The 72089-nt window shown below is 44.3% G+C and overlaps 1 protein-coding gene across 2 annotated transcripts; it reads left to right on the top strand.

Moving 5' to 3' along the window:
- Window positions 1-23249: 23249 nt before the first annotated feature.
- On the top strand, window positions 23250-69696 carry ESCO1 (establishment of sister chromatid cohesion N-acetyltransferase 1). Of its 2 annotated transcripts, XM_068237241.1 has the most exons (11): window positions 23250-23568; window positions 33677-33779; window positions 35292-37408; window positions 44581-44680; window positions 47032-47083; window positions 59977-60100; window positions 62075-62206; window positions 62285-62374; window positions 66868-67011; window positions 68695-68882; window positions 69388-69696. In XM_068237241.1, exons 2-11 carry the CDS (start codon window positions 33776-33778, stop codon window positions 69536-69538), a joined length of 3102 nt encoding a protein of 1033 aa, XP_068093342.1. In that variant the 5' UTR covers window positions 23250-23568; window positions 33677-33775; the 3' UTR covers window positions 69539-69696. The 2 variants fall into 2 exon arrangements, with proteins under 2 accessions (XP_068093342.1, XP_068093343.1); XM_068237242.1 differs by lacking the exon at window positions 33677-33779.
- The last annotated feature ends 2393 nt before the right edge of the window (window positions 69697-72089 follow it).

Below are 72089 nucleotides of genomic sequence, written 5' to 3'. Positions count from 1 at the left end.
ATGCATTTTTCTATACAAACATGCAGGATGTCTGAAAAGTTACATACAGGCCTTAAAAAGACACTGTAACCAGAAAAACGTCCCCTGGGGGATACTCACCTCGGGAGGGGGAAGCCTCAGGATCCTAATGAGGCTTCCCTCATTCTCCTCTGTCCCACGGGGGTCTTGCTGCAGCCCTTCAAAGCCGGCATGACAAATCCGACAGCCGGTTCAATATTTACCTTTCCAGGCTCCAGCGCAGCGGGGGCGCTGTTTTGGCTCTTCTGACGGAGATAGGCGGAAATAGTCGATCTCCGTCGGGTCCGCTCTACTGCGCCTGCGCAGTATAGCAGCCTGACAGAGATCGGCTATTTCCGCCTATCTACGTGGGAAGAGCAAATACTGCGCCTGCGCTGGAGCCACGGAGGTAAATATTTACATCGCCGCCGCTCCAGGAGGATTTTCGCCGCCACCGTGGGACCGAGGAGGATGGGGGAAGCCTCAATAGGATCCATTACAGATTTTCTTTAATGTTAAAGTAAAAAAACTTCTGTGTTCCCCTCAGGGCCAGATTTCTGGGAAGGTCACAAAGGCCATGGCCTAGGGCGATAAAATCAGATAAGATAAGTAGGGTGGCAAGACTTGGAGAGAGAAGATGTCATATGTTAAAGTAAATCATCTCTTCTGGTCTGCAGCGCAGCGCCCTGCTCTGCATTGATGTCTAAATTCCAGAGTTCCCCAATCCTTGCACGTCTGATGATGATCCAGTCCTCTGTATGATAGACATACATGCTGCTGTGTGAGAAGTGCCAGTTTACAGTAAAGCAGACAGAACTGCATCAGTTTTAATACACACATTCACAGAGAAATTCCAAGAAGTTTTGAATCAGGTTATACACCATACTCTACTGCTACAGAGGAATTTTAGCTTTGCTAGTTACTTCTCCCTCTCTCCTAAAGCTGTCAGAATGACTCTCATGAATGACTTTCTCTTATCTTCTGCTACATACACACATGCGACAACGATCGTTCGTTGTCAACGACGAACGAACTTTTAATTGATGAAAGAACGACCTAAGTAAAGTTAGTTTTAAAAGGTGTGTAACGATCTGATCGTTAGAACGAACGTTACATCACGTAAAAGCAACTATTGCGCCTGCGCATAAAAATGAAAAGTTCCATGGAGAAATAGTGAAATGCGCATGTCAAGCCTAGTACGAACTACCGTTTCCAACGATGTACTACTTTTGCAAACGATCGTCGTTGGAAAAAATCCGCCAAGCTAGATCGTTCGTTTTTAACGATCTAGCTCGTCCATCGTTAGACTTAATGGTCGTTGGCTGCTTTTTTTTAAACGATCGTCGTTTGAAACGATCGGGGAACGATCGTTTTAAACGACTATAGTCGCATGTGTGTACGCACCTAAAGCCTAAATTTATGACTTTTTCTTGGTAGCCAGGGATGTTTATGGCAGCAGTGATCACCGCTTTAGTTAACTCTTTCCTGACTCATTCTAAGATCTGTCTTTCTGTTCTAAGCACTAAATTGTCACCATTTAAAGGACGCCTACATCTATGTCATTGTATGTAGTTTAGGATCCTTCTAATTACCTGTAGCAGTAGAGTATTGTACCTTGTTAGCCATCAGTGAAGGCAGAAAGTTTTTAATCAGGATTATATCATTTATTGGGTAAATTTAAAGAAAAAGCTTTCTGCTACTAAGCCGCGTTCTTCCTGTATACTGACAAGATGTTATTTGTTACTTACCTGTTCTCTGTTTTGAATGGGCTTATCTCCATTGCCTTGCCCTGTCGCCTGTTTGTGGCTCTGACTGCAGCTAGTCGCACAGAGGATAAAGAAGCAGCTCATACTCTGTCCACTCACGCTCCTTATATTTTGGCGCTCCTGTACCGATATGCACACCAGGCGAGTGTTATGGGTATGTGTACTTGACAAGTACTGCTCGTACACGAGTGTCATTTCTGAAGTATGCATGCCCAGAACAGTATTGGCTGCTGTGCACATCCTGACAGAAGGGCGGAACTACAGGGAGCACAAGTGGACAGGGCATGCGCTGCTTCTTTGTGGAATAGAGGGCAGAGCAGCACAATGGAAAGGACCCCATTCATATCAGTGATTAATAGTAAGGTTTTGGACAGAATAGTGCTGGGGAAGGGGGGCGGCCGGTTGGTGACACTGGGCCTTTGGTGCTGGAAAGTACAAATTGGCCCTGGTTCCCCTCCTACTACAGCCTGAAAGACCAGCAGCAGCTGAAGAGTATTTCTCTGTATGCTGCTTCAGCTACTACAGTTCCTGCCTGACTGCTTGATGCAGGGCAAGGCTATGGGTCATCAGTCTCCCATAACTCCTCTCCTGACCCCATCCTGCAGAGATTTTCCAACATGTCCAATCAGGCTTTCAATTAATAGACAGCACAAATCTGACTGGCCAATTTGATCAAAGAGCTCAAAATCTGTGTGTATAACAAGCCTCAGATATGTTCTGCCTAACTCAGGGGATGAAATTAAAGCTAATTAGTTCAGCAATAATGGGAACCAATTGTTAACATCAAAAACAGAACGAAGGCCTAACTAATATGTGCTCATATTACCAAACGCAGATTGGCGTGCAATCGGAACGCAACGCGTACGAACGCACACCATCTGTGTTTCCGTTGCGTGGCTGATACCCATTCACTGCAGTGAATGGGTCAGCCGCGTTTTGTGGGAAAAAATGCGTGCAGCTTGCGTTCGCGGACCACACTGGTCCGGAACGCATGCAGTGTGAATATCAGTCAGTGCAGTCTATGCACTTCTGATGTTGTGCGTGTCTGCCTCCTGCCTCTTAGGCCCCGTTCACACTACACGTGTTGCTGTCCGGATTTCGGCAACGCATGTAGTGTGAACGGTGTCTAAAAGGCTTTTTAACAGAGCAGATTGTCCAAATGATCGAGCCATTATGGAAGAAAAGTTATCTACAGATTTATCTGGCTGGCCCTCTTCATTCCTTACTTGCTAGCAAGCTACTCCTGGGTGGACAGATCACAGACACATCATTCCAGCCCCCAGCCTGTGTCTGATGGCTCTACCAGCTGTGCTAGGAGAGTGAGAAGCACTGTGTGTGTAATTCCTTATCTGTGTAGCTAAGCATTGCTTGTTATTATACACAGTACATATGTCACCTGAGGTGAGCCCCAGCTGTCCCCAGCGTAGCGCTGCCACTGCCCGTCACCTCCAGCTTGCACCCATTATCATCTCCATGAACACCTATGCTCTCCTACAATCTACAGTTCTGGGGAATTTTAATAAATCTGGCCCATTTTCTTTACTTTCGACTGTCATTTTAGATTTCCAAGATCAATTCTAAACTTCCAATAAACAATACATTTCTTAAAGCAGACCGCAACTCAGAAATTTCTCTCTGCTCTAAAATATAAGCAACAGCATTTACATTGTAAGCTAGCAAGGGCAGGGCTCTCTCTCCCTTTTGTGTCTTAGAATTTGTTATTCATTACATAGCTCGCACTCACTGTTATACATTTTATTCATCATGTTACATCTGTCATTGTAATCACCAGTTCTGTATTTTGTACCAGTGTCCATATTTGTATGGCTGCCGAATTCCTGTGCTGATACAGCTGAGAGATCAAATTACACTTGTGATTTCTAGCAGATGAGGGGGAATTACACAGGCTAAACTTTCTAAATACAGGGTTGCTTTCTCTGAGTTTTTCTCCTGTCCTATGCTAGTGTTCAGGTCTAATTTAATATGTAATTCTGATGTTAAATTGTGTGGATATTTTCTATGATTGTTCTATCCCTCCTTCCCTCCAGGCAAGGAGTGGGAATTGGAGAACTATATTATATGTTAACTAATAGACCTAAGCCTCAGCGCACGCACGCGCACCTGCCGTGCGTGCACCTTCCGTCCACATATGCCAAATTGACTGAAACAGTGTGAAATCCATAATTGTCAGAGAACAATGCTATGCTTTCTGCTATGCTATGCTTTACATTTTTCCATAACAGGAAACAGCTGAGCTAGCTTCTTGTTTGCACCTGCAGTTGCACATGATAAGACTTCTGACTTTTTTCTATGTGAACTTGTGTGCTGTGTTCTTACAAGGATAAGTCAGCAAATTTTCATTCTATGCACTTTAATTTCATCAAGTAAAATCCATCACAGATGAAACACCATATCAAACATTCTCACTATATGAAATACAAGGTATGACAAAAAAATAACAAGGAACTTATTACAAAGGGAATGAGAAGAGGCACTCAAAGGCGTGATAAAACAGAATTAAAAAGACAAAAAAATGAAAAGAGATGAGGTGTCTTACCTAAATGAAGACAAAATTCATATAATAAATGAACTTTATTTTGCACCGGCAAAGTTCATTTATTATATAAACCAGGCCTAAGGCCTGTTTAAAAATGGCCATTAGGCTATGGCCGCAACCCCCGCACTGGCTCTCCTCGAAAATGTCATGCGCACACGCCTGCACCCCCCAATTTACCATAACTGCTACCTGTGGTATGATATGCCACATCTTCATCACTCTTACGGTAAAGATCCCTTTTCTAAGGTTGTAAAATCTACTTTTCATAAAGATTGACAAGCTTTTATATTACCCTTGTATAAAGTTGTACATGTAAATAGGTCAACTCCAAGATACTGTATCTTTATTCTAAACCAAATAAGCCCATTTTTGTCAATATGGATGTTTTCATCCTTTTGCATTATCTAGTTGTGCATTTTTGTACCTATTCTAAAACCTTGGTCTGGTACCAATAACTGTATCCCATACTCCAGATGTGACCATACAAGTGATTTATATAGAGCAAAAAAAGAGTAGCAACAACTGCTCGTATATGAGGGACAGTGCTTGATCACTGACCAGCGTCCATATTAATGGGCAAAAAAGAGAGAGAGAGAGAGAGAGATCCGCACTAATCCAACAAGCTAAATATTTAGTCTAGTCCTATCTAGATACTAGACGTATACAAAAAACCCGCAACAACCGCACCTACCACCTGGTAACATGTTTCGGACCGCTTGGGTCATAGCCCAAGTCAAACATGTCAGCAGTCAGTAGTTGTGGTTGTTGCTTTCTTGAGTAAGACAAATGAATACAGATTTGGCTCTTTGGATTAGTGTGGATCTCTCCTCCTTATACCATCATCCTGTGCTTTTATTTCCCATTTTATGCAAAACATTTTTTTAGCTGCTGCTGCTGTTGCTTGCCATTGAAATACAGTTGCTCAACTTACTGTATTATCAACCAGCATTCCTAAGTCTTTTGTCAAATCCCCAGTTTTATCCCATTTAGTTAATATGATTTCAAGCAATTGGCACGTGAAAGATGCATGACCTTACATTTTATCAATATGAATTTTAATCAGCTATATGCCTGCTGTCAACATCCTTCTGTAGAATGTCACTATCTTGTTGAGTGTTGATAGCTGTATATCATTTTGTATCTCCTGCAAAAGAGTGGCTGAAGACGGCATGGACTGAGTAGTACCAGGACGTGTGAGTAATTAAAGGGAACCTGAGGTGAGATGAGATACTTGGAGGCTGCCATATGTATTTCCCTTTCAAACAATAACAGTTGCCTGGCTATCCTTCTGATTCTGTATCTCTAATACATTTATCCGTGGGCCCTGAACAAGCATGCAGATCAGGTACTCTGACTCAGCTGACTCAGGTTTTAGTGGAGTAGCCATATGCTTGTTCCAGGCTTTTGGCTCAGACACTACATATGCCAGGACTGCCCGTCAACTGGCATAGTTTACAAGGAAATAAATATGGCAGACTCTATATCCTTCTCACCTGGTTTTCCCTTTAATGTGAAGCTATATGTGCAGGGGCCCTGGGGAGCAGTGCGAGGAGACAACTTGGTGCAAGTTGGCTGGGTCTGGCAGTGCAAGGCCCCTATGGTGGTCAGGGGCCCTAGGGCCATTACTGCCTGAATGGCAGCACCTAACCTGCTAACAATGTCTTATTTTGAGTGCATGTACACACATTCTCAGTAGTCCCTCAGCTTCTGTGCTGTGTCAGAAATAGAGTTGAAAGCTTTTGGAAAAGTACCGCATCTATTGCTTTCCCTAAATCTAGGTCTACATTCACCACTTCATAAAAGCTGAGCATGTTGGTCAGACAAGATATGTCTTTGGTTAACTCGTGATGATATGAAGTAAGATTTTTCTGTGCTGTAGAATGTCCTTTTTTATGTGTGTAACTGTGAGAAGGGAACACATGGTCGCAGTTCAAGACATCTAACCATATCTGCTCATTACAGCATTGTCACGGTCTCTAATTATAACCTTATTTCCCTTTGCGAATCCCCACAGCCATTCACACATACCTTATTACTGCTCGCTATTCACACTTCAGCATCACTATAGGCACAAAGTGGCGGAGATGTTTCCAAATCACCAGAAGGCAGAAAGGATGCAGCACTTGCAGAACAAGTTGGCAACTATGCTTTACAATGCATTTAAGGGTGATGTCACAGCACAACGCAATAAAGGTACCACTGCTAGTAATCCTTCTCCCATATCCACGCAGGCAAGGACAGAACGCTCCAGCAATCTCATGGTGATGTCGGACATGCGGACATTCTTTAGTCCAATGCCTCGCCTTAGCCCTTCCGGATCCACCCTCCACCAACGTCTGGACTGGCAGGTAGCCGACTACCTGGCATTAAGTGTGGATGTAGACACTGTGAGCAGTGATAAACCCTTGGACTACTGGGTGCGCAGGCTTGACCTGTGGCCAGAGCTGTCTCAATTTGCCATCCAACTTCTGTCTTGTCCTGTCAGAAAGGACCTTCAGCGCAGCTAGAGGCATTGTCACTGAGAAGAGAAGTTGCCTAAGTCACAAAAGTGTTCAGTACCTCACCTTTATCAAAATTAATGAGGCATGGATCCCGGAGGGCTACTGCCCGCCCCAAGACTAAGTCAGTCCCCACGCACAGCATCTCTGCCTGCACGCCGTGTGACTGCCTGCCCCAAGACTAAGTCGCTCCCCACACAGAACCTCTGCCCGCAGGCTGCTTGACTGCCTTCTCCGCCACCACCAATAGGGTCCAGGACTCCAGGTGGATTCCTGAATTTTCAAGACTGCTGCTAGCAGCGGCCACTATACTAATTTTTCTGGTGTGTGTACATGCCTGCCTAATTTTTCTGGCTGCACTGCAGCTGCAACAACAAAGCAAAAGGCATGTACATGTGCCAATTCCCCTTCGTGATCATTACCTTGCCGCAGTGAAGGGGCTTGCGTATCACAATGAAGCAATGACCTACGGCTATATGAGTGTCTCAAGGAAGGGGGGGGGCACACCCAAGATAATAAGGTCGTTGCTTCATTGTGGACAGACCAAATTTGATCGCCATGGTGCGCACTAGTCCAGCACGGCCGTCACTACACAAACAGCTGTTTGCAGTGCGTTAAACAGTGAGTTTGGTCTGTCAGTGTAAAGCAGTACTCTAATTACACTCCTTGATTGATGTATACACATGGAAGATGTTTTAAAGCACTTTAGGCCTGCAATTTAGCTTTCAATGTGATTTCTGCCCTTAAAAAGCTGCTTTGAGTCAAATCCAGATTTTTCCCCAGGACTTCTGGCGTCTATCCCACTCATCCATGCAAAAACTCAGATGTTAGACCCCTTAAAACATCTTTTCCATCACTTTTGTGGCCAGCATAAGTGTTTCTAGTTTTCAATGTCCGCTTCCCCATTGAAGTTCGCACGAACCGAACTTTTGCGGAAGTTCGCGGTTTGCGAACCGAAAATCGGAGGTTCGGGCCATCTCTAATGACGGCTCTCCTTGCTGCCACTAAAATCCCCAGCGTTGTAAAATACTATTGCCCCTCCGAGGTGTAGCAACTCTGAGGGAGTTGTAATTCAGGGTCTGGCGCTTGCCAGAACCCCAAATTACCCTTATGCGCCGGGGATGCACACTACAACATTAGTGCTATGGCAGCGCCCACTTTCAGTGCTCCCTGCTGAGCGCCGTGCACCAAAATCATCTGCTTCGATTTATCAGACACTGTGGTAGGAGGACTGGGGCCCATATGCAATTAACTTTTTCTCCTGCGTTTTCTCCTAGATGATATTTTTAAGCTTGTCAATAAAATGCCATTTAAGCCACCAAAAACTGGCAAAAAGCAAGAACATACTCAAAATAATTTTTATAGTAAGTTTTCACCAACTTTTCAGTACATTTTCAGTTTAAAAGTGCTGGAAATTTTAAATAGAAGATGAAAAATTCTCTCCTAGGAGAAAAACCAAGAAAAAAGGGAATTGCATATGGGCCCAGGGGCCATATGCAATTCACTTTTTCACTTGAGTTTTCTCCTACGAGAAAACATTTCAACTTTGATTTAAAATAAAATGTTAGCACTTTGCAGTGGAAAAAAGTATCAAAAAGTAGGTAAAGGGTGCTATCAAAATTATTTTGAGCATTTTTTTGTTTGCTGATGGTTAAAAATTCATTTTATTGACAAGTTTCAAAATATCACCTAGGAGAAAACTCAGGTGAAAAATGTAATTGCATATGGCCCCAGGTGTCTTGAGCCTGTTTTTAAGAGGAAATAAATGAGACCATGGGATATGCAATTAACTTTTTCTCCTGAGTTTTCACCTAAGAGATATTTTTTTTATCTTCTAGTTAAAATAACTTTTCAGCACTTTGCAATTAAAAATTTGCCAAAAAGTAGTTAAAGAGTTACTATTGACATTGTTTTGAGGGTTTTCTTGCTTGTTGGTGGTTTAAAATGCATTGTATTGACAATTTTGAAAATATCTCCTAGGAGATAACTCAGGAGAAAATGTTAATTGCATATGGGCCCATGGGCCATATGCAATTCTCTTTTTCACCTGAGTTTTCTCCTAGGAGATAATTTTTCATCTTCAATTTCAAATCACTTTCCAGCACTTTTCAACTAAAAAAGTATCAAAAAGTAGGTGAATAAGTACTATCAAATTTATTTTGAGCATTTTCTTGCTTTCTGGTGGCTTAAAAGGCATTTTATTGACAAGTTTAAAAATATCACCTAGGAGAAAACTATGGAGAAAAAGTGAATTGCATATTCCCCCATGGCCCATATGCAATTCACTTTTTCTCCTGAGTTTTCTCCTAGGAGATATTTTTTCATCTTCTCTTTAAAGTAATTTGTTACCACTTTGCAATTGAAAAAGCACCAAAAAGTAGATGAAAAGGTCCTATAGAAATTATTTTTAGTGTTTACTTGCTTGCTGGGGGCTTAAAAGGCATTTAACTAACCAATTATGAAAATATCACCCAGGAGAAAACTCAGGTGAAAAAATGAGTTGCATATGGCCATGAATGAGAATATAAGGGGGAATTTAGACACACTTGCCAAGAATCCATGAAGGTATCTGTATTGTCTCGGAGGTTGCTGGTCAAATATTCATTAAGACATATACAGTATAATTTATATCTGAATTTGTTGAATTCCAGTCTAAATTGTCATATATACATTTTGCTGTGATGGAGATTCTGGTGGCTGCTAAGAGTTTCCGAAATAGTTTATTCTCTGAGTGGTGTAATCACTTCACCTCCAAGGGGTTTCCCCTTAAAAAAAAGAGCAATTTTCACCTGTCAGCGCTCCTTCCATTTCATTCACCTATAACTTTATTACTACTTATCACAATTAAACAATCTATATCTTGGGTTTTTTTTTTGCCATCAATTAGGCTTTCTTTGGGGGGTACTTATTGCTAATAATTATTTTATTCTAACTGTGTTTTAACAAGAAAAATAAAAAAAAATGTAAAAAATTCATTAGTTTTCAGTTTTCGGCCATTATAGTTAAAAAATAATACATGCTACAGTAGTTAAAACCCACAAATTTTATTTGCCCATTTGTCCCGGTTACTGCAACGTTTACAATTTTTCCCTAGTACAACGTATGGTGCCAATATTTTATTTGGAAATAAGTTTCAGATTTGCGTCCATCACTAATTACAAGCCCAACAGTGATATACCCTGTTGACATACATATTAAAAAAGTTCAGTCCCCACGGTAACGATTTATATATTTTCTTAATTGAATATATTCTTTCTTTAACACAATTTTTTTTTGGGGGGGAGGGAGGGGGGCACTATTGGGGAGTGTGGAAGGTGAGGGGTTAATCTTAAATGAAAAAAAATGTCTGTTAATGAAAAAAAGTTTGTAGATGTAATTTGGGCATTCCCAGCACATACTGTATGTCAAAAAGTGTAAAGTGCTTGAAATTCTCTATAACAATTTGGATAACCGCTAGATATAAATTTGGATCTTATTGTCGCTCCATACTGCGAATGCGAGAGTGTGCTCCGGCGCACTTGGGCTCTCGAAGCCTCCTGTGGTGGCAGATTTGATCGGGGGTAATAACTGATAATGCTGGAATGAGGGAATTGTGGGAGTAATGGGAAGTTTCTATTAGATCCAGAGCCTTCCTTCTCCTTAGGTAAGTATCTGACTTTTTATTGTAATCTCACTTCACATTTGCTTTAACAGAGCTCTGTGTAATATCTTGCAGAGTAAAAACTCTAATTTATTTTCTTCATACTTCTAAAAATGTAATTATTGTGATATAAACATCAGTTAGCAGCTTGCTGGCATCAATCTGTGACGTCAGCAGTGGATGGCTTGTAGTTTTTAATAACCCATCCCTCATTAATTCTTTAAAAAAAAGTGACAGCTCCCAGCCTGCCCGCCATTGAGGTACCACAGCTCCCAGCATGCCCCCATTGAGGCTCCACAGCTCTGACTCTGCCTGGGTGACATCCGGGGCACCCCAGAATAGATCCGTGGCACGTGCCACTGATCTTTGGGGTTAGCAACGCCCCTGTGTGACATGATGGGATAGACATGTGTATTTACAGTGCCAAGCACACAAATAACTATGTTGTGTTCCTTTTTTTCTTTTTCTGCCTGAAAGATTTAAACATCAGGTATGTAAGTGACAGTTTCTGTCTGGATCGGGACCGGGTAGGACTATAGCGTAACCCTCACTGATAAGGAATTACGACCATAAAACTCTTTCCTAGCAGAAAATGGCTTCTGGGAGCTGGAAAGACATAAAAAGGCTTAATATTTTTTGTAGTTTTTAATAACCCATCTCTCATTAATTCTTAGAAAAAAGTGAGGCAATTGATATCATCTTCTAATAGTCATGACTAGTTGTCCATGACTTTACCACCAGCAGTACTAAAGATTCTTTTGGACAAAACACTCAGTACCAGGCAACTTCAATGGCATGTTTTGCCAATTGTGGGCAGATGTCAAACATCCTCACTCAAAAGTTCTAGGAGATAATTTTTCATCTTTTGTTTAAAATAATGTTTCTGAACTCTGCAAATGAAAAAGTGGGTTAAAAAACACTGTCATATTCATTGTCAAATTATCCTCCATTGTCTTGCATGTTGCATGTTAAAAGGCACCTAGGAGAAAATGAGTTTACACTGAAGTTTATATTTGTAACGAGCCAGTGGCGGACACAGCCAGCAAAATTGTAATTGTGGGCCCCCTACGGGCGCGGCAAAATATGGGCGTGGCTACAACCTGCGGCGCGCGAAGAAATAGTGGATAGATAATGGGCGTGGCAATGACCGGATGAGGGCGGAGCTAACTGTAACTTAAAGCGAACCCGGGGTGAGGGTTTATTTCCTTTTAAACAATACTAGTTGCCTGGCGGCCCTGCTGATCTATTTGGCTGCAGTAATAAACTGAATTACACCAGCAACAAGCATGCAGCTAATCTTCTCAGTTCTGACAATATTGTCAGAACCCCCTGACCTGCTGCATGCTTGTTCAGGGTCTATGGTTGAAAGAATAAGAGGCAGAGGACCAGCATGGCAGCCAGGCAACTGGTATTGCTTAAAAGGAGAGAAATATGGCAGCCTCAAGATTATTCTCACCTCAGGTTACCTTGAAAAGTGCAACGCAAAGATAGTGGGCCCAAGTTTTGGTGACCCTTTCCCCAGAAAATTCACATAATTGTGCAGGTTTTCTCAAGAAAATACACATCATTTCGGCAGATATGCCCAGAAAATACGTGCAATCATGTCGGCAGATATGCCCAGAAAATACGTGCAATCATTTCGGCAGATATGCCCAGAAAATAAGTGCAATCATGTCGGCAGATATGCCCAGAAAATACGTGCAATCATGTCGGCAGATATGCCCAGAAAATACGTGCAATCAAGTCGGCCGATATGCCCAGAAAATACGTGCAATCATGTGGGCAGATATGCCCAGAAAATACGTGCAATCATGTCGGCAGATATGCCCAGAAAATACGTGCAATCATGTCGGCAGATATGCCCAGAAAATACGTGCAATCAAGTCGGCAGATATGCCCAGAAAATACGTGCAATCATGTCGGCAGATATGCCCAGAAAATACATGCAATCATGTCGGCAGACCTGCCCAGAACATACACCTGCTAATATAAATAAAAAAACAAAAACATTTACTCACCTGCAGCAGCAGACCTCCTGTCCCAGCCTCCATCCGGCGCGCAGCTCCCATGGGTGGTTGGGTGGATAGGTAGCCTGGAGGGTGGGTGAGTGGGTGGGTGGGTGGGTTGGTAGCCTGGTGGGTGGGTGGGTAGGTAGCCTGGTGGGTAGGTAGCCTGGTGGGTGGGTTGGTAACTAGCCCCGTAGGTAGCCGGGTGGGTGGTTAGGTAGGTAGCCAGGTGGGTAGGTAGGTAGGTAGCCTGGTGGGTGGGTAGCCGGGTGGGTGGGTAGGTAGCCTGGTGGGTGGGTTGGTAACTAGCCCGGTAGGTAGCCGGGTGGGTGATTAGGTAGGTAGCCGGGTGGGTAGGTAGTCGAGTGGGTGGTTAGGTAGGTAGCCGGGTGGGTAGGTAGGTAGGAAGCCTGGTGGGTGGGTAGTCGGGTGGGTGGGTAGGTAGCCTGGTGGGTGGGTGGGTAGGTAGGTAGCCTGGTGGGTGGGTGGGTAGCCGGGTGGGTGGGTAGGTAGCCTGGTGGGTGGGTTGGTAACTAGCCCGGTAGGTAGCCGGGTGGGTGGTTAGGTAGGTAGGTAGGAAGGAAGCCTGGTGGGTGGGTGGGTAGGTAGCCGGGTGGGTAGGTAGGAAGCCTGGTGGGTGGGTAGGTAGCCGGGTGGGTAGGTGGTTAGGTAGCCGGGTGGGTAGGTAGCCTGGTGGGTAGGTTGTTAGGTAGCCGGGTGGGTAGGTAGGTAGGTAGCCGGGTGGGTAGGTGGTTAGGTAGCCGGGTTAGTAGGTAGGTAGGTAGCCGGGTGGGTAGGTAGCTTGGTGGGTGGGTAGGTAGCCGGGTGGGTAGGTAGCCGGGTGGGTGGTTAGGTAGTCGGGTTGGTGGGTGGGTAGGCAGCCGGGTGGGTAGGTAGGTAGGAAGCCTGGTGGGTGGTTAGGTAGTCGGGTGGGTAGGTAGGTAGGAAGCCTGGTGGGTGGGTAGGTAGCCGGGTGGGTAGGCAGGTAGCCCTTAGCTATCCGGGTGGGGGGCCCGACTCCTATCCTCCCTCCCTCCCTTCCTCACCTCGGGGGGCCCCCCTCCCGATATGCGCGGCGGGAGAGCGAGCGGCAAATACAGGAAGTCTTCAGGGCTCTCCAGGCATCCGCTAGAGGCCCAGCCGCTTGGTCTCCAATATGTCTCCAACTTGGAGACATATCGGAGACCAAGCGGCTGAGCCCTCTAGCGGATGCCTGGAGACCTGGATTTGCCGCTCTCCCGCCGCGCATACCGGGAGGGGGGCCCCCGAGGTAAGGGAGGGAGGGAAGATAGGAGTCGGGGCCCCCCGTGGGAAAAAATCAATTAAAAAAATATATATATAAAAAAAAAAATACTTAATGGGCCCCTGAAGAAAATGGAACTTCAGGGGCCCTCGTGCGGCGGCACGGCCTGCACGGCCGTATGTCCGCCACTGTAACGAGCACATCCTTATTGTCCTTTTTGGTCTGCTTTGATGTCTTTTCTGTGCCCCCTATATTTTATGGGCTAGTACAATGTATGTTTATTTAGGAAAGGGTTCTTTATAATAAGAGTGATTAAAATGTGGAATGTATTACCACAGGAAGTAGGTATGGCAAATTCTATATCTGCATATTATGAGGACTTAGATGCTTTCTTTGCTTTGAAGGGTTGCTATAATTACTAGGTAATTCCTGGTGGTAATGACCAGGGATTTTATCTGACTGCCATCTTGAGTTGGGATTTTTTTCCCCTTTTTTGGGGATAATTGGACCATGCCTTGTAAGGGGTTTTCGCCTTCCTCTGGATCAACAGAGGTATGTGAGTTTACAGGCTAGTGTTGTACCTTATTTTCTGGTTTAACTCACATATACACACAGAAGGAACAAAAGTACTTAGAGATTCTACACCCAAAAATCCCTGGCTACAACTGGAACCATTTGGTAATCGAGGAGGTCAATGGATGATTAAGATACAAGATGGATTGCACTCACCATCAAAGTCCTGCTTATCTGACCGGTGCTTGGAGTTCTGCATGAGAACCCTGGGAAGCTGATATTCCATACAACTAAAACAACATTCCTCCACATTATGGTCTCCACATTGAGCAATGTAGAGCAGTGTACATCTTATTCAAATGTATGACTGTTGGCTGGTATCATGAAGAGAAGGATGGAGTAAAGCTGGAGCAGCATAGAGAGGTTGCTAACTGGATCATAGTTAGAAGAATAGAAAGGGGGATAACATTAAAGAAGCATAGTCCAGAGTTATAAAAAAGAGGGGCATGGCGTAATCCAGATTTATTGCAGTTATTTGCTCCGTTTGTTATTGCCTGATGAAGCAGGGTCATACCTGTGAAATGCATTGCACTGTCTTTGGAGTAAATCAATACATTTCTGTAATTTTAAATTACACAGTGTCAAGAAACGCAGAAGAGCCGCCGCCATAAGTCAGCGGCAGGCGGCTCTTTCCGCGAACGGCGGGGCAGAGCACGGGGAAGCAGCCGCCTCCACTCAGTCTGAGGCGGCTGTCCCCGTGCAGGGCATGGCGGAGCGCGGAGAAACCGCCGCGTTGGACGCGGCGGTTAGCGCGCATGGCCCCATGGTGGAGGCACCGCAGAGCGGTGCTGGTGTGGCTGGGACACATAGTCCCTTTAGATTTAGAGTGACGCTTGCGCGCGCACTCAGGCAGGGAATATATGATAGCCAGAAGTAGTCAGCTGACCAGGCTGGTCAGCTGACACTGGCTTCCCCTTTTCATTGGTCCAGCACTATGGGAGGTGCTGGGCAGCCCCATGTGTATATATACTGCAGGATGCTCAGTTGCTGGTTGTCTGGCGTTGCGAACACATACGTGGGAGCACTCAGACCTGTAGTCAGATCCTTAAGTGTGTCGGGACCAGCTGGAGCTGTAATCCTACACTTAGCTAGATTCTGTTGATAGCTAAAGTACTAGTTTGATTGTGATTATCTGTTATGACTTCTTGCCTGCCTGACTATCCTCCTGTATTCTGATCTTGTACCTTGCCATTCTGATACTCTGTTGCCGAACCCCGGCTCGTCCTTAGTCTCTGCTTCTGCCTCCTGATCTTGTACCTCGATATTTCTGATACCCTGTTGCCGAACCCTGCATGGACCTAGACTCCGCCTCTGCCTTCTGTATCTGTACTTTATCTGTCCGTGTGTTTACGACCTGGCTTGTCCGACCTCGAGAACCGACCTTACTGTTGGAGGCGGTTCCCCGTCCTGTTAGTGACACCTCCTCCTGAGTGTCACTTTCAGACAATCCTTCCTACTCTCGACCTGACTCCTCCCGCCTTGGAGAGTTCAGGTCTTCGTAAGGAATCCGTGCAGTACTCCTTACCGCACTGAGGTCTAGTCCCCTAAGTGTTACTGTTGCACCTAACACTACACTCTACTCAGGTGAACAGAGGTTAGCTGGTATATCGGATTATCGGTGATACTGCAGATCACTTATAATCTGGTATATATCTGTATTCCCAGTGATACTGCAGATCACCGGTAATCAGATCCTCTCTGTGCTTCACCAATCGTTACACACAGTTTTTTGTGTCTTTTAAAGGAGGTAAGTTCACCACTGCCTTCTCAGAAATATTTTTAAACAATTTTAGCTACTTTAACTCTCTTGGCGCCTGTTTACTTTATACAGTACAATAGTCCAGAGTTAGCACGTTCTAAGAATTACTCATCTTTATGTGATATTAGAAATAGTGATTCTGGGGCAGTGGGGCTGTAGCAGAATATGTCCTCTAGCAACCAGGGACTGGCTGCAGCAATAAGAATAGGAATAGGGAGCAGCTAAGGCCAAGCAGATGCTGGTGATTAGAGATGTCCCGAAAGGGTCGCATGCAAACTTGGTCACGCAAACAACGCGGGTTTGCATTCGCATCGAATCGCAAACTTTATGTGAGTCGACCCGCCCCCTATACTTCATCATTGGGCTAAACTTTGATCCTCTACATCACAGTCAGCAAACACATGGCAGCCAATCAGGCTGCACTCCCCCCTGGAGCCCCCTCCCCTCCCTTATATAAGGCAGCAGCATCGGCTCTGTGTGCTGCAGTATTAGTGAGAGAAAAGAGAGACATTGGAGAGATAAGGAAAGCGATAGTTAGGAGGTCTGTTAGCTTGCTCCTTGCTGATATTTGTTGATGAAAAGCACCCCAAAACAGCTCTTTTGAGAGCTAATATTCTTGTGATGTGTTTTTTTTTTTATGTGGCCCACTGACACTGCATGTACAGCCCTGTCTGTCGCAGCTGGCCCTTTCCAATTGCTATACTCTGCCAGGCCCAGCACATTCAGTGCCTAGTGTGACTGCTGCACATTGTAATATAATACCAGTCACTGCACCTGTGTGACCGCACGCTGTTTTATATACCAGTCACTGCATACCTTTCACTGCATCTGTGTGACCCCACGCTGTTTTATATACCAGCAGTCAGTGCATCCATTTTCACTGCACCTGTGTGACTGTACATTGTTATACCAGCAGTCACTGCAACCTATTCACTGCACCTGTGTGACTGCACATTGCATTATACCAGCAGTCACTGCATCCATTTTCACTGCACCTGTGTGACTGCACATCGTTATACCAGCAGTCACTGCAACCTTTCACTGCACCTGTGTGACTGCACATTGTTATACCAGCAGTTACTGCATACCTTTCACTGCACCTGTGTGACTGCACATTGTTATACCAACAGTCACGGCATACCTTTCACTGCACCTGTGTGACTGCACATTGTATTATACCAGCAGTCAGCCAGGCCACAATTATTTTTCTAAAAAGCCGATACCCAAACTGTACCGTGATGTTGAAAAGCAAGTGGTGTCATCTCTGGCACACAGCGTTGGTTCAAGGGTCCATCTGACCACAGATGCCTGGTCTGCAAAGCACGGTCAGGGCAGGTACATTACTTATACAGCACATTGGGTCCTTCCTTGGATATTAGGTGGTAGCCATTTCTCAGGCTCCCACTCCGGACCAGAATCGAACCCTGATTCTTCGGCCATTACCTGTGGTCACCATGGTACTGAGAAAGTAATATGGAAAGTTTATCACACAGTTGAATGAATGGCAGACTTGCCCTCCATAACAGATTCTCGTTGAAGGAACTGAACAGACAGCAAAAAAGTAATTTAAAAAAATAGATGTAAGCTTTAACAATGGCAGAGAAAGAACCATCGAAAGTTGATAAGGCAGTCAGACATTACCTGACATTACTGAGGAAGAGCAATCTCGCCATCATGCGCACCAGTCCAGCACGGCCATCACTACACAAAAAGCTGTTTGCGGGGCGTTACACAGTGAGTTTGGTCTGTCAGTGTGAAGCAGTACACTAATTACACTACCTGATTGATGTATACACACGCAAGATGTTTTAAAGCACTTTATACCTTTAGCAATGCAATGTGATTTCTGCCCTTAAAACCCTGTTGTGTGTCAAATCTGTAATTTTCCCTGAGACTTTTGGTGTGTATCCCACTCCGCCATGCCCCCCTCCAGGTGTTAGACTCCTTGAAACATCTTTTCCATCACTTTTGTGGCCAGAATTAGTGTTTGTAGTTTTGAAAGTTCGCCTGCCCATTGAAGTCTATTGCGGTTTGCGAAGTTCGCAGGTTCGCAAACTTTTGTGGAAGTTCACGTTCGAGGTTCGTGAACCTAAAATCGGAGGTTCAAGCCATCTCTACTGGTGATAGGGGACTTTCTTATCAGGTGGGCAAGCAAAGTAATATGTTAACCGGACCATGCATGCCATACATTATGTTGCCTCTTGGGTTTGGAAAATAGCAGATCACATGGACAGATTGATAGGTGGGGCTGGAGAGGACCCTGCTGTCATGGTACATATAGATACCAATGACAAAGTCAGTGGAAGGCCCTAAAAAATATTTCAGGGAATTAGGAGATAAACTCAAGGCAAGGGCCTCCAAGGCAATGTTTTCAGAAATACTGCCAGTGCTATGTGCTTCACCTGAATGGCCGCAGGAATTTAGGGAATTAAACAAGAAACTGAGACTTTGGTATGAGAAGGAAGGGTTTAGGCTCTTGCAGAACTGGACTTTTCAGTCAGCTTTAGGCTCTACAGTAAGGATGGCCTGCCACTTAACCTCCTGGGCGATAATCCCGAGCTGAGCTCGGGGTATGTCGCGCAGGAGGAGTTCTCAGGCCCTAGTGGGCCGATTTGCATAATTTTTTTGTTGTTACACGCAGCTAGCACTTTGCTAGCTGCGTGTAACTTCCGATCGCCACCGCTCGCCGCCGATCCGCCGCTACCCGCCGTGCCGCGCAGCCCCACCCCCTCCCCGACCCCTTGCGCAGCCTGGCCAATCAGTGCCAGGCAGCGCTGAGGGGTGTATCGGGACTCCCTCTGACGTCACGACGTCCATGACGTCGGTGAAGTCATCCCGCCCCGTCGCCATGGCGACCAGGGAAGCCCAGCAGGAAATCCCGTTCTGCGCCCCCTCCTGGGCGATATAATTGTATCGCCCAGAGGGTTAAACCTATCTGGATGAGTATTCTCGTCCAGATAGGTGCCGCTAAACTCTAACTGGATGAGTATTCTCCAGTCTAGTTCAGTGTTTAAAGTGGACCCAAATTAAAAATACAAGATTTCAGAAAAAGAATCTATTTCCTAAATTATAATAATAAATAACAGCCTTTTTTTCAGCTACATGATCACAAATATAAAATATTTTACATTTATTGGAGGAAACCCTCCCTTCCTTTCATATTGCCGGGTAGAATCTGGCAAAGTGGTGGAGTAGAAGGGGTCCGGCAAAGGAGGAATTGCTAATGGCTGCCACCTGTATAACTCTAGTTATGAAAAGAGTAGGGTGAAAAGCATGCACTGAAATGCTCATAGGCTTGAAGGAGTGTTTATTTATCTTTGTATGTGTCAGAGTGGTGCAACTAAATATTTTTTATAAAAAAAAAGTTTGGTTTGGGTCCGCTTTAAGTGGCGGTACCTGCGAAGCCGCAGCCCTGCACACCCCAGCAGATTTCCGTTTTGGCGACTGGCTTCCCGGAACCAGATGCAGCGCCTGTAATGAATGGACATGACCCCATAATAAAGTACATAAATAAACTACAAAAAAAAAAAGAAACACTTCCTAGTAAACCAGGGAGTTTTAAATCCATGACAGAGATTTGTTTTCATTAAAAGAAATATGATTATCCCCTTCTAAAGACCCCCCCCCCCTTAACCCCCACCCCAGTTACCATGCAAATAAATAAAAGGGGTGGGGGGGGACTGTTAAAAAAACCCATAAATAGTTGCCTTAGGGTTTTTTTTATTCATATGTCATGAGGGTATATTACTGTTATTTTAGGACATAAGGGTTAACAATTGATGGGACACAAAAAAAGTAAAACAGAAAAAATACTTTATTTCCACATAATTTATTGACTCCATACATTGTACTAGGAACATAATTTAAATGTGATAGACGGGACTAATGGGCAAATAAAATGGGTGGGTTTTATTTATAGTAACATTGCTTATTTTAAAACTATAGGGGATGGAATCGGAGAAATAGTGTATTTTTCCTTTCTTTTTTGTGTATTTGCCTATAAAATGCATAGAAAATAAAGTAATTACTGAAAACAAGTATAGCCTAGAAAAAGCTTAATTTGTGGTAAAAACAAGATATAGATCATTTATGTGTGATGAGTAGTGATAAAGTTATTGGGGAATGAATGGGAGAATCGCTGACAGTGGAAAATTGTTTCCTTCCTGAAGGTGAAAACACCTGTAGGCTGAAGTGGATAAATTACGACCTGTGCAGGTAGGGAGGTATACAGAGAACTTGAAAACAAGAGAGAGTAGACAGACAATGGAAGTCTAGGACTGTGACTGTAGGAGTTGGTAAGGTGGGTGGTGATGGCACGAAGAGTAGGGAGGTGATTAAATGTAAGAAGGTACAGGGGTGGCCCTGCCATGAAGCAACCTGAATCACGTGATTCAGGGCAGCAAGCAATAGGAGGCAGCACCAGAAACATATATAGTGTCTTACTGCCCAGGAGAGTGAGGACGTCGGAGAGGGAGAGGAAGAGGAGAAGTTAAGCTATGAGTGGAGAGCAGGATCAATGTGGTGGTGGAAGAAGAGGAGGCTTAGTAATACTTGCCTTCCAGCTGGAGGAGCACAGAAAGCAGCTGGAGGTGTTTAGGAGGAGGAGTCTGGATGACATGGCCAACAGATGAGGTATCCGCCCACCAGCACTGACAGGAAGTAACACAGGCACTTACAGAAAGACTCATGAGAGAGAGTACTTAGTTGTGTCTGTCCTCTATTGGCCCAGGTGGAGCCACTCTCTAAGGTCTGACTGAGCATGTGTGCTACATGTGTGCAAGACCGTTCTGCACACCCCCACAGCTTGGAGCATTGGAGGGTCATGAAGCCTGAGGGTGGGTTGATTGCGGTATTTCATATGCAGGGTGATTGCTGAACTTCATACGTGGGGTATTAGCTGCATTTCAAATTTGGGGTGAATCCTGCATTTTCTTTGTGGGGTAATTGCCACACTTTATATAAGAGGTGATTGCTAAAGTTCATATATGGGGTGACTGCAGCACTTCAAATGTTGAATGATAGACATACTTTATATCTGGGGTGATTGCTGCACTTCATGTATCGAGTGAATGCCGTGCAGTGCAGTTACAGGATTTTTATTATTGAGCCTTCCCCTGTCCTCCTGTACAGCAATGATCCAGCGCTGGCTTCCTTGAACAGAACAGCTGCATATGGCAATATTTACCTGAGATCCAGCGCAGATGCACTACCAGCTTCCCCCTCCAGCGGAAAAAGTGAAGCTCGATCGGGTCTGCTTTACTGCAAAGGGAGATTTTTTGGGGTGCCAAGCGCTGGATTGGGGCTGCACAGGAGGATGAGCAAAGCCTCATTATTAGGATACAGAGGCTTCTCCCTCCCGAGGTAAGTACCCCCAGGGGCACTTTTTTTCTTACGGGTTAACTTTAAGTTGTTGATTCCCCCTGATCAAAATAGCTAAGGGCTCTAGTGCCAGCACAAACAGTAACACTGCTGCGCTTGTGCTGCGCTTTTCAAAGTCTTTTGAAAAATAATGAAAATCGTGAAGACCAGTGGCGTAGCTAAGGAGCTATGGGCCCTGGTGCAAGTTTTAAATGGGCCCCCAAGCACTCTCTACATAATTGATACGGCGCACCAAAACCTGCCAAGGATTTCCACAGTGTCAGAGGTGCAAGAAGGGGATGGGGAACAGTTTGTTAATGATCACTACCATTTAAAGAGACTCTGAAGCAAGAATAAAACTCGCTTCAGAGCTTATATTCAGCAGGGGCATGTGTGCCCCTGCTAAAACGCCGCTATCACGTGGCTAAACGGGGGTCCCTTACCTCTCAAATCCCCTCGTGGAATCCCGGGGATTTCTTCCTGATTGAGGCAGGGCTAACCGCTGCAGCCCTGCTTCACGCGCGTCTATCAGCACGTATCTCCGCCTCTCCCCCTGCCCCTCTCAGTCTTCCTTCACTGAGAGGGGCGGGGAGAGTCGGCGATGCGCCGCTGATAGACGGCGCTGAGAGGCAGTGCTGCAGCCGTTAGCCCTGCCTCAACAGCAGCAAAATCTACGACCGAGTTGGTAGTGGATTTTGCAGGGGGGGTTTTGGGAGGTAAGGGACCCCTGTTCAGCCGCGGGATAGCGGAGTTTTAGCAGGGGCACACATGCCCCTGTTGAATATAAGCTCTGAAGCAAGATTTATTCTCGCTTCAGTGTCTCTTTAAAGCATCTATAGAAGTGATTATTAACAGCATCGGGCCAATAGAGAGCTAATATTGTACTTGAGGGATGGCCCTTTGGGGCCCCTCTGACCCATGGGCCCCGATGCGGTCGCTACTTCTGCAACCCCTATTGCTACGCCACTGGTGAAGACCTGTACACACTGGGGCGATGCGCTTTTTCTATTCTCATAAGGGCCTGTACACACTGCTGCGCTTTCAAAATCGCATGTGATTTTAAAAGCGTAGCAGTGTGTACAGGCCCTAAGGGAGACAGAGGGCATCCTTGCCTTTTAACCCTGGCTGTAGGGTGGTGGTATAGAGCTTGCATCCACCAGAAGAATGTAGGATCAAAACGCTGGGAACCTCTCATAGGTACTGCCGCTCTACCATGTGGAAAGCTTTCTCCGTTTCTATGGAGACCACCACCACCCTAGAAGAACCACTGCTGACATGCTGTGCATGGCGGCATATGTTGGAATTAGCGCCCTTGCCAGGTATAGGCACTTTCTGTTTAATTCAAATTCAAATTCCAGTATTTATGAACACGCTAGCGCTTTACACTTGGAAGTATTTATATTTAAATATTTATTCATTATTTAATTTATAAAATAAAATATTATTTATACATCTCATCAATGTGTTTGCAAGCGTAGTTATAGTTTTGGATGAACTCATTCGATAACAATTAAAATTCTATACAGCCCTCTATCACTTTTCCCTTTTCAGGTCATCACCCACAGTATTACCTGAAATTTCTAACTTTGCCACTAGAGGGCGACCTATGTTCACTTATTAGTAGTACAAACATTCTTTAGGAAAATTATCAATTATTAACATAATGCGCGTGTTACAATTATTAGGTAGGTATACTACAGTTGAATTTAGTATAGTTTAATGCGCACTTCGTGCATTAAGCTAGCTGTTCCAGTTAGTACAGAATTTCTCATTTGTGCATTTTCTGCCCATTTCTGAAATGGCCATCGCAGTACTTCCGGGTTGCGAGGTGACGTTACACGTCGCCGGCGGATCAGGACTGCGTCCTGAACACTTCCCAAGTGCAACGAGGATTTATGTGCTGGTGCTCTGCTGATCTGTGCTGCTTTGACGAGATGAGCCTCCTCTTTGCTGTCATCTGTTGCACCCCGTAGTGGATGCTTAACCTCAGCCTGCCATCAACCCCCATTTCAGTTCCTAACCTTGATTCCTCCCCTGCCTAGTGCCTGATCTGAACCCCAAGCTAACCTACCCAGAGTACAACCCCTAACACTAACCCCAAGGTATGTGCCGAATCTTCCACGCCACAGCACAATCATAGAGACGCTGAGACCAGTGCAAGCCGCGTTGGGGTAAGTAAGACAATAATTTACTTACTTGAGATGGGTACTGTGGGTCCACCCATGAACTGTGATCTAGAAGTGGATGTATTGGAAGAAGGCTGAGGGGTATCAAGTCAAAATTTCAATTTGCTTAACCCTCCTGAGTTATTTATGGACTTGCACTGGTTTATTGCTAGTGATAGGAAGTTTGACAAGGAACATTTTTGTTTTTGATGTGTGAGACAAGATCCCCTGGACTGACCAACAAGTTCTTTGCAAGAGACTGATTAGATAATCAAACTTGGAGAGGTAATAATTGATTCTAGTCTGAGTAATCAGGTGTCAGATAATTATTGTTGTTTTCTGACATCTTTAGGCGAGTTTGGCGTTTCAGTTTTGCTCACAGTTTTGCCTTATGCTGGGCATACACGGCCCAAATTCTTATCAATCGAGCCGTTGATGGCTCGATTGATAATTTCCGACATGTCCGGTCACGCTGGGGATCGATTCCTGGCTCGATCCCCGCAGGTGGACTATAGGCAAAAACGAAGCACTGATGAGCGCTGAAAAGGAAGTGCCTGCGGGGACGAGCGGGGAACGAGCCACGCGGACGAGCGGTGACGCACTGGCTCGATACCAGCGCAAAAACGAGCTGTGTATGCCCAGCATAAAGTCAAATTTTCGCTTGTGTTTAATGTATGTGTGTGTTTACCGGTACTCCCTTCCACAGTCTGTTCATCAAATACCCAAATTTACCATATCTAGACGCAACCTGACAACACATCTCTTCAGGCAAGCATATAAACTTACCTTAGACACTTTGGGCCGGTTCACACTTCAGCAGTTGAAAAAATGGGTACGGTATATCAGTTTTGCATCCACTTGCATAATCTTGCTGTCCGCTATTCGTTCACCCGTCTGCCATTGCTTCTTGTGTTGGGAAGGTTGACAGGGCAGAGTGTCAACTTCTTGCCCAAGAGCTTTGTTTTGTTCCCAAAAGCAGATGCCATCTTAACATAGCTTTAAAATGCCTAAGCTTTGGCAGTAATGAAATGCATTTTATGTTACACACTTTCAATAAACGCGATTGTTATATGTAAATTAGAGGCGTTAGAGTTGAGTGGTAAGTGGCAGTGGAATCACACTTTTCGGAGTCGGACTTTTTTTTGTACCAACTCCACAGCCCAGTGGCAGACCTGCTGATCTCTTTGGCGGCAGCAGTACCTTAATCACACCTGTAGCAAATCCAGTCACACTTCAGTCCAAAACATCTGATCTGCATGCTTGTTCAGGGTCTATGGTTAAGAGAATTAGATGCAGAGGATCAGCAGGACAGCCAGGCAATATGCATTGTTTTAAAAGGAAATAAATGTCAGCCTCCATATCCTTCTCACTACAGATGTTTTTTAACCTATGTGGACCTAGTGTTTCTGGTCCCTTTTAAGGATTAGAGGCTTTTTCTCATTCTTTATTGGCTCATTGTGATCAGGAGGTCTGGAGCCAGTGAAAATGGCTCCTGAACTTTAGGAGGAAGCTTGGCTGTCACATGACAGCTAAGTTTACTTTCTCCTGGAGCAACAATCACCTTGGAACCGTGGTAAGCTGTGGTGTAGAATTTTGAATTTAGTAAAGAGCCCTAGATGTGGCGTAGATTCTACTTACAGCGATTCCAAACCTAGGCTTCAGTGACTGAATAGTACAGGTGAGGACAACAGAGTATGAGGTATAATAACTGCGCATCAGGTTTCTGTGAATTTCCGTGTCAGATTCTGCAGAAAGTAGGAAGGAAATGCCGTAGCTTAGATTGTATGCTTGCCTGAGTCATTTCAGTTAATTTTCAGTGCTTAAAGAGGAGCTGTTAGGTATAAGGTCTCAGAGAAAATAAACACATATATCAGTAGCTAAATATTGGCTGTACTTACATTACATATGCATTTCACTGTCCACGTTTGGATTTCACAGAATCTTTATATAGTATTTGCAGAGAATGATGCTCCTGACAGCTCATGGCAGGTTCCATGTTTGTCTGTCTCCTATGAAGCCAAATGTGTCCTCATGTCCTGCCTGCTTCCTGATGATTCCACTCACAGAAAAGCTCATACTGAATAACAGTACTGTGCAGTGACTATTAATTAGCCATGTGGCTAGGAACAATAGCGGACTCCTGCAGTGTACTCTGCCCAGAGATTTATCAGTGCTGTGTGCTGGACTGAGTTACATGCTATTGTAACTTGACCCTGTAACTTCTCATTAGCAGCCGAGGGGAGGGCCCCAGAATGCTTTGCAGTATGGTATGTGGCTTGCGGCTTCTTAAGAGCTTGGGTCTAACAGCTTTGCTGATAAGCACACATCAAATGAAAGAGAGATTTTTATCTTCAGTGTTGCCTTTTTGGCTTCCTTCTAAACTGTTTAACACAGGAGAATAGAGGTTTAAATTAGCTTTTGCAGACTGACAGTAAAGGTCCGTACACACGCCGGACTTTAGGCAACGACGGGTCCGTCGTTGCCTCCCGCTGGGTGGGCGTGCCAGCGACAGTCCGGCGTGTGTACGCTCTGTCGTCAGACTGATACGGCTGTTTCTGAGCGATCCGCCGGGCGGATCGCTCAGAAACAGCCTTATCAGTCTGACGACAGAGCGTACACACGCCGGACTGTCGCTGGCACGCCCACCCAGCGGGAGGCAACGACAGACTCGTCGTTGCCTAAAGTCCGGCGTGTGTATGCTGCTTTACTCTTTTTAACCAGCTGAGCGGTCTGGACGAGCTCAGCTCGTCCAACACCGCCAGTGGCTGCCGCTCAGGCCCTGCTGGGCCGATTTTGATGAAATAAAAAGCAGCACACGCAGCCGGCACTTTGCCAGCCGCGTGTGCTGCCTGATCGCCGCCGCTCTGCGGCGATTCGCCGCGAGCAGCGGCGAAAGAGGGCCCCCCTAGCCGCCTGAGCCCTGCGCAGCCGGAACAAAAAGTTCCGGCCAGCGCTAAGGGCTGGATCGGAGGCGGCTGACGTCACGACGTCGGCTGACGTCGATGACGTCACTCCGCTCGTCGCTATGGCGACGATATAAGCAAAACAAGGAAGGCTGCTCATTGCGGCCTTCCTTGTTTATTCTGGGCGCCGGAGGCGATCGGAAGATCGCCTCCGGAGCGCCCTCTAGTGGGCTTTCATGCAGCCAACTTTCAGTTGGCTGCATGAAATAGTTTTTTTTTTATTTAAAAAAAACCCTCCCGCAGCCACCCTGGCGATTTAATCAGAACGCCAGGGTGGTTAAAGGAATACTTAACCTCCCTGGCGGTTAATTTTTTTTGCCAAATAGGCAAAAATCTTTTTTTTTTTTTTTTGTGTTTCATGTAAAGCTACCAGAGTGGTAGCTACATGAAACACCACTAGAGGGCGCATGTGTCCCTCTAGTGCGATCGTCGCCGGCATCAATAGCAAACGGGAACGCGTATATAACGCGCTCCCCTGTTTGGCTTCTCTTGTCGCCATGGCGACGATCGGAATGACGTCAGCTGACGTCAGACGCCTCCGATCCAGCCCATAGCCCTGCCTGGAACTCATTGGTCCGGGCAGCGCAGGGCTCTGGCGGGGGGGGGGGGCCCTCTTCTGCCGCTGCGTGCGGGCGATCGCCGCAGAGCGGCGGCGATCAAGCTGTGCGTGCGACTAGCAAAGTGCTAGCTGCGCGTACAGCACTTTAAATGGCACAAATCGCCCCACCAGGGGCTGAGATATCTTCCTGCGCGACATAGCCCGAGCTCAGCTCGGGCTTACCGCCAGGAAGGTTAAGTCATCTGAAAAAAATGACTTTTACTCACCCGGGGCTCTCCTCAGCCCCCTGCAGCTGAACCGTGCCCTCGCCGTGTCCCTCCGATGCGCCTGAACTCGCCGGTGGGCACTTCCGGTTTGGCCGTCACTGGCCGACAGGCTGGGAACGCGGCTGATCAGCCGCGTTCCCGGCCGCAATAGCGCCCTCTATAATGCTATTGCGGCCGGGGACGCGGATAATCAGCCGCATTCCCAGCCTGTCGGCCGGTGACGGCCAAACCGGAAGTGCCCGTCGGCGAGTCCAGTCGCATCGGAGGGACACGGCGAGGGCACCGTTCAGCTGCAGGGGGGTGAGGAGAGCCCCGGGTGAGTAGAAATCATTTTTTCTTGCTGACTTAAGTATTCCTTTAAAGGACAGATGTGAGGACATCTTCTTTCCTGGGGCTTCCTCCAGCCCCTGGCAGCGTTCTGTGCCCTTGCGCAGCACTGCTTCCCAGGGTCCCCTCCGTTACAGATGCCAACCGGCACCTACTGCACCTGCGAGAGTGCTACTAGCAATCACGCGGTATGGAGTGTTCTGCGCTGGTGCAGAACTACTGCGCTTGCGCAGAACACTCCAAACTACGTCAGTGCGATTGCGAGCGGCTCGCGCAGGCACAGTAGATGCTGACCTGGTGAGGTCAGCATCTGCAAGGGAGGGGGCCACTGGCTGTGACCGGAGCTGCAGCGAGGACATACGGACGGCTGCCAGGGGCTGGAGGAAGCCCCAGGTAAGTAAATCTTTTTTTTTTTTTTTTTTTTTTTTTTTTTCCCTCTGACCTTCCCTTTAAACCTAGCCATGCACTTAAAGGGAACCTAAACTGAAAAGGATATGGATTTTTCCTATTAAAATAATACCAGTTTCCTGACTCTCCTGCTAATTCTGTGTTTCTAATACTTTTAGTCCCAGCCCCTCCACAAGCATGTAGATCAGGTGCTCTGACTGAAGTCAGACTAGATTAGCTGCATGCCTGATTCAGGTGTGAGATCCAGATACTACTGCAGCAAATTGATCAGCAGGAGAGTCAGGCAACTGGTATAAACATCCATATCCCTCTCAGTTTAGGTTCCCTTTAAAGGTAACCAGAGCTGATAAAAAAAAAAATATATATACCTGGGGCTTCCTCCAGCCCCATCAGCACGGATGGCTCCCACGCCGCCGTCCTCCGCCTTCTCCAGCTCCGTTACCAGGTCCCCTAACTTCAGCCAGTCATGGCCAGTCTGCGCAAGAGAAGTGCGCTTTCTGCCTAGCTCTCTGGCAGCCGCTACCAGACCAGTTGCCTGGCAGCCCTGCTTATCTATTTGGCTGCAGTAATGTCTGAATCACACCAGAAACAAGCATGCAGCTAATCTTCTTAGATTTTATGTCAAACGCCTGATCTGCTGCATGCTTGTTCCGGGTCTATGGCTAAAAGTATTAGAGGCAGAGGATCTGCTGGTCAGTTGGGCAATTTGTAAGGTTTTAAGGGAAATAGGTTTGGCAGCCTCCATAGCTCTCTCACTTCAGAAGGTGACTTAAAAGATGCTGTCTCTGAGATCAGATGGGTGTTCTGACTCCAGAGTTAAAACACGTTGAAGTACGAGAGTGATGACTACAGGTAGCCACACACCATACAATTTTTTAAATATCTGTTCAATTTAAGAATTGCAATCAATTTGTCTGACTGATTGTAACATTTCAAAAATATGACCAATGTACCGAACACCTATGTTCAATTTTTCCCCAATTATGATAAAAATGATTGGAAACTCTGACAAAATTGCTAGGGTGTGTATATTAATAAATTGACAATCCAACACACACCATACAATCTTTATAAAGATTGAAGAAAAGTGGCATTGTGGAAAACTGGCATTCCGGATCGATTAAAATCAAAGAAAACTGGAAATCCGATTTTTCAGTCGAATGAAAAAAAAGCTTTCGATTTTTTTTCGAGAGCTCCGATTTTTTTTTTTTTCGAATTGCTGTAAAATCAGATCATTTTATTGTATCGTGTGTGGCCACCTTTAGGATGCATACACACATCCAACTTTGAGTGGCCAATGATTGGCCAATTTTACCACTTCTGTGTAGCAAGAGACTCAACAGAATACATTGAACAGCCCCGTTCACATCACAAACGCGGATGGCCATGCGTGCGGAACGCAACGCATGCGAACGCACGCCATCCGCGTTTGTGTGCGTTGCGTGGCTGATCCCATCACTGAAAAGTGAATGGGACAGCCACGCGTTTTTACAAAAAATGCGTGCAGCATGCGTTCCCGGAACGCATGCAGTGTGAACATCAGACAGTGCACTCTATGCACTGTCTGATGTCGTGCGTGTCTGCCTCCTGCTCGCGTTTCCAAAACGCGGCTGGAAACGCGTGCAGTGTGAATGGGGCCTAAACCAGGGGTACTCAAACTGAACTGACTTAGTAATGTAAGGCAACTTTTGTGAATGGATGTCCTGGGAGTTAGTTAGTAGATTTTATATACAACACTGGAAAAAGTATGGACTTGCCTTAATGAGTATTAAAGAGCCCTCCCTCTGAACCACATGGCTCCCCTACGATCCACCATTATTGCAGCAGCCAGACTCCTCTGCTCATCCTACTGCTCCGTCTCAATGACTCCACTATGCAAATCCCTCCACTGGCTTCTGATCCATTTAAGAATCGACACAAGTCCTACCTGACCTATAACTTTGACTGTGTCAGCAGATGCATACCTTGGCTGCCCACTCTACTCCTCCAACAACCACCTTTCTAAAACCCCCATGCATCTCGCACGACTACAGGACATCCCTAGAGCCTGCTCCTGTGGAACTTTCTACCACTGCTTATCAAGCTTGCCCCCTCCTTCAGCTCCTTCAAACAGGCCCTCAAAACCAACCTCTTCAAGAAGGCCTACCACACCTCGCCAATGCCCTAACTTTCCCGACTGAGAACCTCTCGATGCAACCCCCTTCTATTGTCACCACCCCCTCCTTTCAGATTGTAAGCCTTTGCCAGGCCCTCCTTGTGTATCCTATGACAACCCAAGTGTATGATCTGGCATTGTTTGTGTTACTGCTGATCACCTGTATTTTGTTGTCTGTCACCCATATTATTATTGTAACCTTAGTTATTGTCCAGCGCTGTGTAATATGTTGGCGTTTTCTAAATCTAATTATAATATAGTAATATTTGTATATTGAAGAGCTGGCCAGCACCTAGTCCTTCCAGTTGGGACATACCTAATTCTCTAGACAATCTCCATTGGGTAGGCACTCGTTCGCCTTGGGAGGGGGAAGCCTCTGGATCCTCCAGCCTGTTCCAGCGCTAAAACCCTGAATACCGCTTGGCGGCGTGCGCAGTAGCATGGATGCTATCAGGCTCTGCTTTTTTTTTCTAGTGACTTGACTTATTTTGTAGCCTGTGGATTATCTATTTGAGTGAGCTGCGGAGATGGTGGCTATCATGCAGAGTGGCATGAAAGTTTGTTGGTACTCAAAGTTGTGGTAGGGAGTGTTGCAGTCTGCCACTCAACTTTCCACTTTTTCTTTGTTTTTCTCTGGTCACATGCAGTCTGGCATTAGTCATGGAGAGGATCCAAAGACATAACAAAAGTTGTTTCTGTGATACCTTTAAAGGGTACTTGAACTGAGTAAAATTATTTAACCTCCCTGGCGGTTAATTTATTTTGCCAAATGGGCAAAAATCCTTTTTTTTCTTATTTTTTTTTTTTGTTTCATGTAAAGCTACCAGAGTGGTAGCTACATGAAACGCCACTAGAGGGCGCATGTGGCCCTCTAGTGCGATCGTCGCTGGCATCAATAGCAAACAGGGGAGCGCGTATATAACACGTTCCCCTGTCTGGCTTCTCCTGTCGCCATGGCGACAATCGGCATGACGTCATGGACGTCAGCCGATGTCCTGACGTCAGGCGCACTCGATCCAGCCCATAGCGCTGCCCGGAACTCATTGGTCCGGGCAGCGCAGGGCTCTGGTGGGGGGGGGCCCTCTTCCGCCGCTGCGTGCGGGCGATCGCCGCAGAGCGCCGGCGATCGAGCTGTGCGCGCGGCTAGCAAAGTGCTGGCTGCGTGCACAGCACTTTAAATGGGGCGAATCGCCCCAACAGAGCCTGAGAAATCCTCCTGCGCGGCATATCCCGAGCTCAGCTCGGGCCTACCGCCAGGGAGGTTAAGATAAACACATGAGGTAACTTCAAATGACCATTACATAGTTACCTTGCCATCAGTTCCTCTCAGAAGCTCACCATTTTCTTCTGACAACAATCCCTTCCAGTTCTGACATTTTGTCAGAACTGAAATATATCAGTTGCTGTCAGTTATAGCTGAGAGGACAACTGATGTGCCAGGTAATGTCCATGTATCCCAATGGCTCAAGTGGGCGATGTTACAGTTTAACAGTGTGCTGACCAGAAAGCTGTTTTGGGGTAATGGCCATTTTCAAAATGGAGGATGGAGAATTCCATTGATCACAGTGGACAAATGGGACACAGGAGAGGAGAAAGAGATTGAGTAGACTACACCAGAGGTAAGTATGACCTGTGTATGTTTATTTTGACTTTAAATTTTCAGTACAGGTTTTCTTAATGAAAGAGGCTTCGTTCACATCATCATACGGAGATGGGCATGCAATCAGAACGCAACACATACGATCGCACACCATCTGCATTTACATGTGTTGCGTGGCTGATCCCATTCACTGTAGTGAATGGGTCAGCCGAGCATATTGCCAAAAAATGCGTGCAGCATGCGTTCACTCACCGCACTGGTCCGCAACGCATGCAGTGTGAACATCAGCCAGTGCAGTCTATGCACTTCTGATGTTCGTGCGTGTCGTCCTCCTGCATGCGTTGCTGAAATAGGGACGGCAACGCGTGTAATGTGAACGAGGCCTTACTGTGCAAGATTTCTTTGCAAGCTTTCAAAACTTTTTAACTTTCTTCCTCAGGCATGTTATAGAACTGGATCAGAACCATACAAAGTAATGTCACATGTTTTTCTCTGTACTCTGCCCTAGGTGTAAGCTCCATGTTCACTATTCAGTTGTATCAGTTTTTGTTCACAATTTCTCATCCGTTTAACCCAATGAAAATGTATCCAATGAATTTCAGTGGTACAATTCCTACAACATGCAATTTTGTGGCAGTTGTCTGCACTGTATTGCAGTGTAGTTGCCTTGAAAGCAGACACAAAAAACGGACATAAAAATGGACACTGCGCTCATCAGTTTTTCACAGGGCTGTGGAGTCTGTACAAAAATCATCCGACTCCTCAGTTTATGAAACCACCAACTCGGACTCCGGGTACACAAAATGGCTCAGACTCCATAGTCTAATATTTACCAGGGCTGTGGAGTCGGTACCAAAATCATCAGACTCCGACTCCTCCGTTTATGAAACCTTCAACTCCAGGTACTCAAAATTGCTCCGACTCCACAGCCCTGGTTTTTCATGTGTGTGTATAGTGTGCACAAAGTCTTGAGCGTTGCTTTTCTGTGATTTTTTTTTTTTTTTTTTTTTGTAACATTAAAGCCTCGTTCTCATGATTCATTAAATTCTAGACCCCCCCCCCCGCATATTAACATCTGATTCCACGTACCCAGTAATTGCTTGGAGTCTGACTCCACAGGCCTGGTTAGACCAGGTTTGTGTGATCCCTTATGTTGTCAGGTGATTTATATTCTGCAAAAACCTCCACAGGTGGTTATATGACGTGCTTTCTTTTTACAAATACTGCTTGCCTGCCAATGAAGCTGAAGGCTAAAGGGAACCCGAGCTGAGAGACATATGCAGAGTGACAAGTTTATTTCCTTTTAAACAATGCAAGCTGCCTGGCTGTCCTGCAGATCCACTGCATTGATTCATATTCTACTGCAGCCAAAGAGATCAGCAGGGCTGTCGGGCAACTGCCATTGTTTAAAAGGAAATCAATATGGCAGCCTCCATATCCCTCTTACCTCGGGTTCTTTTTAGTTTGTGAATCACTAAGGCTGGGACCACACTTGTCTGTGCGGAATATGGGTATATCTTTCAGCAAACGATTTTTTGCACGCTATGCACATTTGTGTTTTTAAAAGTGCATTGCTCCACAGTAGCCAACGACTGTCAGTGGGAATGTTCCAAGAAGTACGTTTTTTTTTTCCCTGCATGCGAAAATCATATTCAAGTGTGAAACATCCCATTGATTGAAGTGTGATCCCAGCCTAACACATCAAAAATATGCAGATGAGATGTTTGGACTTTACAGGCTACATGCTTAATGCATATGTGGAGCTCAGACTACTGAAACCAACAGGTCAGCATAATAGGTGGGTAACAATTGCTTTTTTTCTCCTTCTCTTTACAGTGGAACTCCAATTGGGAGAAACGAAATTCCCTCCAGGATAAAATACATGCTTTTCAAGGATTTTATGCAAAGCTTAGTGTACACTTGGGGCCACATCACATGGGTAGGTGACCGAGTCACAAGTAGCTAGGCACCTTACCGTGAGGTGAACATTTTGTCTGTTTGAGGCACGTGATGTGAGTTGGCACTTGAGAAGTAATGATAATTAACCAGTTGAGGACCACAGGCTTACACCCCTCTAGTGACCAGGCTCTGCAGCTTGAAACGATACCTGAGGTGACATGATGAGATAGATATGAGAATCTACAGTGCCTAGCACACACATAACTATGCTGTGTTCTGCCTGAAAGCGTTAACATCAGGTATGTAAGTGGCCGATCCTGTCAGACTACAGGGTGACCCTCACTGATAAGAAATTACAATTATAAAACACTTTCCTAGCAGAAAATGGCTTTTGAGAGTAGGAAAGAGATAAAAAGGTCAATAGTTCATAGATTTTAGCTCTGGCATACTTCAAAAAATGTGTCATTGAGCAAAAACAATAAGACAGTAAAAAGTAGATTTAAATAAAAAATGAAACTGTGGAATATCTTAGTCATTTTAGGAGAATGAGAATAGATACAATTGTTTGTTTCATTAGTTTTTTTTTGTTTGTTTGTTTTTTTACACCTCAAGTGTCCTTTTACAGCTTACTGCAGAGCCATACAACTTAGCACCCAAATGAATCGTACCTCCTTTTCTGCCCACCACAGAGCTTTCTGTTGGTGGGCTCTGATCGCTGTTGCATGCAGCATTCTTTGTTTAATTTACTTGTTCTTTTATAAATTTGTGTAATTTTTTTTTTCACCCTCCCCCGACAATCAATCAGCAGGTTCGTCTCTAATAGGCATCAGCCTATAAGAGCGATCCTTTTTCTTTGTCCTCCAGGGGATAGCCAAGTGACAGGCCTGTCCCCAGTTCAGCGCTGTGTTAGATTGCAGCGCTGTACAACTAAAAGAAACGGACATTTCTTTTCAGTCTGCTAGCGACGATCGCCGCTGGCAGACTGATCCCCGCTAATCTCCTCCCCCAGGACTTGACGCTGATCAGCATTAGGCGGTCCTGGGGGATCCACCTTCCCGACGCCTATCGGCGTTAGGCGGTCGGGAAGGGGTTAAGAGATATGGAATGATTTGGAATGCTTTTAAACATACATCTTCCGCATATGGATGAAATGCATTCCTTGGTAATTCTAGGTATTTTGGGGATTTGAGATTTTCCTTCCTGCTCTGTGCACCTATTGGGAATATGTGGTCCTATACAGCGAACAATGCACTGTTGCCATAGTTGCAAAGGAGCAATATTTGCACTTTCTAACAAGGCGATTCTAGCGAATCATGCTGGTTGCATATCAAAATGAAAAAATTCTTTCGAAAACTTTAATTATTAAACATTATGTAGCAGTAATATTTTTTCTGTATCAAAAGATTTGTGAACTGGCAATCAGATTGTTAGAATTTGTCTATCCCTGGTGTTGTGTTGTATTATTCAGCTGCCATCTGTCTGCTATTAGGTTTTAGATGTTCTTAAAAAGATTGCATCAATACTTTCAATAAAATAGACTTCTCTCTTTCAGTGATGACATCACGGAAAAGGAGGGCCTCTTTGCCAGAAAACAATCCAAAACCTCAGAAAATTAATAAAAGTGAAAGCCAGTCTTCTGCATCTACAAAGAAAAATGCTGTTACAGGCACAGCCCGAAAACTTCCACCTTCAACACAAAAAAAAATAACACCAAAAGCAATTGCAAAAAAAGCCATAAAGAACTCAGAATTATCTAAACAGGAAGCTGTTCGAAAGAAAAGTACAATTTTAAAAGCTACCAAAAATAGTGCTGCAAAAAATGTGCCTACCAAGGGGAAAAGTGTACGTTTAGCCAAAGAGGGGACTACAACAAAAAAGGGTATCCAAAAGCCTTCCAAGTCCAGCAAAAGTCCTGCTGTGAAACAGGTAAAAACTGTTCAAAGTGTGAGAAAGAACGTCAACACAAAAAAGAAAACCAGTATAAAGGCTGCAGGTCTAAAGAAAAATGCTAAGAATAGCACTCAAAGCAAATCTTCGCAGAACAAAACAAAGAAGGATGATTTGCAGCAAAAGCAAGTGGGTTCCAACCCAAAGAAGAAAACACCAGTTAAAGCTGCTGCTGCTGCTAAACAATCAAAACCAGTACGCAAGTCTAAGCAAGCACCATCTAAGACTACTGGTAAACAAGCAAAACTAGCACCCAAGGCAAAACAAGCACCAGCTAAGGGTACCGATAACAGATCAAAATTGGAACCCAAAGCAAAGCAAACACTAGTTAAAGTTGGTGCGAAACAGATAAAATTAAAACCCAGGGCAAAACGAACTCTAGTTAAAACGACTGATAAGAAATCAAAATGTAATTCTAATACAAAGCAAGCACAAGTTAAGGGTGCTGCTGAAAAATCAAAATCTAAAAAAGCACCAGCCAGGACATGTGATAAAAAATCTAACTTTGACCCCAAGGAAAGTCGAGCAGTAGTTCAAGCTACTGGTAAAGATTCAAAATTGGGACCCAAGGCAAAGCAAGCACAAGCTAAGGTCACTGATAAACAGCCAGAATTGAAACACAAGCCAAAAGGGGACAAGCAAGTACATGCTTCTGCAAAAGCTAGTGCACAAAAGACTAGGAACAAGCCACTCCAACCAGCTACACAGCAGTCTGCAAACCCTGAACAGTCTGAAAAAAGACTTAAAAGCAAACCTACGAGAGGGCGTCCAAAATCATCAGCTCATAAAAATTCCCAACTTAAAACTGAGACCTGTTTAGAAGACACAAAGGAAAGTTGTTTTCTTAGTGGAGCAAAGAAAGGACTGACTGAGTCTGTTGTCTCTCATATTCCTCTAGCGAAAGATGTTACAGTTGGCAATGTGTCCTCTTCAAAATGTGATTCTAAACAAGCATTGAACTCATGTAATGGAAAAATACCAAAAAAAGGCAAAATTGTTGGAAACACACCATCTCAAGTAACATTAAAACGTAAGAGAAACAGCACAAAACCTGCAGATGGGACAGCTAAAAATAAAGCAAAAAAGCCGAAAATAGTCCAGTCAGAATCCAAGAATAAGGTAATGCCTTCTGAAGATGACCAAAAAACAAAAAGAGTTAGCATTTTGGATTTGTGTAATGAGATAGCTGGGGAAATAGAGTCTGATACAGTAGAAGTTATAAAAGAAAGGCCAGGTTCTCCAACAATTGAAGAACAAGTTGAAGAACATCCAAAAGCACAAGACCAAGATATGTCTCCCCCTCCTGCTGAAAGAAGTCCAGCCAACCAATCCAAACGATTTTTTCCTAGTAGAAAGCCTCTGCAAATCAAATGTAAGCTAGAGCAAAGAACAAGTCCAGGAACAAAAAATTCCAAGTGGAAGAAAATCAAATTAAAGAAAAGTTTTTCTGAACACAATTTAGTCAAACGAGCTGTTCTTCCCAGTCTTGAAGCGATTAAAACAAAAGGCTCTACAATTCGACAGTTAGCATCTGACAGCCACAAGCCTGTGAACAGCAAATCCATTACTGCATTGGCAACGCCTACTAAACCAAGCCAACCTGCCGTGTCTAAAAATACTACACTGACTTTAAAAAACAAAGATACAGTGGCGAAGACGCCTACAGAGAATGGCCTACTAGAAAATCATTTAGTGCATGACCATGAAGAAGCACTTGATGAGGTAATCTAGCCAAAAATTATTGTAATACTGTTGAATTGTGTTCTTGATAGGTTTTACTGCTAACTAAGCCTTGCATATTCCAATTCTAATTGGAGTTTCTTATATTACAGCATTAATCCACTTAAAACTTTTTTGGGGTTACTGTCCAGAGTCAGATTGCTTAAATGTGTTCGTCCCTTGGAACAAAGATGTTTCGTCCCTTGGTCATGCACACTTAATTTAGCCATTGAGGGACCACCACTTCTCTGCTCGACCTTGTTCTTCTTTCTGTTAGCAAGACTGCAGCTAGAGGAGCTGGAGACACTTAGAAGGAAGAGTAGAGGGATAACTACCGTATTTATTTACCGTTTTTTAAGACCCTCCGGAATATAAGACGCACCCAAGTTTGGAGGGCAAAAATCGGGGGAAAAAATACTGAACCTGGTGCATCCATATTCCAGGAGCGTCTTGTACATGTCCTTCTGTGTGTCGTCATGTGTGCTTCTGTGCCCCCCATATCCCCATGTGTCCTGTGTGCCCTCATGTGTCCTCCTGTGTGTCCTCATGTGCGCCCCATGTGTCCTCGTGTCCTCCTGTGCCCCCATGTGTCCTTCTGTGCCCCATGTGTCCTCTGTGTGCTCATGTGCCCCCATGTATCCTCCTGTGCCCCATGTGTCCTCTGTGTGCTCATGTGCCCCCATGTATCCTCCTGTGCCCCCCGTGTGTCCTCATGTGCCCCCAGTGTGTCCTGTGTCCTCATGGGGGATGTGTGCTTCTGTGCCCTCCATATGTCCTCCTGTAGCCCCAATGTGTCCTTCTGTGCCCCATGTGTCTTGTGTGTCCTCATGTGCCCCCCTATGTGTCGTCCTGTGCCCCCTCATGTGTGCTTCTGTGCCCTCCATATGTCCTCCTGTGGCCCCCAATGTGTCCTTCTGTGTGCCCTCATTTGCCCACCATGTCGCCTTCTGCGCCCCCCGTGTGTCCTTCTGTGTGCCCTCATTTGCCCACCATGTCGCCTTCTGTGCCCCCCATGTGTCCTCGTGTGCTCCTAGCCCCCCGGGTAGTGTCAATAGCGCCAACTTACCTTTAACATGCTCCCGTGCCGATCCCAGATCATTGCACTGCCCCCCGCTAGCATACTCTGCCTCCCCCTTGCGTATCTGGCTCCCCCCCCCCCTTCCCCGGGTATTGGAATAAGTAGTGGCAGCTTACCTCCGCAATGTGCCTGCGATGACTGCAGACATCAGTCTTCCCAGCACTTCGCGCTCTAGTGACTGGCTTGAACTGTGCGTCATCAGTTCAAGCCAGTCACTAGAGCGTGAAGTGCCGGGAAGACGGATGTCTACCATCATCGCGGGCACATTGCGGAGGTAAGCTGCCACTACTTATTCCAATACCCAGGGGGGCCAGATGCACAAGGGGGAGGCAGAGTACGGTAGCGGGGGGCAGCGCAATGATCTGGGATCGGCGCGGGAGCATGTTAAAGGTAAGTTGCCGCTATTGACACTACCCGGGGGGGGGGGGGGGCAGGAGACGCGGGAAAAAGGCAGGCACGGGGGAGCAGGCACTGGAAGGCAGGGAATCCCCGACGTGTCGGCGGGACAGCGGTTCTGTATCGGCAGTCGTTCGTAAGTCGGGGATTCCCTGCCTTTGCCGTATAAGACGCAGGGACTTTTTCTCCCTATCTTTGGGGGAGAAAAAGTGCGTCTTATATGGCGAAAAATACGGTACATTTCTCAGCACTACAGTAGAAAATATGCCTAAAGGTGGTTGTGAGATGCTTGGTCAAGGGTGGCGCATAGAAATACAGGGTGGGCCATTTTTATAGATACACCTGAGCCCGTGGGAATTTTTCACCTTATGCATCAGAACAATTTCCACCTCCCATTCATTCACTAATAACTTTATCACTACTTATCACAATTTATTTTTTTATAAATGCATTTTAACAGGAATATTAAGAAAAAATGGAAAAAAATCATTATTTCTCAGTTTTCAGCCATTATAGCTTTAAAATAATACATGCTACCATAAATAAAACCTATGTATTTTATTTGCCCATTTGTCTTGGTTATTACACCATTTAAATTTTGTCCCTATCACAATGTATGGTGCCAATATTTTATTTGGAAATAAGTGCGTTTAAGTTTTGTGTCCATCACTATTTACAAGCTTATAATTTAAAAAATGTTCATAGTATACACCCTTCGCATATTTAAAAAGTTCAGGCCCTTAGGTAACTACTTGTGTTTTTATTTACCGTATATACTCGCATATAAGCCGACCCGCATATAAGCCGACCCCCCAACTTTTCCCTGAAAAAACAGGGAAAAATGATTGACCCCCATATAAGCCGGGGGTAGGAAATGCTGGATTGGTGCAGCCCCCCAGTGTGTCCCAGTATAGCTAGTATAGTGCCCAGTATAGGTAGGTAGTGTCCAGTATAGCTAGTAAAGTGCCCAGTATTGCCAGTATAGTGCCCAGTATAGCCAGTATAGCGCCCAGTATGGGTAGGTAGTGCCTCAGTTTAGCTAGTATAGTGCCCAGTTTAGCTAGTATAGTGCCCCAGTATGGCTAGTAAAGTGCCCAGTTTAGTTAGTATAGTGCCAAGTTTAGCCAGTATAGTGCCCAGTTTAGCTAGTATAGTGCCCAGTTTAGCCAGTATAGTGCCCAGTTTAGCCAGTATAGTGCCCAGTTTAGCCAGTATAGTGCCCAGTTTAGCTAGTAAAGTGCCCAGTTTAGCCAGTATAGTGCCCAGTTTAGCTAGTATAGTGCCCAGTTTAGCCAGTATAGTGCCCAGTTTAGCCAGTATAGTGCCCAGTTTAGCCAGTATAGTGCCCAGTTTAGCTAGTATAGTGCCCAGTTTAGCCAGTATAGTGCCCAGTTTAGCCAGTATAGTGCCCAGTTTAGCTAGTAAAGTGCCCAGTTTAGCCAGTATAGTGCCCAGTTTAGCTAGTATAGTGCCCAGTTTAGCCAGTATAGTGCCCAGTTTAGCCAGTATAGTGCCCAGTTTAGCCAGTATAGTGCCCAGTTTAGCTAGTAAAGTGCCCAGTTTAGCCAGTATAGTGCCCAGTTTAGCTAGTATAGTGCCCAGTTTAGCCAGTATAGTGCCCAGTTTAGCCAGTATAGTGCCCAGTTTAGCCAGTATAGTGCCCAGTTTAGCTAGTATAGTGCCCAGTTTAGCTAGTATAGTGCCCAGTTTAGCTAGTATAGTGCCCAGTTTAGCCAGTATAGTGCCCAGTTTAGCCAGTATAGTGCCCAGTTTAGTGCCCAGCATAGGTAGGTAGTGCTCCGCCCCCCCCGCCCCCCGCTGCTGCTATTACCTGTTTAGGAAGCGGCCGCTTCCTAATCCGCGTTCCTCTTCTTAAGTTTCTTCTCAGAGTATCACAGCAGCGCGCCCGGCGCTGCTGCTGTGACGATGTAGAGTGCAGGAAAGAGCGCGGCTCCCTATAGCGGCGATCTGTATCGCCGTTGCCAAGGGAACCGCTCTTTCCTGCCCCCTGCATCGTCACAGCAGCAGCGCCGGGCGCGCTGCTGTGATACTCTGAGAAGACACTTAAGAAGAGGAACGCGGATTAGGAAGCGGCCGCTGCCTAAACAGGTATTAGCAGCGGCGGCCGGGGGGGGGAGCGGGGAGGGGGGAGCCGGGCGCGGACCACCCACCCACCCACCACTAGACCACCAGGGAAGACTCGCATACAAGCCGACCCCCCAACTTTTGACCCCCATTTTGGGGGTCAAAAATTCGGCTTGTATGCGAGTATATACGGTATTTTTTTTTGTAATCTTTTGTTTACATTTTTATTTAGGTAATTTTTTGGTGTTGAGAAATAAACAGTTACTTTTCATGGTATATGTGTAAATTGGCATGAAAATGTATGTAGATGTAGTTTTACTATTTGGCCACAAGATGGCCACCTTGAGTTTTTTTTTCTTCCTTGTGCTTCTCGCTTACCGGAAGCACAAGGACGACGGGTATATATATACGACGGGCATATATATATTATTTATATATATTTATATTATTTTTTTTTTTTTTAGAAAAACTGCGGTCTCTGATTATAAACCGTCAGTTTTTCTGCTGGCAACTTAGATCAGTGATCCCAGGGCTACCAAGGGACAGCACGGGGACACGGGCGCCCGTGATTGCGCGCCTCTGCAGCAGAGCAGCCGCCTGGACGTGATCATCACATCCGGGCGGCTGAAATCGTTAATAAAAAGGGGACTGGTTGGTGATATTAACTTCCTGTTTGTGGCACATTAGTATATGTGATGGGGGAAACTTTTCAAAATGGGTTGTGACCATGGTGGCAATTTTGAAGTCGGACATTTTGAATTCAACTTTTGTTTTTTCAGTAGGAAGACAGTGTGACACAAGTGTGACACATCAAACTTATTGGGAATTTCACAAGAAAAACTATTGTGTGCTTGGTTTTAACGTAACTTTATTCTTTCATGAGATATTTACAAGTTCCTGACCACTTATAAAATGTGCTGCCCATTGTGTAAGGTTGTCAATGCAACCCTTTTCTCCCACTCTTCACACACTGATAGCAACACTGCAGGAGAAATGCTAGCACAGGCTTCCAGTATCCGTAGTTTCAGGTGCTGCACATCTCGTTTCTTCACAGCATAGACAATTGCCTTCAGATGACCCCAAAGATAAAAGTCTAAAGGGGTCAGATCGGAAGACCTTGGGGGCCATTCAACTGGCCCACGACGGCCAATCCACTTTCCAGGAAACTGTTGATCTAGGAATGCTCTGACCTGACGCCCATAATGTGGTGGTGCAACAGATCAGTATCTGCAAAAGATCAGTTCCTGCAAAAAATCTGTTTCTGCAAAATTCATTTATAGTCTAAAGTATCTGCAGATCTCATACACACCTTGTTTAACGGATATTCATCTGCAGATCAGACAATTATCTGCAGACCCAAAGATTCATCCTGGTGGATCTGATCTGCAAATGATTGTCCATTACACAATGTGTGTATGAGAACTGCAGATATCCTAGACTAGAAATGCATTTAGCAGGAACGGATCTTTTGCAGATATTGATCTGTTGCATGTGTACAGCATCTTACAAAGAATTTTATCTCATGATGAGTTCAGCTCAATAGAATAGACTGTGTAGAGCATGCTCTCATACTACAAGGAAGGGGGTAAAATTGGTCTGTGATCTTTAATTTTCCGAAGACTTTTATCTGATGTGTGTACCCACCTTTAGACTTTTTATCTTTGGGGTCATCTGAAGGCAATTGTCTATGCTGTGAAGATACGAGATGTGCAGCACCTGAAACTACGGATACTGGAAGTCTGTGCTAGCATTTCCCCTGCGGTGTTGCTATCAGTGTGTGAAGAGTGGGAAAAGAGGGTTGCATTGACAATCTAACACAATGGGCAGCACATTGAACACCTTTTATAAGTGGTCAGAAACTTGTAAATAACTCATGAAAGAATAAAGTTATGTTAAAACCAAGCACACAATAGTTTTTCTTGTGAAATTCCCAATAAGTTTGATGTGTCGCATGACCCTCTTCCTATTGAAAAAACAAAAAGTTGAATTCAAAATGGCCACCATGGTCACCACCCATTTTGAAAAGTTTCCCACCTCACATATACGAATGTGCCACAAACAGGAAGTTGATATCACCAACCATTCCCATTCTATTAAGGTGTATGCATATAAATGGCCCACCCATAGTTTGCACTTTTTTTTTTTTTTTTTTTTTACATTTGAAAATGCAGTGCTAATAGTAATATTTATCATTTCCATTAAACATTAGAATTTCCATGGTAACTGCAGTAACTTAAATTAATGAGAGACAAGCTGTATTTGCTGTATACATTTTGTCTTTTTCAGTGCGTTGTCGGTTTTCTGTCTGCATTGAAATGAATGCGGAAACCTCTCAGGCACCACAAATGCACAGCCTTTAGGGTGGTTTACCACTTAAAGGGAACCTTAACTGGCGGGGGGAAAAAATTCACTTACCTGGGGGCTTTCCCAAGCCTCCTGCAGCCGTCCTGTGCCCGCGCCGGTCCTTCGGTGCCCTCCGGTCTCCCTCTGCGGCTAAGTTTCGTTTTTGGACGACTGCCAGTCGTCCTCGGGCAAAGCGTCCTCTTCTTCCGCATTCCCCGTCGTAAAGCGCGTCAGCATGACGCCAAACATATAGGTATGTGGTGGGGGCTTCCCAGTGATCACAAAGAAAAGAAGGCTGTGGTCCACCAGAGCCATGCAGTCCCAAATGAGTTAAAAAATATTGAATGCCTAGAGGATTAAGCTGCTTCTAAAACATTCTTGTGAATGGAGCCGTAATGTATTTTTCTATCTGTTTATCCATAGGTACTTGTATTTGTCGAATAAAACATATCAAGCTTTATTTCCTTTGTTAATAAACATAGAATTGCAAGGTTTAATGCCATTTAAAGCGGACCCAAACCAAACATTTTTTTACTTAAAAATATTTAGTTGCACCACTCTGACACATACAAAGATAAATAAACACTCCTTCAAACCTATGATCATTTCAGTGCATGCTTTTCACCCTTCTCTTTTCATAGCTAGGGTTATACTGGGGGCAGCCATTAGCAATTCCTCCATTGCCGGACACCATCTACTCCACCAGTTTGCCGGAAAAATCCCGGCAATTTGAAAGGAAGGGAGGGGTTTCTCCAATAAATGTAAAATATTTTATATTTGTCATCATGCAGCTGAAAAAAGGCTACTATTTATTATTATAATTTAGAAAATAGATTTTATTTCTGAAATCTTGTATTTTTAGTTTGGGTCCACTTTAAACATGCATCTAGGATAACCGTAAACACAGTTTTAATGTTAGGTTTCTATGTTTTAAGGTTTTTGCTGCAAAAGCCTAAGGAGTCTGATGTGCTATGTGTACAGTCACAATAATAGCACATACTGTGTAATGACTACCTTAAGGGGTTAACATTGATCTTTTCACCAGGTTGTAGGATAGTATAACATAGTTTTTGACTGGTACAATTTATTTGGCTTGGTGTCCACCAAGCATACGGTGGATTCCAGAAACCTATTTTTCAATGTGTATGTGAACTTATGCTTATTGGTAACTTACTTCAGTGGAGCAATGGTTCTCCTCCTGGTTTTGGTGACTTCCATTGCACTTAAAATGGCATAATTTAAAAATATTTATTTGTTACTTTTGGGTTGATAGGGGTTTAGACTGCATTTGGATTCAAGTCCTGAAAATTCTCCAGTGAAAAAAGTCCCAGTATCGTCACCTCCACCAGAGACCACACCTCCAACCAAACAAAGTAAGTGACCAGCAGCTTTAGAGACCAAGAAAATGGACTATAATGTGCACTTTTTGCCCAGATATGTCAGCTGGGCATAAAGTGCTGTATTAAAAAACTGGTGGACTCAAAAAAAACAAACAAAAAAAAAAAACGATGTAGGCTGAATGTCTCTCTAATGTAGAGTAGTGCAGCCAGTGAAATGTAGCTTTTAGTTATAGTTCCAAATTCTTCCATTAACATGAGGCCTTTGTGCCAATCTTCCACCTCGCTGAAATTATGATAATCAAGTGATGGGTATACTCAAAAATGTCAGTATTGGATCTGTTTGTTTTGCTTCCCTCACGGTTAATCCCCTCATTTCACCCATGAGCTTAATTAACTAATCATTACCATGTGCGGTAAAAGAACACAGCAGATTTTACCGAACATCTTGTCAAATGCTATTTCACTTAGGCTGTTACTGCATTGAAAAGTCAAATTACCGACTAGTGAGGTTAGTTAACTTGTGCGGTAAATACTATTATTTTATTATTGATTTATAAAGCGCCAACATATTCCGTGGCGCTGTACAAAGTAAGAAATGAACATGGGGTGCATAATACAGACAATGGTGTACACCAATATACAAGATACATAATTAGTGACACAATAAAAAAATTATGCAAAATACAGAATTGGTAATGACAGTGATAAAAATAACGATAAATAAAATCATTTTTAAGACACAAAAGGGGGAAAGAGCCCTGCCCTTGCGAGCTTACAATCTAAAGAGAATGGGGAGAAACGAGAGGAGGGGTAGTATACAGCAAATGTATAGAGGCAGTGTGTTTTAGGATACCTAGTAGGAGTGCAATTTGGTCTTAGGACAAAGGGAGGTGACCTAAGGTAGCGCATATGCTTGTTGGAACAAATGAGTTTGAATGCTGGGCATACACGGCTCAGATTCTTCCTATCAATTGAGCCGTTGATGGCTCGATTCCGGCACATAAACGTGCCGTGTATGCCCAGCATTAGAGAGCGTTTAAAGGTAACAAAGGTTGGCGAGTGACAGATGTGTTGGGGGAGGGCATTCCAGAGGAGGGGTGAAGTGCGTGCAAAATCTTGTGAATGTGAGGAAGTAATTTTAGAAGAGGACAACAGACGATCATGTGCAGATCTGAGATTGCTATTGGGTTGGTATCTGGAAATTAGTGAGGATATGTACCGGGGAGAGAGATTGTGGAGATCTTTGTAGGTCTGGTTAATTGGTAGCCAGTGAAGATCGAGAAGAAAGATAGATGAGGCGAGCAGCTGAGTTCAGTACCGACTGGAGTGGGGCCAGTCTGTTAGAAGGTAGTCCACAAAGACGTATGTTACAGTAGTTCAGACGAGATATTATAAGAGTATAAATACCTCAATAAATGTCACTTCACAAAGATTAGAGCATTCAGTAAAACATATGAGATGTTCGGTATTGAGGAGAAGTCCAATAGGAAGAGCCACCCTCTCCTATTACACACTTCAACTTTATACTGGTTGAACTCGATGGACGTATGTCTTTTTTCAACCAAAATAACTATGTAACTATGTAATCCACTGCCGGGCAAGACATCTGAAAGTGGAAAAAATAAAAAAAAAACACGCAGGAGCAGGGCACATATATAAAGGCTTTCTTTTATATCCTTATGCTGGGTATACATATATACCGATTTACTGTCAGATCGATTATTTCCAACATGTTCGATTTGCTTTCCGATCGATTTCCGAGCATTTTCCGATCGATTTCCTATTACCGTTAACGGAAATCGATCGAAAAATGCTTGGAAAGCAAATCGAACATGTTGGAAATAATCGATCTGACAGTAAATCGGCCAGAAAATCTTGTAAAAAAAAAAAGTGTGTACCCAGCATTAGACATGAAGATTTATAGACTGACACACAGAACAGGGACCTCTAGTGGCATGCATGTACATCTACATTATATGCAGCTTGAAATTGGACCAGATCAGAATAACTTCCTGCCAATTTTTTATTGGTCCAGGTCGCATTATATTTACATGAAATGTGAATGCAAGATGCATGTTTTGCATCTTATTGACAGTCACTAGCGAGATGGCCTTATTAGATTTAGTGGGAGGTAGTGGTTAAAAAAAAAACAACAATTGTAGATGTCCTTTAAACCATAGGCTTTGTGCTTTTTACAGCATTTGTTCACTTTAAACAATGTACACTAACACTTTAGAGAAATGACAATGTCAGATTGTTATATGAATACTGTGCGAGGCAACAGCTGATGACTGTAGAAGGTGGTTAAATGTTTTTAAGATGCTGATTTATATGAATCAATGAGAGCTTAATAAATGAGTTGTGGATATTGGAATCTATTTTAGGCAATGATTGCAAGCAGCTGATGGACCAGATGGCTGCATCTGCTGATAAAGGGTAAGTGCTCAGACTGTATGTAATGATTGTGCACTGCAGTCATTTCTCCCAAACATTGCTCCAACAGGGAGGAGAATGTTTCCGTGCTTGGCACTGCTGTGTCTGAGCTTCTGTATTTACCTGCATGTTCACCAATGCCTTTTCCGTACTGTTTAGAAAATAAATAGTGTTCATTCATACGGTAGTTTAATTGTAAATAGACACATACACACTCTAAATTGAAAAAAAGCTTGCTCTCGCTCTCTGATGCTGGGCATACACGGCGCGATTATTCCTTATCAATTGAGCCACTGATGGCTCGATTGATAATTTCCGACAGGTCCAATGACCCCGCCCGATCCTCGCTGACGGACAAAAGCGGGGAATCGAGCGGAAGATGAGGAGCGCCCGCGGGGACGAGCGGGAATCGATCCGGATGGCGGCGGGGACGCAACGGGTGTCGAGCCGGCGGCTAATCGAGCCGCAGGGACGACCCGTGTATTCCCAGCATTAGAATTATGTGATCTGCCAGATCAGCCAGTTTATTTGCGTAACGGTTAGCTTAAAATTACAAGATTGTGTAGGTGTTTCGGGGCAGCTGAAATAGGAGGTGATGCGTAAAGGCATAAAGGTCTTGTTCCTTGTGAACTTTAGGTGTTTTACTCTGTTGACTACAAATGTGGAGAGGTTCTGGCAGGACAGTGCAGGGCTTCTCGGTACACTGTGATCTGAGCACACAAACACAGCTCAGTCTGTGTTCACAGATGTCGTCGTGTGCAAAATCATTATAAAGGTCTCTGACTCCAGTGGGGATTAATCGTTCAATTATACACGGTAGGAATTAAATGCATGTTTTTGGAACTTAACTCAGGCCTCAAACTCTTAACTGTGCACAATGCCCTGCTTTCATTCACACCTAATGTGTACCCGAATTAAATAAATAATTAAAAATACCGTAAGAAGAAGGCTTACCACGTCCCTCCTGGCTTCCAGCGTTGCCACATGCAGACCACCAAAAGAAATCTGACATCAAAAAATTGGATTTTTGATCACGATTGCCCTCCTCTTTATTTTTAAGCACGACCATACTGCGCGGGTATGACCATGCCTATGCAAAAAGACGGAGCGCCAGCACTGCTTTATGAAGTCGTGTGTAATCATGAGTCTGTGCATATTTGCATCCGTTTAAGATTATTAGCCTCTTATTGTCTTTCTGTAGTCCTTACCATAGTCAAGTTGCATCACTTAGATGACTTCAGGGGGCCTTCAGTGGCCCCCGTCTTCACCCGCTGCAATCCTCTGATTTCATGTGGTCAACTGGAATGGGGGGTTGAAAGACCCAGAGATGGAGGAACCATAAAGGAACATAGCTTTTGATAGGTAAGCATGACTTTGTGGGGTTTACTTTAGCACTATCAACATTGGCTTATGGATGACAGTTTGGCCAGTTTCCCCTTTGCTGAAACCTGTCTTGGAATATATTGGTGCTTTATAAATTAACTAGTGAAAAGGCCCGCCTGTTTAAAAAACGGGCGCTAGGCCACGGCCGCTACCTCCCTTCCTCCCGCAACTCGCTTAGACTTGTCCCGTTCACCCGTCCTCCACCGCTGTCCAGTCACACAGGGAGAGGTTGCTTGCTTGGCAGTTGGAATGAGCTTTTATTTCCCACAATGCAATGAGGTTCACAGACCACAAACACTCAGGTCTGGAAGCACGGACACGGGGACAAAGGAGGATGCAGAGACACGGGTTTTATTATATAGGATAATCAGAATCTCCAAAACTTTAAAGAGGAAGTGAAATTTTAAACTTCCAGTGTTTAAACCATAACAAATAATTTTATATTTGAATACTGCCTGGGGTTTCCTATAGGAAACTATTATATGCAAGAATGGTGAGTTCAGGGCATATAACACATCCCTGTTGTCATTAATAGTTGAAATTCTGCTCTCCTATCTTCTCTACCTATCATTGTGGGTTTACATTGGGGAATCCTGGTGATGGGTTTACATTGGGGAATCCTGGTGATGTGATTCATCTTTTGCTGTATATGGAAGCCCTTTAACACACTAGAACTACTAGCCGACTTTCACATTTTGCTGATTTGTCCACCAAAATCTAAAGCCTTATCCACTGGCTGGTAAAATTTTGTCTGATCAATATGATGGCTAAGTGACAGCGCAGTAAGCTACCTTGGTGTAATTTCCAGCAAATTGACTCTCCGTGTTCTAATTGTGCTCACATAGGATCCGCTGGGTATCCCAGATTCATCCCAAAATCCATAAATATTAGTGGTAGAATAACTTGCATCCAAATAGCAGATGAAAACAGAGCCAGGAAGAATAAAATACTCTAAAAAAAAAAAAGTTTCAAATGGGAGGTAGTGATGGACTTGATGTAATTTCCTCCCTTACTCTCCTCTGCCTGATTTGCCTGCCCTTCACTATAGAAAGTGCATTGGCTCAGCATGAGAAATATTGGCCAATCAGAGAGGAACAGAGGTGTGGGAGTGGAAAACAGGAGGGAAAGAGGCTTCAGCCAATCAGGCTGCATTAGTTAAAGCGGACTCAAACCAAACATTTTTTTAATTCAAAATATTTAGTTGCACCACTCTGACACCTACAAAGATAAACACTCCTTCAAGCCTATGAGCATTTCAGTGCATGCTTTTCACCCTACTCTTTTCATAACTAGGGTTATAAAGCTGGCAGCCATTACTTCTGAGCTTAGTAGGAGGTTTTAGATCATGAGTGTGTTTGTCATCAGCTACCCTCCCTCACAGGGGCGTCGTCTGTGAAATCTCATACAAGCTGGGATCACCTTCCCTGTGACATCATCAGTAGCAACCTGTGTTTTTTGTTTTCATCTCCTCCACCAGTCTTACATAGTTACTTAGTTATTTGGGTTTACAAAAGACATACGTCCATCGAGTTCAACCAGAGAACAAAGTAGAACACAATACAAAGAAACTGCTGCGCTCTCCAGACCTGAAACAAAATCAGACTCCACATAGGGTAATAACGTTCAGGATATGCAGATGTTTCCACATAAAGTGACAATATGCAAATTTCAGCAGAAGCCCGTGCATGAATAGAACCTCCGTGCTGGTGATCTCACTCAGTGCCAATCCCAAGAGAATATATGCCAAAAGGCTCACCAGATGCTGACCACCTCTGCTTGCAGATGGATACAACGCTTAGGTTAGCTGTCAATCAATGCCACAGATCTGGTCATATAAATCTTCTTTTAATCCGATAAAATTATCTCAATAAAAACATAGAAAAAGATACATAGCATAATCCTATACAGTTAGCCTCTGGACGTGCACCAGGAAGAGAGCGCACCGGCCAGTCGAGAGCTGCTAGCACGAACGAGTGATAGACCCTGCGGCTGAGGGGAGGACCAGGAGCGGAACACCGCGGAAGTCCACCTTCTATTGCGTAAACCCAGCAGATGGGCATCGGCAAGGATTGATATAGGCTGAACAAACTCCGGGACGCGTAAGTGCAATTTTATATGCGTCCAGAGGCTAACTGTATAGGATTACGCTATGTATCTTTTTCTATGTTTTTATTGAGATAATTTTATCGGATTAAAAGAAGATTTTTTTTATGACCAGATTTGTGGCATTGATTGACAGCTAACCTAAGCGTTGTATCCACCTGCAAGCAGAGGTGGTCAGCATCTGGTGAGCCTTTTGGCATATATTCTCTTGGGATTGGCACTGAGTGAGATCACCAGCACGGAGGTTCTATTCATGCACGGGCTTCTGCTGAAATTTGCATATTGTCACTTTATGTGGAAACCTCTGCATATCCTGAACGTTATTACCCTATGTGGAGTCTGATTTTGTTTTAGGTCTGGAGAGCGCAGCAGTTTCTTTGTATTCTAACATCCTAAATTGGACTTTCTGCAGCGATCCCAGGGACTGGTGAACAATTAACTTTTTTTTTATGACAATTCTGGAACTGTGGCGCAGTGTTTTATATTAATTAAAAGTACAACACAAGCCTGCTCCCTCACATATCCCTGTTTTATCCAGAGGAAGGTGAAAAACCCTTGCAGTCTGCCGGATTCTGTCCCGGCAATATGAAAGGAAGGGAGGGGTTCCTCCAATAAATGTAAAATATTTTATATTTGTCATCATGCAGCTGAAAAAAGGCTGCTATTATTATAAGTTGGAAATAGATTTTATTTCTGAAATCTTGTATTTTTTAATTTGGGTCCACTTTGAGGGAAATAGAGAAGCAAAAAAGGACAACCCAGCATGCCCTGCAAATTCCTTTTTGTGTACCAAATTTTGTGTGTACCAGATAACTTAGGTAAACTGGGGAATGATCATTTATCAACAAGAAAGGTAAGAGTGATTTTAACTTTTGGATTGCCTGGTTGGCATCCTTATTACTTGTTTACCAGATAAAATCAAAAAACTATTCTTTATTTTTATGCCCAACAGTTACACTTTAACGGGAGGAGAAATGTCTGCCATTTGGCAAAGACTTGTATGTCGTGTAGTTTTCCAGTTCCTTTCTCTGTAATTTTTTTACTGTTAAATGTCATGTAAGGCAGAGTTATTAAATGCTTTCTTTGCTTCTGTCTTCACAAAAGAAACAGCACTGTTGCAAACTACAGAGGCGGAAGAGTCTCAATCTTCTAACTGTAATATTAACCACTTGCTGACCGCACACTCATACCGTGCGGCGGCAAAGTGGTAGCTGGAGGACCAGCGACGCAACTGTGCGTCGCCAGGTGCCTCCCTAATTAATCAGGAAAGGCCGCTCGCGCGAGCGGCCGTTTCCTGTTAGATCACGGAGCGGGTCTCCATGAATAGCCTGCGAGCCGCTGATTGCGGCTCGCAGACTAAATGTACACGTAGGAGACCTTTGTCTCCTTTGTTTACATTGTACGGCGCTGCTGCGCAGCAGCGCCGTAAGGCAGATCGGCGATCCCCGGCCAATCAGCGGCCGGGGATCGCCGCCATGTGACAGGGGACGGCCTGTCACTGGCTACACAGGACGGATAGCGTCCTGTGCAGCCCCGATCACTGGGGATGAGCAGGTAGGAGAGGGAGGGGGGAATTTCGCCGCGGAGGGGGGCTTTGAGTTGCCCCCCTCAACATGCCTGCCCACCAGAGCGATCAGACCCCCCCTGCACATCATCCCCATAGGGGGGAAAAAAGGGGGGCGATCTGATCGCTCTGCATGAAACATGATCTGTGCTGGGGGCTGCAGAGCCCACCCAGCACAGATCACAAAAAATAACGCTGGTCCTTAAAGGGGGGTAAAGGGTGGGTCCTCAAGTGGTTAAATACTTAACTCAGGAAGAAGTGAAGGCAAGACTAAATAAATTAAAAATAGACAAGGCACCTGGCCCGGATGGCATGCATCCTCGGGTCCTAAGGGAATTAAGTTCAGTTATAGATAAACCCCTTTATCTTATCTTTTGTGACTCTCTTGCAACTGGCAGAGTCCCAGTGGATTGGCGTACAGCCCACGTTTTCCCATTATTTAAGAAGGGCAAAAAATCAGATCCAGGAAATTATAGACCTGTACGCTTAACATCAGTTGTATGCAAACTATTTGAGGGGTTACTAAGAGATACTATACATGACTTCATAGTAGAAAATAATCTTATTTCTCAGCATCAACATGGGTTTACTAAAGACAGGTCCTGTTTGACTAACATGCTCAGCTTTTATGAGGTAGTGAATGCTAATATGGATATTGGGAATGCTGTAGATGTGATATACTTAGACTTTGCAAAGGCCTTCGACACTGTTCCCCACAAAAGTCTGGTGCAAAAGTTGAGGATGCAAGGACTGGGGAAGAGTCTGTGTGCATGGATAGGGAACTGGCTAATGGACAGAAAAAAAAGAGTTGTGGTCAATGGATCGTACTCAAAATGGGAGACTGTTAGCAGTGGGGTCCCACAGGGGTCTGTTCTGGGTCCAGTGCTCTTCAATTTATTTATTAATGACCTAGTAGATGCAGTAGTGAGCAATGTTGCTATTTTTGCAGATGATACAAAATTGTGCAGAATCATCAACTCTCAGGAAGATAGTGTCATATTGCAACAGGATCTGGATAGGATGGCTATATGGGCACATACATGGCAGATGAAATTCAATGTTGACAAATGTAAAGTCATGCATTTTGGACATACTAATGGTCTAGCACCATACAAAATAAATGGGATACAGTTGGGGACATCAAACTTGGAGAAGGACTTAGGAGTACTCATTGACAACAAGTTAATTAATCATACTCAATGCCAAGCCGCTGTAGCTAAAGCTAACAAAATTTTGGGATGCATTAAAAGGGAAATAAAAACTCGAGATGCTAGCATAATATTGCCAGCCCTGTTTAACTCTCTAGTAAGGCCACATCTGGAATATGGAATTCAGTTCTGGGCACCACATTACAAAAAAGATATTGCAGTTTTAGAGCAGGTGCAGAGACGAGCAACAAAATTGATACGTGGGATGGAAGGTCTCACTTACCAAGAAAGGTTAGATAAACTGGGTTTATTTAGTCTAGAGAAAAGACGCCTTAGAGACGCCTCTAATTAACATGTATAAATACATCAGAGGGCAATATAATAGCTGGGCGGATGAGCTTTTTGTCCCTAGGCCTTCTCTAAGGACTAGGGGACATGATCTGCGCATGGAGGAAAAACGTTTTAGCCATTTATTTAGGAAAGGGTTCTTTACAGTAAGAGTGATTAAGATGTGGAATGCATTGCCACAGGAAGTCGTTATGGCAAACTCTATACCTGCATTTAAAGGGGGCTTAGATGCTTTCCTTGCGTTGAAAGACATCCATGGCTACAATTACTAGGTAATGCCTAATGATGTTGATCCAGGGATTTTATCTGATTGCCATCTGGAGTCGGGAAGGAATTTTATCCAGTGATCCTCTGGGACAAGACTCCGAGATATCCACGCCCCTTCCAGGAAATATTTCAATCCCTCCCCTATAAAAGAAAGGCCATAAGAATCTCCCCTCAGTTTGAAATATTTCCTGCGCGAGAAGGAGGTTTCTTTCCCTCGGGTGAACCAGGTCTATGGTAGGTAGGGCCTGGGGAACCTTGTAGGGGGCTGCTGAGACTGAGTTGGTCAGTCTGGCAGCATCAAGGTTTCTTACCTTGCCTCGTGTTTGCTCCCTTATGAGGAGGGAGAAAACGGGATGGCGTCCTCGATCCCTCTGGCCTGGTTGGAGGTGGCGGTGGGCTGTCTTGCACGCAGCTGGAGACAGCGTCAGTGGAACAGAAGATCCATCGGGTCTGTTCTGGGGAAGTTTTATAGCCGCGCGCGCGGCTACCGCTGACGTCACTTCCGGCGGAAACCAGGGCGGGGTTAGTATAAGGGAGGCGGTGGGACGCGCCGGCTTCCTCTCATTCTGGCTCTGAGGAGCGAACAGGACAGTCGCAATGTCTGTGGCTCCGGGGGAGGAAGGTGCTGGTCCTTCTAAGGTATTTTTTTGCGGCAATAGTAAAATACTTAGAACTATCTGGGCAATTTTTTTCCATTCTAAATGGGCTGCTTGGATCATGTTTTGCAGGCAAAAGATGGATCCAAGAGAAAGTGCCCAGTATGCAATGCACGACTGCCAGCTGAATGGGAAAAGACACTCTGCAAACCCTGCTCTAAGAAGGTTTTAGCAGAGGATGGCCTCTCTGTCAAGGATACAATAAGAGCCTTTAGACAGGAAATGGCTGATACTATTAAACAGTTTAAATCTTCTTTGGCTGAAACTAAGACACAATCTAAACCAGAAGCCCCTGTACCAGCAGTTTCTTCTACTTCAGAAGGGGAGGTGGGTTCAGATTCTCATGATAGTGCAGAAGAATTTAAAGAGACCCCGTCTAAATTTAAATTTAAAGTAGAGGACACAGAGGGCCTTATTGATGCTATTATTGATAGCTTACAGATTGATAAAGGGAATTCAGATTCGTTAACTCCTCATGATAAACTCTATGAAGGGTGGCAAGACAGTGAAGGCATTGTTTTTCCAGTTCATAAGTCTATTCGCCAGTCTATCCTGAAGGAGTGGACCGAGCCTGATAAAAAACTTGTTTTTTCTAAAGGAATGAAGAGAAGATTCCCGTTTAGTGAAGAGGAGGTTAATTTATGGGGTAAATGTCCTAAACTTGATACGCCCTTTTCTCAGATGGTTAAAGAGGGAGAATTGGCCTTTGAAGATTTAGGCTCTTTAAAAGATCCGTTAGATCGGAAGACGGACGCTTTTTCAAAACGTACATGGGAGGCTATTTCGGCTATTTTTAGGCCGACTATAGCTTCTACGTGTGTATCAAGAACCATGTTGTTGTGGTTGGATCAATTTAAATATAAGATTCAGGAGGGGGCTTCTAAGGAAGAACTTCTGGAGGCCTTAGAATTACTTTTTAAAGGCACTAGCTACCTGGCAGATGCATCAGCAGAAAGCATCAAGATACAGCGAGAGCAGCTGGGTTAGCCAATGTTACTAGAAGATCAGTTTGGCTTAAAACTTGGGAAGGAAGTATCACTTCAAAATCCAGGTTTTGTTAAGTCCCTTTTACAGGTAATCTGTTATTTGGGCCTGAATTGGATGCTACTTTGGAAAGGACTTCTAGTAAAAAGAAGGTCTTTCCAAAGAAAAAGGTTACGCAGCCTACCAAACGTCCTTTCAATAGGCCACGTAATCAGCGTCAAGGACAGTCTAAAAGGAAAGGATGGTCCTTTAACAAAAATGGTAAGGGGGGTTTTCTTATCAAGCCCCAGGATAATAAAAAACCCCAATGACCATCAAGTGGGGGGTCGACTGAAGAACTTCAGCGAGGTGTGGAGAAATTCAGTCGCCAGCTCATACATTTCCACAATTGTGAAAATGGGTTATCGAATAGAGTTCAATTCTGTTCCTCCCAACAGATTTATGATAGCAGGAAATTCCGGTTAATTCTCAACTTAAAGAAATTGAATCCGTCGGTCAAGTACAAACGATTCAGGATGGAATCGATTTATTCTATCAGAAATCTGTTGGAAGCAGAGTCATTCATGGTCAATTTGGATCTGCAGGATGCATATTGGCATGTTCCCATTCACCCATATTCACAGAAATACCTCAGGTTTGCTGTATCTCTAGAAGGCACTCTGTGTCACTTTCAATTTACTTGCCTTCCCTTCGGGATCAGTTCAGCACCTCGCATTTTTACAAAAATTATGGCGGAAGCATGGCCGGATTTCTGGCAAGGCCACATAGGCCATGGCCTAGGGCACCAGATAAACAAGGGGCGGCCTGCAGACAGTGGGCATTATTTGCAGGGCATTATTTGCAAGTGTCCAAACAAATGAAAGTGGTCAGGATAACTGCACTATTAGTATCAGCTGGCATCTGCCTGTGCTGTGCTACAGGCAGCTGCAGTCCGTTAACCAAACGTTTGTGAACAGTGTGTGACTAGCAAAAAGCCAGACCTTGTCCAATGACATAGCAGCAGCTCCAGGCAGTTACAGAAGGCCGGGTCTCACACACTTGGAGTGGGGGATGAAAGGACCAGGGGCAGCACCAACAAATAGTACAGAATACAGAAATCAGCCTCTCACAGTACCCATTTCTATTATTGATGGCCAGCGCTGTTACCCTGGAGACAGCAGTGGGTACAGGACTCACTTTTACGTGTTGCTGACCCCACCCAATGTCCAATTGTGAGCCACTTTTGACTGTGTGTATGGTGGAAGGCTCCTACCACGCCCATCACCTGTAGATCGCTTGATTGACCAGTTCCCCAGTGTGACATGATTAATTCACTTCACGTTGCCATGGAGACCTCGGCACTAGCCCCAATAGTGGACACAATTGGGCCAAAAATTGTTTGATGGATGTGTGTGGAGAGAGGTGGTAGGATACGGTTGGGGCGGCTGGTAATAGTCGGCCTTGGGCGGTAAGAAGTACAAATCCGGCCCTGGGCGGAAGCGTTAGTTCCTCTCCGGGAGCAAGCTATCCAGGTGATTTTTTTTATCTCGACGATATTTTGATTTTTGCCGATTCAGTGGAGCTTTTGAAGGCACATCTAGAGACTTCTTTGAGGTATCTGGCAGATCTGGGGTGGTTGGTAAATCGAGACAAATCTGTTTTGATACCAACTCAAACGATAAAATTTTTAGGAATGATGGTAGACACGTCAGTTCAAAAGATGTTTTTGCCACAGGAGAAGATAGACAAGTTATGAACGAAATAACCGGTCTACAAAGGAACCCAAAAGTTTCCTTAAGAGTGATAATGAGAACTCTGGGACTTTTGTCTTCCACAGCTCCAGCAGTTCAGTGGGCTTTGGCACACCAAAGGCTGCTTCAATCTTTTCTATTAAAGAACTGGGACAGATCTCAGCGGAATTTGGATCAGGAAGTGATGCTTCCCTTAACAGTCATCCGGGATTTGGACTGGTGGCTGAACAAGGGAAATCTGTCCCAGGGGAACTTATGGATATACCCCAGAGAAGTAACTATCACAACAGATGCCAGTGCTTGGGGGTGGGGTGCTCACGTGGAGCATCAGGCCTTTCAGGGACAGTGGAATCAGGAAGAGAAAAAATTCTCGTCCAATCGGAAAGAATTGAGGGCAGTAAAGTTGGCTCTCATTCAAGCACAAAAGATTGTACTAAACAAACATGTTATGGTGAGGTCAGACAATTCCACCACTGTGGCATATATAAACAAGCAAGGGGGCACGAGGTCGGAATGGTTGCAAGAGGAGGCAAAGGAAATCTGTACTTGGGCCCAGGTGAATGTGCTATCTCTGAAAGCTCTTCATCTGAAGGGTCTTCAGAATCTAGACGCGGACAAGCTAAGCAGGATGCTGTTCTTCCGGGAGAATGGGCCCTGAACAGAGAGGTTTTTGCTCTGATTTCAGATGTCTGGGGTGTTCCTTCAATCGATCTTTTTGCGACGAAGCAGAATGCTCTTCTGCCAGTTTTTTGCTCGATAAATCCAAGGGGCGAGCCTTGGGGGATAGATGCGCTGTCACAAGTATGGAACTTTCCTCTGGCGTTTGCTTTTCCTCCTCTGCCTCTCATTCTATTAGTCATCAAAAAATGGAAGGAGATTCAAGCCCCATTAATTCTGATTGCGCCGGTTTGGCCAAAAAGAAGTTGGTTCTCAATGCTAAAAAAGTTAGCTGTGGAACCTCCTCTGAGGTTGCCGGACAGGAAAGATCTACTGTACCAAGGAAAGCTTTGGCATCCGGAGGTGGAAAAGTTAAAACTAGCAGCATGGATCCTGAGGTAGTTTGGCTTAAGAGCAAGGGACTTTCCAGTAGAGTTATTCAAACTTTATTGAAAAGTAGAAAGGAGTCTACCAGAAGTATGTATATTAAGTATTGGAAAACTTTTTTTCATTGGTTAGATTCTTCATCATATGATTCTTTTTCTATTCCAGCATTATTGGATTTTTTGCAGGAAGGTTGGGAAAAAGGTTTATCGGTCAGCACATTAAAAGTGCAGGTTTCAGCCTTGGCTGCCATGACAGGTAAAAAATTGGCTGCGGAGGACTTGGTGGTAAGATTTTTAAAGCTATTAGTAGACAGGTTCCAACAAAAGCACCTAATGTGTCCCCGTGGGATCTACCGTCAGTGCTAAAAGGGTTATCCAGGACTCCATTTGAACCATTGGACCAGAGTGATTTATTGCATGTTACAATTAAAACTGTGTTCCTCACCGCCATATCTACAGCTAGGAGGGTCAGTGAGATACAAGCGTTATCTTGTAAGCCTCCATATTTTCAGGATTTAGGAGACAGATTAGTTTTGCAGACAGACCCAGGGTTTCTTCCCAAGGTGGTGTCCAAATACCATAGATCTCAATCTATGGTTATTCCTTCCTTTAGTATCCAGGGGGGGGAAAAGAAGGATAAAGATCTGTACCTAGTAGATGTTAGAAGGTGTATTTTACACTATATCAAGACTACTTCAGAATTTAGGAAGTCGGATTCCTTGTTTGTCCTATTTGGGGGTAAGAATAAAGGTTGCGCTGCATCCAAATCTACTATATCTAGATGGATTAAGAAAGCTATTAATATGTCTTATTCTTTGTTGAACCTGGAACTCTCGTTGTCCTTCACGGCACATTCAACTAGAGCAGTAGCATCATCCTGGGCACATAATTCTGGTGCTACCCCGGAGCAGATTTGCAAAGCCGCTACGTGGTCAAGTTTTAACACTTTTGTGAAACATTATAAGTTGGATGTGTTATCAGAACAACAGCAAGCCTTTGGTCGTAAGGTCCTGAAGGCTGCTACCCACCCTGAGGTTTGATTCTTGCTTATCATCTCGGAGTCTTGTCCCAGAGGATCACTGGATAAAACAATAGTTACTCACCGGGTAACGTTCTTTCTAGTGATCCTCTGGGACAAGAGTCCCACCCGATTGGGGTATAATAGATTAATTCTGTACTTGGTATGGAGCGGTTCATAGTATAAATAAGTGAAAGGAAGAGTTCTAGACAGTTATTATTTAAGACTGAGGGGAGATTCTCATGGCCTTTCTTTTATAGGGGAGGGATTGAAATATTTCCTGGAAGGGGCGTGGATATCTCGGAGTCTTGTCCCAGAGGATCACTAGAAAGAACGTTACCCGGTGAGTAACTATTGTTTTTCCCTTTAGGGGCTAATTGGACCATGCCTTGTAAGGGTTTTTTCGCCTTCCTTTGGATCAACAGGGATATGTTAGGGAACAGGCTGGTGTTGTACTTTATACTGGTTGAACTCGATGGACGTATGTCTTTTTTCAACCAAAATAACTATGTAACTATGTCATTAACTAAAACATAGAGCACATTGATTAAATTACAGATGTTTCACTATCTGATATTTTTTTGATACTGTATACTGATGTTATCTATACGGTAATCTATTTATGGCTATATGTTTGTATTGTCTGTTACAGGACTGCAACGAAACCCAGCTTGCCAGAAACTAAATCAGTTTCACCAGCCTCTAATACAAATATTCAAAAAGAAATTAGAAAGCTGAAAGAGGCTGACAAAGTTAGCAGCAAGCAGCCCATTATAGTAAGTATGCGGTCTATCGCTGGGTCTTGTAGGTCTCTGGTTCTCTGCGCATGGTATGTGTTGGCGAGAGGGTATTTTTCAGGTGCGCATGGAATGCTTTTGCATGTCACGATTGTCATGACCATATTTATATTTTGTAAATACTGCTATGCAAACAAGACTGCATAAGTGTGTTTCTGAAGAAAGGCCCTACAGAATTAGCATGTAAAGTTCAGAAAATTGGAGAGAAGAGCAATTTGGTAGAGAAAAGCAATTTATCCTCCTCTTAGAAAATTGTGGATTATAGAGTTTTTTTTTTTTTCTTCAGAAAGTGTGTGTGTGTGTGTGTGTGTGTGTGTGTGTGTGTGTGTATCTACCATCCATAAGGTTGGTTGCTTTATTTCCAATTAAAAATTAAGTCTTGAGGCAGGGAACACACTTGTCTTTCAGTTTTCTGCGCACGTTTTTCTGCGTACTTTTTCTGCACACCAACTGTGTTTCTATGCAGGTAAACGCGAAAGTTTTTTCACAGCAGCTGTGTAATTGAAAACTGACAAAATGTGCAGAATCATGCCGAATGTCTGTTTTTTTTTTTTTGTTTTTTTGCATGCGAACAACATATTAAGTGTGAACTAGCCCATTGATTAACATGAGTTCTCAGTTTTTCTGTGCAGAAAACACGCCTGAAAACAGTCAAATGTGTTCCCTGCCTGATTGTTAGGCTCAGAGCCCCATTCTCAGTGCCTCTTTCCCCCAGTACAGCCTCTGACAGCCTTGTAGACATTTTATGCACTAAACTTCAGTAAGACTGCAATAGTAGCACATAAATTGCTGCTGCAAACGCACCTTACTGCATGCATGATTCATGCCTATTATATTTAAGTATTTGTATAGCGCCGACATATTACGCAGCGCTGTACAGAGTATATTGTCGCTCAGGGGGGCTCACAATCTAGTCCCTACCATAGTCATATGTCTATATATGTATCGTGTAGTGCATGTATCATAGTCTAGGGCCAATTTAGGAGGAAGCCGATTAACTTATCTGTATGTATTTGGGATGTGGGAGGAAACTGGAGTGCCCAGAGGAAACCCACACAGACACGGAGAGAACATACAAACTCCTTGCAGTTGTTGACCTGGCTGGGATTCAAACCGGGGACCCAGCGCTGCAAGGCGAGAGCGCTAATCACTGACTAGATTCATTATAGTGGGGTGAGCCAGTGTGTTATGACACAGGTGGTGCTGTGTGAGTGGCTGAGGGTACATTTCCACTATAAGTATGCAAGTTTGCATGTTATTTTTCGGACACGTAATCGCAAATCTTTCTTTTTTCGTGTTTTGACTCTATTGACATAAATTTTGAAATGTTACAAGCAATCAGAATAATTGATTGTAATTCTTGAAATTAAAATAAATCTTAAGAATCCTGTGGTGTGTGGCCACCTTAAAGAGTACCCAAGCTGAAGCTCTGGTTAAAAATAACATACTTGCCTAAGAGGGGAGCTCTGGATCTCAGTGAGTCTTCCCATGGCATCCTCTGGTCCCCTCTTTCCACTCGCGTACCTTCCAAAGATTGCCGTCAAGGTTTTGTTAGCAATCTGCTTGGAGGCAATGTTTCTCTTTAAACACAAGGGCGGGCGTAGTTCCCCTGCGTGAGTACGGCCAAGCCTGCGCAGTAAGCTGGAGTTTTTCATGCAGGCATGGCCATAGCCTACACGGCTGTGACACAGCGGCGCTCATGCCAGAAGAGGAGCGTGGCCCCGATCAGCATCAAAGGCAGCCAGAGCACAGCATAGGGCAGCGTAGGAAGCCCTTAAAAGATCCAAAGGCTTCCCTCTCCTTAGGCAAGTATGTGTTTTTGAACCAGAGCTTCGTTTAGGGTTCTCTTTAAGGCTTTGAAATGAAAATCAAGCTTCACACTGAACGGCAGATTTGTTTTCTTCCTGTTGTAAATTCTTACAGTAGTTGTCATTTTCTTGCACCTTGTGTCAGGATGCTGGACAGAAGCGGTTTGGTGCCATTTCCTGCAGTGTGTGTGGCATGCTGTATACTGCAACAAATCCTGAAGATGAGGCCCAACACTTGCTCTTTCATAATCAGTTCATCAGTGCAGTCAAATATGTGGTAAGAATTCCTCATTCCCATTTGACAGAATAACTGACCCCAGAACTGGTTTCACACTCACTGCTTTGTTTATTGCAGGGCTGGAAAAAGGAGAGGATTGTGGCTGAATATCCAGATGGGAAAGTTATAATGGTGTTGCCAGATGACCCTAAATATGCACTTAAAAAGGTAAATAAACGATTTTCTCCTTAGAAATTCTAACTGGGTGTAGTAGAGATGATTGGATACTGGTCCTGCCTCTACATTACCACCGGCCTTCTATTAAACTCCAGGGTTAGAGCATCTTCGGAGATTTTGGCAGAATTTTTCTTACTTGTCTTGTTAGGAAGTGAAGTAAATCTCTTTCAAGGGATCCTGAGATGAGGGATATGGAGGCTTAGATATTTCCTTTAAATAATGCACGTTGACTGGCTGTCCTGCTGATCCACTGCCTCTAACACTTAAAGTGGTAGACCCTGAACAAGTATGCAGATCAGATGTTTATGATAAATCCGACATTAGCTTCATGCTTGTTTCAGGTGTGGGATTTTGACCCTACTGACCAGAAAGTTCAGCAGGACTGCCAGGCAATTGGTATTGTTTAAAAGGAAATTAATATGGCAGCTTCCATAGGTCTCTTATCTTGGGTTCCTTTTTTAAAGTTTATTTACCCAGGTTATTTTTTTTTTTCTTGGTTTCCCTTGCTTCACATAAGTTAAATATTTAGAAATAAAAATTCCGCCTAAAAACAATTTTTGTGATTTAACCTCCGCGGCCGAAAAAAGAAGCCAGTACTGGTAATCCCGAGCCTGACTCGGAGTAACCGCCAGGAGGCTTGTGCAGAGCATATTGTGCAATGGGTGGTTTAACTCGCCTTCCCCGGGATCCAGACCGGCAGCCATTCTCCTTCCTGTCCTTAAAGGCTCTGAATCCCTCTGGTGAGAACATCGTATGACATTATGAAGGCGATCTCGCTACAGGGTTACAGTGCCACCTGGAGGAAGGAGGGAGAACTGCAGCTCTGGATCCCAGGGAGGTTGAGTAAGTGCAAGGACTGCTGCAGGCTTTCTGGCGGCATTTTTAAAGAGAACCCGAGGTGGCATTTCATTACGTTAGTGGGGCACAGAGGCTGGTTGTGCACACTAACACCAGCCTCTGTTGCCCCATGGTGTGCCTCCAGGACCCCCCTGCGCGCCGCTATACCCCCCGCAGTGCTGGCGACACGCAGCGTGTCGCCAGCACAATGTTTACCCTAGCACTGTCTGTCAGCGCCGCTCCCCCGCCTCCTCCGCATCGCCGCTGCCCGCCCGCGACCCTTCCCTCCCGCTGATTGGAGGGAAGGGACGCGGGCGAGTAGCGGCGATGCGGAGGAGGCGGTGGAGCGGCGCTGACAGACAGTGCTAGGGTAAACATTGTGCTGGCGACGCGCTGCGTGTCGCCAGCACTGCGGGGGCTATAACGGCGAGCAGGGGGGTCTTTGAGGCACACCATGGGGCAACAGAGGCTGGTGTTAGTGTGCACAACCAGCCTCTGTGCCCCACTAACGTAATGAAATGCCACCTCGGGTTCTCTTTAACCGGTTTTCGGGTCTAAAAGCCTGCAAAAAATTGCACTGCTTTTAGACCCTAAAATCTGGAAATAATCATACCGCCAGGGAGGATAAAGTGATGATATACTTCAAAAACTAAAATTTCTGTAACTACTCTGTTACATTTAGTATTCCATATTGGTAAAAAAAAATTCATTGCAGAGAGCAAGATGAGCTTACTTATCTCTTGTCATCTGCAAAGGCAAGAACCTCCCTGTCCTTGTATTCAGCATTGCCCTGTAGCTTTTTTTTTTTTTTTTTTTTTTTTTCTGGCCCAATGTTTTTATTCTTTGTGACTTTACAGAAAGGACTCAAATTTTTACAAAAAGAGGAAGTCCAATGCCATTTTCCAGTGCAAAAACTTTTTCGTATAAACTTTGTTAATGCATATAGAAAAACATTAAAAACGATATCTTTTGGTTCCACAAAGTTGGTCTTTGTATGGTTAACACCACCAATGACTAAGACCGATAGTAACAATACTTTGGCTTGGATTGGTGTTTTTGTTGCAACCCGTGATTGATGAATGTGTTAAAAGTGGCAACGACACATGTTCATTTCGGGCAGTTTTACTGAACAATTATGCCCTTCATCAGGCCGTAACACACAGCTCTGCAGGGCTCAACTATAAGACAAAAAAGGACCAAAAAAGATATATACACATATGGGCATCCGTGCCAACCAGATGCACACCAGGGCTTTCCTGGGCGTAATGTAAGAAGACGCTGCTATGCATAGCAGCGTTTTCTTACATTACGCCCAGGAAAGCCCTGGTGTGCATCTGGTTGGCACGGATGCCCATATGTGTATATATCTTTTTTGGTCCTTTTTTGTCTTATAGTTGAGCCCTGCAGAGCTGTGTGTTACGGCCTGATGAAGGGCATAATTGTTCAGTAAAACTGCCCGAAACGAACATGTGTCGTTGCCACTTTTAACACATTCATCAATCAAGGGTTGCAACAAAAACACCAATCCAAGCCAAAGTATTGTTACTATCGGTCTTAGTCATTGGTGGTGTTAACCATACAAAGACCAACTTTGTGGAACCAAAAGATATCGTTTTTAATGTTTTTCTATATGTATTAATAAAGTTTATACGAAAAAGTTTTTGCACTGGAAAATGGCATTGGAGTCCTTTGTGTAAAGTCACAAAGATTCATGTGGGCAAGGTGGATTGCCTTTGAAAAAGGACTGTGCTTTTTGGCCCTTTTTGCTGTATAAAGGACTTTACCCAATTATATATCAATAACCAATGTTTTTATTGAAATAAGTTCATGAATATTGAAACCAATATACAGCATTAGTTGCCAGTAAGTGAAATCAAAATTCATTAAGCGTTTGCAAAGAAATTCAAATAAGAAGCAATTCCTTCCCTACCAAGTGAAATAAGACAATTATACAAAGTTACATGTGAAAAGTGTTGTAATAAAATCATAGCTTTTGCCTATTTTTATAACATACAACTCTTATACTCTACACAGTTACATAGTTTAGTTACCATCGGAAATCAGATTTGTCAGAAATTATCGATCCATCTGATGGTAAATTGCATGGCGTGTACTAGGCTTTAAGGCATTGCACCCAGGCAGTTGGAATAATTTAAAGAACTAAAGACAGCAACCTTCATAGTTCTCTTACTTCAAGTTTCCTTTAAGCAGAGCTGGCAATCAATGTTTTTGTGTAGCCGGAAGCGGTAAAATCTCTGTTGTGGAATAAATTCTCTCCCTGACTTTCTGCCCCAGTATATACTACATTACTTGGTGTCACTGGTATAGGAAGGGAAAATTCTCCCTAACACTGCAGTCATAATTTAGCAGAGATTTGTAATGCTTCCCCTCTCAATCCAAAGGAACACAGGTATTTGTTTCTTAAAGGACTACTATAATGAAAAACTGCGAAGTTTAACCAATTAAGTACCAGCGGTCTCTGCCTCTTTAAGGACCAGAGACCGCTGGTACAGAAACAGCGGAATCCCGATGGATAATGACGAATTGCCGCACCTACCCGTAGCAACCACAATCACCGCCGCACGTCTGTATCCTGGGCCACCACCTGCGGCGACAGACTGCAGGGATTAAGCGTCGAGATCGGCGGGAGCGACAAACAGCGGATGCGGGCGGCGATTAATTGAAATATACGCCCTGCCAGCCAGGTGACCACCAAAACAGGGCATAGATTTAAATTAGCTTGGTCCTTAAAGGAGTCGTCAGGCAAAAAAAAAAAAAAAAAAGAGTTTCACTTACCAGGGGCTTCTACCAACCCCATGCAGCCATCCTGTGCCCTCATAGTCACTCACTGCTGCTCTGGTCCCCCTCCGGCAGCTCGTTTAGTTTTTGCCGACCTCGGGGTCGGCGGGCCACATTGCGTACATTTTTATGCATTCCCGCTGGTGCAGGAACGATAACGCATACATTTTTACGTTAGAGGTTCAACGCGTAACATTTTTAAACTAGAACCTATGCAAAGCTGCCATCCTGCCTATTTGCCACCATCATGGGGGTTGGACTGTGTCACTGGTATTCAGGAAGTGTTTTTTAAAATAGAGGAATACTTGAGAATCCCCCATGAAAAGATGTGCTAGTCCAATACTTGTTGGCAAGGGGTTCAGAACAGTCAGATCTACAGTATAATACTTAGTGTAAGTGAGCTCTGCATAAGAAAGTAGTCATTTAAGTGCATTTTACACTGAGACAAATGCAGGGCTGTGGAGTTGGAGCCTGAGTCCTTTTCCATACCTGGACCTGGAGTTGGTGGTTTTATAAACTGAGTCGTCGGATGATTTTTGTACCAAATCCATAGCCCTGGTAAGTATTAGACTAAGTAGTCGGGAGTCTGAGCCACTTTGGGTACCTGGAGTCGGTGGTTTCATAAACTGAGTTGTCTGAGTTGAAGTCGGATGATTTTTGTACTGACTCCACAGCCCCGGACAAATGTATATGCTATATGTATATGTGCATATGCATCTATTTTTAAACTATACAGGTTTTTTTTCTAAAGCATTTCTTTAATATTATAAGAGTTCATTCTTCTGTATTGTTATATTGGCTTTATACTCCATTATGTTAACCAGTCTAATGTTTATGTATTTGTTTAGGTTGAGGAGATCCGAGAAATGGTTGATAATGATCTGGGGTTCCAGCAAGTCCCACTCTGGCTCCACCCAAGGACCAAAACATTTCTATTTATCAGCACTGACAAGAAAATTGTTGGCTGTTTGATATCGGAGCACATCCAAAGGGTATGTAGTGACCTGACCTAACAATGCTCATATTCATGCTTTACTGTAGCCATCCAGCCAATATTCCTGTTACCAGAAAAAAAATCAGAGTTTGAACCACAAATAGATGATCTTGGTATTTAGTTGGAGCAGGGGTGCTATAGCTTATGTTCCAGTGCCGAGAGATCGCAAGCAGCTGATTCATCCACGGAATATGTTGGTGCTTTATAAATCAATAATAATCATCCTTATTTTATAGACTTAGTCCAGGAAAAAAATGTTGAACCCCAGGAATGGACAGACAGGGTTCTTCTCAAAACTGCTAATTTGAGTTATCTGATGATTAAAGAGGCACCGCAGTGAATAATTACTAAATTGCCTTTTTTTTAAAAAAAATTTCAATAATAATTTGAAAATTATGTAGTTGTTTGCCCATTGCAAGATCTTTTCTTTCCCTGATTTATACTCTGAAATTTATCACATGGAGTGACATCTTTAATCCTGCCAGGTGATGTCTGTGGAAGGAGATACTGCTTTCTTGGCAGTTGTAAACAGCTGCTATTTCCCACAATGCAATCGGGTTCACAGGCAGCAAACTGGCAGCACCATGGCCATGACCTCACACTCTGGGAGGGGTTTCGCCACAATATCAGCCACACAGACCCACCTGATGCTCTATTTGAGAAAAGGAAAAGATTCCCTTTGGGAAGGGGGTATCCGCTACTTACTAGGATGAAGTTCAATCCTGGGTTCAATTTCCTGTTTAGCGACTTGCCCTCCAAGAGATGAGTATCTACATCCCTGCAAAGTCCCTTGTCGCCTAACAGGGACGTAGTCCCTTTCCGCCGCGCACTCCCGCGCTAGTTCTCGCCGCTGATCATTACAGCGGAGATCATTGAATGAGAACGCACCGCTTTTAGACCCTAAAATCCTGAAAGAATCAGAACACCAGTGGGGGGGGGGGGGGGGGGTTAACTGAATCTAACATTTAATCTTACAGTGTATGGTGACCTTTACAGTGTCAGCTTTAGTTGTAAAAAATGAGTGAGCACAGTAATATATTTTAGAGTGAATTACCTTGAGCATATTTGGGTCTTGTCTTATGACAGATTTCTGACAAATTGGGGGAGCAGGCAACTACTGTCACCTGTCCTGATGCCTACCGCTCGCCCTGTTTTCTTCTCTGCCCCGCATTCCACCTAAATGCCCCTCTGGCAGCCTCTTCCGGGTCGCCGGAGTTGGACACTACTATGCAGGCACTGGCCGGGCTGTGCGCATCATCACGCCGTACACCTGTGGCCGGGAGCGCATGCGTATGACGTCACGCGCATGACACCCTATGCATGCGTAGTGTGCTCTGGCCACGGGCGTGCACAGCCTGGCCAGCGACTGCGCAGTAATGCCCGACTCCAGCGACCTGGAAAAGGCTGCCTGAGGGGCATTTTGGTAGAATGCAGGGGCAGAGAGGAGAACAGGGGGAGCGGTAGGCATCAGGACAGGTGACAGTATATGCCTGCTCCCCTTGTTTGTCTAGGTTTATTCTTCTCTGGTAGCCTTGAAGTTTTTTTCCCTGGTAGCTTTGGCTGGAGACCCAACATCTTGATAGTTTTTGCACAGCTACACAGAACGTTTCCACATTTATTATCGGTCTTTTTAACCATCTGACCCTATTGATTTCTCAATTGTTTCTGCACTCTTTTTTAGGGTTACCGAGTGATTGAGGATTTTAATCCGGGCATTCTGTCTGACACTGATAGATTGTTTTCTGAAAGAGTGAAAGCTTGGTGTTGCTCCACCACACCTGAGCCAGCTATCTGTGGAGTCAGCCGCATATGGGTGTTTTCATTGATGAGGAGGAAGAAGATAGCCTCAAGGATGCTGGAGTGTGTAAGGTAACGCAATACAAGATGTATGGGATTATATGTATTTTACACTAGTGCTGCTAGTACAATCACAATTACTAAAGGCGGAGTGAGGCCTAGCCTCTCATTTAGACACTTCTAATTCATTACTATGGCTCAGAAGAGTGAAGAACAAGAGCAGTCTCCCTCGTCTCCTTCCACAACCGTTGGCTAAGCAGTACTGATAGCTTCTGTGCCACTAAACTCTTATGCATAGTACCCTTGCCATCCTGTCACACTATATATTGGTTTACAAATATTGATATTTCAGTTGTAACTGCGTAAGTACTTCATGAAAATATTGGCTGAGTCCTCAGTTAGTTTTTGTGACTATATAAATTATGTGGTCCTGTCACAGCACCTTTTGGAGGGTTGAGACAAACTCCAGGTAGGCTTTGACAGTCCTTTACTTATATATCTGTAGGCTTCTCATAGATTTTCACCAAAAGCTGTAAAAAGAGCCATTGAAATTGCATTTTTTTTTTTCCCCCAACAGGAACCATTTTATCTATGGCTCTCATCTGAACAAGGATGAAATTGCATTCTCAGACCCAACTCCAGATGGGAAGCTGTTTGCAGCCCAATATTGCGGCACGAGTCAGTTTCTGGTGTATAATTTTGTCAGTGGGCACCACCCATTGAGTTGAAGATCGGACTTCACCCCTTTCTTAGCATACAGAGAGAGGATGTATTTTATTTTTGAATGACCCTGTTAAGGATCTCAGGATGTGGACACCCTACGGGTTGTTCAGTCGTTGCTTTTTATTTTTAACTAGAGTAAAGGAATTCAGATTTCTAAAGCAAATATTTTGATATATTTTTCTTCCAAGAAGTCATGCTTCGAGTATTTTCTATACAGTATTTTAGTCATGTTTACATGCAGCAAATAATTTTGTTCATAGTGGACTAAACTAATTGTAAAAAAAAAAAAAATATGGATGATTTTGATGAGTGTAAGCTGAAGATCCTCATGTGGTTGTATAGATGCACATGTTCATGTATCTGTAGGTAACATGGATGTTTGCAATAGTATATGTTCTCTATTTCAGCAAACGTGACCTGCTTTCAGCTCTGTAACTAACAACGCTAGGTTTCCACCCCCAGGGATGATCTGTTATCTCCACTATTGGTTCTGATGTACATTGTTTGGCAACAGGTGCAACATTGTTAGCAGTGTGCCACGCCAGATCACTAAACAACCGACAAATGCCACCTCCTCATAAAATTGCTCATTTCAGTAGTTGCTGAAACATGGTTGCCCCACTCAGAATTATTAGCAAAGCGGAGTAATTCCTTTCCTGATTAGGTGGCAGATGTGTCAAAACATTGGGTCTTCCCATGGATCTAAAATCTCCAAACCTTATTGGGTTGAGGATGACGGGTCAGGGAGGCTTAGATTAGAAGACACTAGTAGGAAGCATTCAAGGAAGCTTAGTGTGAGATGAGGGCTAGTTCACACTTGGAATGCGACTCACGATTGCGATTTTTGCAGCACAAAATATCAAATTTTTACCACCATTTGCACTTCCCATTTAATAGAATGAGAATCACAAAGCTATCACCCCAAAATCCTGCATGCAGCACGTTTGCGATTTATGCAAATCGCAAATGCAGTGAGAATGATCCCATAGGGGTACATTAGACACAGAGCTTTTATAATCGCTGGCGATAAGCAAAGTGCTTAAAAGCTCCTGAGGGTGAACCAGACTTTAGACTTTTACCTACATTTTTTGGGTTAGAGTTTGGGGGAGATCTCCCGGTAGTGTGAAGGCCCGAGCACATGCTGGATTACAGTTGGCTGAGGTGGCCGGTAATGTCCACCTCTGCCGATAATCCGGTCGGCAGCCCCTGACTGCTGCCCGGCCAGCGATCTGCCTAGCAGATCAATTCAGCCAAGCAGCGGCTTGTTTTCCCGAACTTGGCACGTCCGCCGCACCGTCAGACCAACGCGTCTGTACAGCCTCTGCCCAGCGATCTCTCATGAGGGATCAGTTCCCTAACCCTGTCGGGTGACATCAATTTACTATGCCCTAAATGATGATTCAGCTGCCCAGTTTTGCCTTTTTGCTGGGGGGAACAGGCACACTGGATCTGGCTCACTGGCTAGAGTTGACAATCACATTGATTGAATTCCTAATATGAAACTCAGTAGCAGGATGGGGTAGTGTGAATACTATGAATGTACAATTATGGCTGTTTAGCTCTATGAACTTCAGTATATTTTATGTATAGCCTATGTACCGATAAATGCATTTTAGTTGCTAAAATCTTGTTTGCTTCATTTCCAGACACATAATTGTGCATTGAGCTATGAGATGATCATAGATAATATTTCTCTATGTTCATTTTTTTAAATTATTTTTAAAGTATCAAAATTATAACTGTGATATTTGTTTGCTGCCTGTCCTGCTGGTTTACTTGGCAAGCTCTGTAAGCTGCTGTGTACCAGAGATGTTCAGTTATTTGACTGTCACTGGCTATCACCAAATGCCACAGCTGCATGCGATTGGTTTATTTTCAAGCTGGATAAATTTGCATCAAGCCCAGAATTAGTTGGATGCCATTGACCATCCCTGCTATGTGACAAAGATAAAAACTGTCCCATAGAGAACAGAGCAGATTAATGGGTAGAGATGCTGCAAACTAATTTACTGTAAAAGCAAGGACTAGCGGAACATTTTTTTAATTTTTTTTTTTTATATTTTTTTTTTTTTTTATAAGCATTGAACACAATATTAGTTATTGTGTTCAGTGCTTTAAAAAAAATAAAACCGATTTTAAAAATGTTCCGCTAGTCCTTGCTTTTACAGTAAATTAGTTTGCAGCGTCTCTACCCATTAATCTGCTCTGTCTGTTCTCTATGGGACAGTTTTTATCTTTGCCACACAGCAGGGATGGTCAATGGCATCCAACTAATTCTGGGCTTGTTGCAAATTTATCCAGCTTGAAAATAAACCAATAGGTTAAAGACCACTTTACATTTCCTTTTAAAGAAGATGCTCTCTTGGGTGTCTGGTCTGAGTGTAAAGATTGAACCAAGAAAAGCTGTTTTTTTTTTTAATTGATCCTACAACCTACAGCATAGGTGTCAACCCAAGGCCCGCAGGTCAAACTTGGCCCTACTTGCTATTTCCTGTGGTCCTCTAGAACTTCAAATGTCCATCATTGTAAATAGTAAAAGGACAGCAGTCTCTCCTC

Source organism: Hyperolius riggenbachi, chromosome 5, assembly GCF_040937935.1.
Source record: "Hyperolius riggenbachi isolate aHypRig1 chromosome 5, aHypRig1.pri, whole genome shotgun sequence".
Classification (NCBI taxonomy): Eukaryota; Metazoa; Chordata; class Amphibia; order Anura; family Hyperoliidae; genus Hyperolius; species Hyperolius riggenbachi.
This window is presented reverse-complemented; position numbering and strand designations above follow the sequence as displayed.

What these genes read in the sequence shown, in the direction of transcription:
- ESCO1 (XM_068237241.1), top strand. An exon ending in CACACCTCCAACCAAACAAA is followed by an intron (nt 44,681 to 47,031) that starts GTAAGTGACCAG and finishes AATCTATTTTAG; the next exon opens with GCAATGATTGCAAGCAGCTG. An exon ending in TCAGTGCAGTCAAATATGTG is followed by an intron (nt 62,207 to 62,284) that starts GTAAGAATTCCT and finishes TGTTTATTGCAG; the next exon opens with GGCTGGAAAAAGGAGAGGAT.